Here is a 70,437-nt window from a genome sequence, read left to right on the forward strand (position 1 = left end):
AGTCTCTATTCAGGCCTAATCAGATGGTGTCCAGTTTGCAAATTAATTCCAGTTCTGCAGTTTCACATTGAAGTCTGGTTTTGAAGGTTTTTTTGTTGAAGAATTGCCACTTTCAGGTCTGTTATTGAGTGACCAGGGAGACTGAAGTGTTCTCCTACTGGTTTTTGAATGTTAGGATTCCTGATGTCAGATTTTTGTCCATTTATTCTTTTGCGTTGAAAGTGGCAATTCTTCAACCAAAAAAAACTTCAAAAACAGACTCCAACATGAAACTGCAGAACTGGAATTAATTTGCAAACTGGACATCATCGGATTAGGCCTGAATAAAGACTAGGAGCGGCTGAGTCATTACAAAACCTAAAACCTAATTTCCCCAATACTAATGTCCCCCTCCTGTCACTCACACCTTCTTGTCAACTGTCTGAAATGGGCCACTCTCATTACCACTTCAAAAGTTATTTTTCCTCCCTTGGTATCCCACTGTCAATTGAATTGTCTCCTTAGACTGACCTCACATTAAGGCAAACCACATCTTTTCATGTATTTATACCTGCTCCTGTATTTTCCACTCCATGCATCTGATGAAGTGGGTTCTAGCCCACAAAATGTGTTAGTCTTTAAGGTGCCACAAGGACTCCTGGTTGTTTCTACCTATCAACAAAAATAAATTTTTGCAGATGACCTCGTCTCTGCCTTTGTCCACTGGTTAGATTTTTGAACATTGGAACACAGTGTTTTAATGACAGGTTTCAGAGTAGCAGCCGTGTTAGTCTGTGTCCGCAAAAAGAACAGGAGTACTTGTGGCACCTTAGAGACTAACAAATTTATTAGAGCATAAGCTTTCGTGGACTACAGCCCACTTCTTCGGATGCATATAGAGTGGAATAAATATTGAGGAGATATATATATATACACACACATACAGAGAGCATAAACAGGTGGGAGTTGTCTTACGTGTTTATGCTCTCTGTATGTGTGTGTATATATATATCTCCTCAATATTTATTCCACTCTATATGCATCCGAAGAAGTGGGCTGTAGTCCACGAAAGCTTATGCTCTAATAAATTTGTTAGTCTCTAAGGTGCCACAAGTACTCCTGTTCTTTTAGTGTTTTAATGCAACATCACACTAGTGTTAATGGAACATTAGGATTGGGGGAAAAAAACACCCACAAAAAACAAGCATTTTCATCAGGAAAGTCATACTCACAGCAGAATGCTTAAAGATTAGTATTGTACTGAGATTTGTGTGAAGCTCCGTTAAAAACAGCACAGTGCAATTAAACTACATTTATTTAGTTTCAACACTGGATCATGTTAGAAGCATGATATAAGCAGAGGGCATCCTTCACTATAATCAATACCAGTGTTCTAAATGATGCAAGTTTAAATGGTGCTGGAGGGACAAAATGGAAAATCTGAATATGGACAAACCAAAAAGAGGATAAACTACTGAACGGCGTTTCTTCACCCTTGAATGCCTGCCTCAAGAAGATTGTCAACACAAGCCAACTAGGAAATTTCCAGCTTCTACCTTTTAGAGTCATGAGATTTTTGTGCTTTGAAGTGGAACATACGGAGAACTTCCCCATTACTTTGACACTCACATAGTGCAGAGAACCAAAAATTTTACACACAAAAGACAGAAGTCACTTTTGGGCAGAGGGTATGGAAAATTTCAGCCCAAATACAAATATGTAAGAGTTACAAGCAATTGAAAAAGGAAAGGAGGTTAAAGGGAAGTCACATCGGCTTTATAGCATTTGCTGATGGCAAACATTCTACTTTTTACAATTACACACAAAGCTATGTTAAAGAACATTAGAGTTGCAAAGTCAAGCTCCCATAAGTTAGGAAATGTCAGAATTAAGGTTGTCAGTGTAACCTTAATTTGGCCCCCTTGTGCATATGCACGACGACACAATCTTTAATTACAGGACCACATAGTATTTTTTCCAGCCCGCTCTGGGGATCAATCAGGGCTGTGTAGTGAACAAGATTATGGTCTACTTCATTTGTTGCAGAAGTTGGAAGGAGCATAGTGAATAAGGCAGGAAATTGAAGGAAGAGCAAGGACATTCTCATGGTTAAGACAGTTGAATGCAGCCCTGCAGAACTGCATTCTATCTCTGCCTCTATTACAGAGCTCGTGTGTGATGCTGCACAAGTCACTTAAACCAAGTTTTTTCACAAATGGCCACTAATTATGTATGCCTCATTCACTGGGTGCCCAACCTGAGGCCTGTGATAGGAAGATAGTAAACAAAGGGTAGAAATAAATGGCCAGTTTTCACAGTGGAGAGGGGTAAATAGCAGGGTCCCCCAAGAATCTGTGCTGGAGCTGTGCTGTTCAACGTTCATAAATTATCTGGAAAAAGGAGTAAACAGTGCAGTGGCAAAGTTTGCAGACGATACAAAACTATTCAAGATAGTGAAGTCCAAATGTGACAGCAAAGAGATACAAAAGGATCTCACAAAACTGGGCAACTGGGCAACAAAACGGCAGATGAAATATAATATTGATAAATGCAATGCATTACACATCGGAAAATGTAATCCCAACCATACATACAAAATGATGGGGTCTAAATTAGCTATTACCACTCAAGAAAGAGATGTTGGCGTAATTATGGACAGTTCTCTGAAAACATCTGCTTGATGTGCAGCGACAGTCAACAAAGCTAACAGAACAATAGGAACCATTAGGAAAGGGATAGAAAATATAAGACAGTATATAAATCCATGGTGTGCCCACACCTTGAACGTTGCATGCAGTTCTGATCACACCATCTCAAGCAGGATATATTAGAACTGGAGAAAGTACAGAGAAGGGCAACAAAAAGGATTAGTTAGGGGTATGGAACAGCTTCCATCTGAGGACGGATTTAAAAAAACTGGGACTGTTCAGTTTAGAAGAGATGACTAAGGGGATAGGATAGAGATCTATAAAATCATGAATGGTGTGGGGAAAAAAAGTGTTATTTATCCCTTCACTTGACACAAAAATCAGGGATCACCCATGAAATGAATAGGCAGCAAGTTTAAAACAAACAAAAGGAAGTAGTACTTCTTCACACAACACAGAGTCAGCGTGTGGAACTCATTGCCACATGTTGTGAAGGCCAAAAGTATAACTGGGTTCAAAAAAGAATTAGTTCATGGAGGATAGGTCCATCAAGGACTATTAGCAAAGCTGGTCAGGGACGCAACCTCATGCTTTAGGTGTTCCAAAGCCTCCAACTGACAGAAGCTGGAACTAGGCAAAAGGGGATGGCTCACTTGATAAAGTGGCCTGTTCTGTTCATTCATGCTGAAGGATCTAGCATTGGCCCCTGTCAGGAGACAGGATATTGGGCTAGATGGACCATTGGTCTGACCCAGTATGGCTGTTCTTATGATTTGCAGACATGTTGAACACTCATAGCTGCAACTGAAGTAAATGGGAGCTGTGCTCTGAACATATAAAGCCGTATAATGCTAAGTACTTTGCAAATTAGGTCCTCAGCATCTCAAACTGGACACCTAAGATTAGTGAATACTTTTGATCTTAATCTCTCTGGGCTGCAGTTACTCATCTGTAAAATGGGGCCAATACCCCTCATCTCACAAGAGTATTGTGAAAATAAGATCAGTAATGTTTATTAAAGCACAAAGCTGGTGTAGTGTTGAGTATGAGAGAAAAGCCCCTGAGGAGATTAATAGTTCTGTCTTCAGAACAAGGTTTGACTAGTGAGAGTAACCAAGGTCTGGGGCCACCCACTGAACAATGAGAAAACATGGTAAGTAGTTGCTAATGAAGTGAGCACTGTCCATCCTGTTCACTGAATGAGGCAGCGTCCTGTGGAAAAAACAGCGTGTGGTCATGTGATTAAAGGCTGTATCAGGGATTGGCAACCTTTGGCACGCAGCCTTCTCAGGGAAAGCCCCTGGTGCGCTGGGCCGGTTTGTTTACCTGCAGTGTCCGCAGGTTAGGCCGATCGCAGCTCCGACTGGCCACAGTTCACCGTTCCAAGCCAATGGGGGCTGCGGGAATGGCAGCCATCGGAGCTGCGATCAGCCAAACCTGCGGATGCTGCAGGTAAACAAACGGTCCCGGCTCGCCAGGGGCTTACCCTGGCAGGCGGCGTGCCAAAGGTTGCCGATCCCTGGGCTGTATCATAACACATATGCACAGGCAACCTTAATTCTGGCATTTCCTAACTTCTGAGTGCTTGGATTTGCAACTTTAGTAATGTTCTTTTAACACAAAAACCTGTGTGTAATCTCCTGGGTTTTTAAAAAAGCAAACAAAAAAAAATTCCATCATGTGGCATTATATTGATGCCCACATGATTCGTCAGCAAGGTTGGAACCTTTAGATCCAACCCACAGACCTCTGCCACTCACACTACCAGAGGTAACTAATAGCATGGAAAATTTCAGCCCAAAAGGTTCAAATTTGGCCAGGTTATCAATAACTAAAAACAGGGCCTTGTAACAGGAAATACTAGCGAACTTTAATAAAAGGAGATGCTACCACCCCCACCTGTGATGAGATACATGTACACTATAGTTTAACTCAGTGGTCTCCAAACTTTTTTGATCGCGCACCCCATCAGTAAAAAATTTTTGAGCACGCACCCCCTGCTCCTGGCCGAACTGCCAAGGAGCTGGGGGGAGGGAAGAGAGACAGAAAGGCACTTGGACTCCCGGCCAAACTGCTGAAGGGGGAAAAAAAAAAAAAGAAAAAAAAAAAAAAAAAGGCAGCGCTGCTCCGGCAGCGCTCCTCCTGCCGCGCACCCCAAAGGATCCTCTTTCACAGCCCACTTTGGAGACCACTGGTTTAACTAACAAAAACATTAAACACAATGGAAGGTCCCTAAGTAAACTGATAGTTCTTGCTTCACCTTCCTACTTGTGGGATAGTTGCTAGACAGGGAACACACTAAGATGTGTTGCATCATTTTAGGAGTAAGATCTGTATATAACACAAAAATATTTTGCTGTGGGAGGCTCCATCTTGTGTCTCTTGTCCCAGTACTATTTGCTCCAGATATTAATAAAGAAAGGGAACAGCTATTGAAAAGGGACTCAATTGACCAGTAGGGGGTACTGCAGGATCAGGACTGAGGTGCACTGATAGAGCAAAAGGGGAAGCTTGCACTGCATCCTCCCGACTCTTGTCGATGTCATCACTCAGCCCTCTACATTCTAGCTGGTCAGACAGATCTCATTGGTGGGAGGACGGATTATGAGAGTAGAGGCAAACAGACATGTTGACCTGTGCCAACTAGACCTGAGCCAAACTATAAGCAATCCGAATACTACACACTCTCTGGCCAGCCTTTCCTTTCCCACAATTGTAGAGTTCTCTCTCCAGCAGACATGTAGCTAGCATCATGCTGATAAATGATTTTTGCACGACAGTGATGTTAAAATTGCACAGAAGGTCCCAGACACTGATGCTGGGACTAAGTGTTATGGAGGCCGGCACCATGTTGGGTTCCCACAGCATAGCACACACTCTTCTTCTCTAAAAAGGATGCTGTGGGCAGCACACTGTTACCGATGGGAGCGGAAGAAAGCAGCAGCAGGGGAGCAAGAACATTTGTATTACACTAGTCTCCCACCACCACCTTGTCTTTTTCTTTGAATCCTTTCCATCCCACAATCAGTGCAGAGAGAATGGATGTCATTTCTGTGCAAAACTTTTAAGTGCCCTAGGAGAAGAAAACTAACCAGGACTGACCTCCTGCCCCACAATAATCAGGACAGTTTGTGGGAAAGAAAGATGTGCTCCGTCTCCTGTCTGCAGGGGGAATCGCTGGCCCCCACTCCCACCAGGAGCAGATCTTGAGTAGGGGAAGAGGACAGGTCTAAAATTCAAGCATGTGTGAAAAGGAAACTAAATATTGGCAAGCCTCTGTGTAATAAAGATTTATTACTCAAGATAAACAGGACAGGTGAAGGCTGTTAGTGCATTAACAGGAGGAGGGGCAGGGGATATAACTGACATTCTGCATCACACCCAATTCAGCAGCAGACTTCCTCAGCTGAAAGGCAGCAGCTCAATAGCCGGTAGAAAACCTCTCCCAGCAGCAGCCCTCTCTCCAAACAGGAAGGCATGAGGAACCACTGGACAGGATTTACGTGCAGGGGGAGATGGGAACAGTGCAGAGGAAGTTACTCACTGCAAGTTGGATATTTCAGGAGATGCTGGCCCCAGGTCACAGGCAAAAAGGTGTCGAGCATGGCTTGAGGAGTTTCCTCAAGGTGAAGAAAAGCTGTGCTACCACTCCCCACCCCATAAGCGATGACTGTTTAAATCAGCGGCACTTGATCCCCACCAGTTAGTCCTCTCCCTCCCCCAAAGCAGATTGAGACACTCACACCCTGAACTAAACCCAGGCTCTGCCTCAACTTAATGAGTTCTGGGGATTCTCTCCCACATCCCTCCCCCCAAATGGACCCTGGGATATTCCCCTGTTCTCCCACTATTTAATTCCAGCGGCCCACCTCTCTGCAGCTTTTCTCTTGGGCTATTGCCCACATGGAATGTAGAGGGGTTCCTTCACCTCCCAGCTCTATGGGGGCCAGTTTAAACTACAGTTTAGAGGTAAAGACTTGAGTATGAAAGGAGCAGCTACCTCTTTTAATGTAGTGCTAGGAGTACAAAGTACATCAGTTCTACAGGGAATAAAAAAAAAAGTGTTAAACTAGAGAGGCTGCAGCATATGAAGCTACACAGCTGAAAAACCCTTTCCAAGGCAATGGTGCTACTCCCCCCCCCCCCCAGGCCATTAGCAGGGACACTCTGTCACAAGTAAAGACCCTTACTGGAATTTTCTATTGAAGGCTTGTTGGACTGAACAAGCTGAACACCTAGCATTGAACACCCGAGTGTTTATGCCTAGCCATTCATTTCGTGCTGCTTCTAGTCTGTTTCATTGCAGAAGGTGACAGCAGGAAATAGTCAAAACTGGAATTTACCATGGGATTTTTTTATTTTAAAAACTTACAAAAAAGCCACTTGGGATTTTTCAGCCACTGAATTCCCCAAGTATCCAACTTGTGCAGAGCAGACATACAGCAGCCAGCACAATCTGAGTTTCACTCTCACTACTCGTGGCCTTTCAAGGGTGCAAAAGAAAGTCTATTGTGTTAGAATGGAAAGGCATAGAGCCACATTGTAACACAAATTGGTGGCAAGGAGAGTTTCCCCTGTAAGGCACTTGCTATCTGGTGTGAGATTCACTGGAGGGCAGTCACTGTAGAAACAACACAAAAGCTTCCCAGTGGGTGACACAGAAACCACAAAAACTAGACAAACCCCTCAGCACACAACAGCACCTGCTGTTCTAGTTCCAGGCCAGGGAAAGAGCACTGGACAAGACCTGCTGTGCTGAGAGCATTTAATAAGGGGTCGGTGGACTTGATGGCTTTTGCTAATTTGTTTGCCTTGTTCCTTTACACAAGACTGGACACAGATCTGATTTAATGAAGGATCCTGCTGTGGAAGGAGGGAGAGAATCTGTTTGATCCATTAATATGCACTTATTTTGGGGTAAAGGAGCTTTCATTCCATTATTGAGCCACTTCACCAAGCCCATCCTGACCCCTCTGTTAGAAGTTGGCACAAGAGTCATTTCCTCTGCTGACCTGCTGTAAGGGTTTCTAAGTCCCTTGGCACCTCCAGAGGAAAAAGCAACAGAGATCTGCAGATCAAGGAGAAATAAGCAGCAAGCATTCAGGAAGTGAACCAAAGCAAGAGGAAAGATAAAAATAGAGAACCATCTAAGTGCATCAACATTAATCCAGCTTCCAGAGTCTATTAGCCTCTCACCACTCCCTGGAGGAAAATCAACAAGCAGAACACACTTTCAGCAGCACTCAAGTCCCACTGGTCCTCACCAATACAGACGGACACTCCATCCAACCTAATCATGTGCTAATAGCAGATCCACTGTCAGTTAAACAGCTACTTCACCATTATCCCTGCTTCAGTGCATTGCAGCGGATAAAATGATGGCATCACTGTGGCAAGCTATTCCCAACCACAAAGAAACTTCCCATTTTCAGGGCCAGCAGTTCTCCCTTGTAGCAGAAGGGCCTGTGTGTGGGTCACAGTCCACCATGGTGTTAAATTCTTAACAGTGTTCTCTAACATGGTCTTGCATTTTGTCACACCAGACCCCGATTCTATAAATTACTCCACCCACTGGTGATTGGGAATAGACAATACTCTGAAGGGAAAGCTATTCAGCCTTCAGAGAGAGTCATGTATTAAGCAGGCAAGGGGAGGGAAGAGAATAAGGCACTTGAGAAAAATGCAGGTTTGACCCCAGACTTCCTTGCTGCCTCAGCAGATATTTGGACACAAATTGAGCCTTTTGGAGCACAAAGGCAGCTTACATTAAGGCTACATTGCATCTGGGAATGAGCATCCCAGCCTGGGTCCACAGACTTGTGCTGGCAGGGCTCAGGCTAATGCTCTAAAAATAGCATGTAGATCATGCTTTGATGTTGCAGCTCAGGGTCTCAAGCCCACCCTGCTGGCTTCAAAGCCTGAGCCACAACATCTACACAGAACCATTTTTAGAGTGCTAGCACAATCCCCACTACCATGAATCTGAGAATTTGGGCTAGATGGCTCACTTCCACATGCAGTGTAGACATGACCTCAAGGTACACTAAAGAAGGAGTGTTTTTCTTTCTGATATGACTGTACTGACAGGTTTTTAGTAAGGGCTTTTTCTTAGCAATCCAGGCATCTTCTGAAGCCTGCAGTGAAGTCAGTGAATCATGCAACTTGTTCTTTGTCAACAATGATCCTGTCAAGCCACAAAGTTACCTGGAGACACATAGCAGGGTGGAAGCTATTTCCACTCGCTCAGTCTGAATATCCTGGAGTAATCCTGCTGATTTTAGCCAGGTCTCCCCCTCATGGGCTGAGAGAAGACCTCCTATAAAGTGAGACTTTTCTGCACTACATTTCCTTTGACAGCCAAGCCTATGGGAACCAGAGGTCAACATGAAAGCTTCAAACAAACGTAGATCAAAGACAGACTACATGTGCTAAATTGGTTATTGGGCACTTGCTACTCCTTACTGGGTGGCAGATCAATACCTGCCCCATTCCCCACCCATAGGAAGCAGCTCAGCACTCACCTGTCGGATAGACATGGTGCAGAGAATGTAGAGGAAGATGAAGGAACAGTCAGTGTAATCCTCCCCCAGCAGGTTGCGATGGGACAGGCCCTGGATATAGGAGAGGGGGATAAAAGGAAGTTTTGCCACCACCCGGCCGTCAAATCTGGAAGAGAAGAGATCACTTAATGTGAGACGTCAACCAAGTACCCACCCTAGAGAAGGGCTTCAGTCTGGGACAGTAATTGGGTCCCTGGATTGCAGAAAAACAGATTGTTTTAAATGAAACAGGCCTCCAAGAGGACAAAACCAGATGGAAGATCAAGTCAAAAGTCCAGAAAAATGTTGCCCCACTTTCATATGCACAATACTAGAGAGACTAATATATACACACCTGCCATCCTCAAGCCCCTGCATATCAAAGTGGCCTGCCATCCACTGGATGGACTGTGCAGGCTTCCCTCAGCAGATGCTGTGGAATGACAAGGGGTCCCTCCTGGAGGTCAACCTATTAACCATTACTGGTTGGATAATTGCTGACCAAGGTTTGTGGGACACAGACTAAGAACTTTCTAATCAACATCCTCAAGTACTGACACCTGCTATTTAAAAGCCAAGTGACACATAGGTTTCTCCCAGAGTACTGTAACACTTGAGTCAAGAAACTGAATTACCAGCCTGTTGTAATACAGTTACTTTATGCAGACTGATTGATTTTTGTACTAGAGGTGCATGCTCAGCTTTCAGAAGACAAAACAAAGTCCAACTCTGTTTTTTTTCTCTCCAGATTTGCTACATTTATCAGTTACCAAAAGGGATGTGGGCAACCGCCAAGAAGAGAATTCCTTTTCATACAATACTCCTTCTCTGCATTCGCTCTTCAGAAGCAGGGGACATTGTATATTCCCCCAAGGTACCTGTACAGCTCCAGGAGATGGGAAGCATTCAGTACTACATTCCAGAGATGGAGACATGGTGTGAATTTAGACAGACTGAAGAGATTCAGCCTCTGAAACCAGACAGCCAACACTACCCTTTGAAGCAGTGTGCATATCATGCTGCATCAGTGTCTGCTCAGAGTTTGATGTTATTTTCTCCTTGAGTGCTGATTTTCTAACAGGTGTTTCTGGTATCAAGAGCTCCTAAATGAGCATTCTTTCCTGTGGAGAGGCATTCACACAGAGCTATGGTTCTAACATGTGCCGACATCTCACAAGCAGTTTGGCAGTGGGGCTAGGAACGGATGTTTGTCTCCCTGTAACATCCCCAGTGTTTTAGGATTCTATGTTCCCACAGTAGGAGTAACGCAGAGTAGCTCAGAGGTGATACCCTGAGATACCTACCTTCTCTTCTGGCAGGTGACCTAGGTTTTAAGGTACACTCTTGTAGGGAATTCTGTAAGGTTTGATGCTTTAAGCATGGATCACGACTTATGAGTAAGATGTTAATGTCCAGAGAGAACCAAGGTAACTTCTCTCACTAGATAGCCCTATCTGCCTGGATCCCAGTCTAGTAGTCACCTGCAGATCGCCCTACTCCTAGCAGACATACGTTTTGCCTGGATCCCACCAACCTACAAAGAGATTGCCCTGAATGGATAATCAGGATCCTCATACTAGATCCTCAACCTGGCATTCTGCTTTTAGTGTTCAAGCCAGCCTTCCTGCACCTGTCTTTCCCATCCCTGTACCGTGTATTACAGCTCCCATTTTCAAACAGCAAGAAAGGGGCTAGTTACCGTTCTCTGTATATATATATGTTGCATGTACAAAGCCTCTCTGTAGGAGTCATATGCCTAAATGTATTGCCATTGCTTTTAGGCAGTAGCTGACAGAAGGGGTACATGGCCAACCTACATTCTATTGTCCAAAGGTATACACAGCATGCTCACTCCAGACAACCTATAGTCCCTTTCCCCAAAAACTTTAGGCCTTGGGCTCTCCAACAGTGGGGGGAAAAGAAGTGGGTGAATGAAGCAATACACTGACTCTTGTTCCAAGCACAAGCAATCTCCTTTTCTCCTTCCCAACCCTGAATCCAGAGCACCTCTGTAGGTGGCTAGATAGCCATGACCTCCCAGGAAGTGGCCTGAGGAGCCCAGCTAAACAGTGATTGAACACTGTTCTCCTGCAACCAACATCTCTTCTTGATACCATGTCAAGAGAACAGCAATTGGTGAAGGTGTCAACCAGCTCTCTCCCTCCTCCCCAAACAGCCCTACAGATTTCAGATGAGGGCATGGCACTGATACAAGTCACTGAAGCTGCCCTTCACACACAGGTACACTAGCCATCTCATAAGACTGGAAGCACAGTCTTAGCCACTTAGATTGCCATTAAGCCAAAACTGTCAAACCTTTAGATTTTTCTTTAAGTGCCATAGACAGTCTCTTGGACTTGCTAAAAGGGTTAGTCCTGTTTAAATAGTAACGGAGCTCTCTGGACGTCTGGGATGTGCCATCTAGGATGTGCAACTTCACCTTCCTGTGATAGCTTTAGAAAACAGACAGCAACATGGCATGATTTAGACTTAAAAAAAAGAAGATAATTTTAAAAGTCAAGACTGAGTGAGGCTCAAGTTCTAATGGGCCCATGTGAGTACAGTATAGGGGAATCCGGCGGTAGCAGACTGTACTCCAGAGACTGAGAAGATGGCCCCCCCAAGAATGAAACTTTCAACGCCACATCAAGAGTCAGTAGGCTCAAAGTTTAATCACAAGCATCAGTAGGTTCTAGGATGGAATGATACATAGTTGTAATAACCTTCAAAAGTAGTTTTAGCAGCTGGACAGACATGGAACCCCTGCACAGAGAGGTGGGGGAGGGGAGGGAGGAAAGAGAGAAGGAGAGAGAGAGAGAATTGGGACCACAATCCAAGGCCCTCCGTAAAGCAAAGCACACAGAACACAACTGCTTCTGCCAGGTGGATGCAGAACGCTGGTCTTGTAGTGCAGTTTCCAACTATGTATAGGAGGAGCAGCGGGTGGTTCCAGATGGTTGACTGCTTCTCCAATTGTGCTTGTTTGTCTGCACCTCCCAGGGCCTTTTCCTTCCCTAGAGATAAGGGTCTGAACAACCCTCACCCAGAATGAGCTGCTTGTAAGCATAACCTGGGCCCTTCAAAATACGCAGATCCCTACTGAGTGCCTCAGTGAGGGGAATGGTACAAAGTGTATATTTCTGCCTCTCTCTTTGCCCAACATACTGAACTCCCGGTGGATGAACAAGGGCTCCAGCCGAGAGGCACATACTTTGTCCTGCAAGTGCACTGCTGGAGAATTTGGGGCCTAAGTAGACACTATGGAAGGAAGGGTGCTTTTGTTAAAGCTCTATAGCAGGGCAGCATAGACCTGTCTGCCTGCTGCTGTGAAGACAAAACAAAATGGCAGATTCTTCAGTGGGGAGGGACCCACCTTTTCATGCTGGTGAGTGACAGATCTGGTTCTGCATCTAAAGCTGCACTATAACTGACCTTAGTACAACAAAGAACTGTCATTGGCAGAACATTTTTAAGTGCTGGCATTTATGCCCAGACCCTAATACAAAGGGCTAGAATTTGCTTCACTTCACCAACAGCAGGAAGTGTCCCTCCTGGCCCCAGACTGAAAGATCCCTTCACATAAATTATTTGTATCACAGAGCACCCACAATATACTAGGTACTGTCTAAATATAGTGAGATTTCCTAACCTGAAGAGCGCACATCTGAGACAAGCTGCATTCACCCTTCGCAAAGTACATCAAGTATCCCCCTCAGTGGCTCTTGATGCAGCCTTTAAGTTTCATATAAGCATCATGGCAGAATTGGGACTTGAGGAGGGACTGCAAAGTGTCTTTATGGTCCAGTTCAGAGACGGTGTTCCATACAAAGGGCTGCACAGAAGAAACCACAAAGATGGTTGTGGGATAGGTGGACAAATAAGGAACTGAGGATGGCATTACTGGTGATGGGGAAGGTGACAACACGAGCAAATAAGCAGGGCGGGGGAGATTTGTTTGAATGACCAGTTAAGTTTGAGACATCCACAAATTCAGAGGCCAACCATGGGACTACTGTCACAATCATTGTGGACAAAAATCCCCCAGCATTTTTTTGTTTGTTTGTTTGTTTTTGGGGGTATTCTGACAGTATTATTTAGACATATAACCATCTGAAAAGTAGAGCTTATATAAATACCCTAGTCAATTCCAAAATCTTTTCTTCTTTAAGCATCTCAGCTTCTGAAGAAAAAAAAAAAAAAAAACAGCCAGTACTGCTTTAGAAAGCAATGAAGCAGCCAATGCAGATGTGATAGAAAGGTCTAAAGACTGTGGAAGGCTGCCTGATCTCTGCAAAGCTATTCTGAATTAGCCAGACTTTCATCCTGGTCATATATTCCAGAACAGCAAGCATGCTCAGTTGTGGCTAAAGTGCAGCTTAGAGAGTCCCTGCATGCAATGCTCCATGCTGAGCTGAGCAGAAGCAATGAGTGCTGTGACCTCCATATCGAAGATGAGGAGAGCTGCAGTTTGATCCATTTTATACAAATTAGGTGCAGTTCTCAGTGGGACCCCATGAACATCAGTAGAATGAGTCCAAGTAGCAAAGGAGAGAGGGGATGGGATACGTTCACTTTGAAGGCTCGGAGGGTGGGGGGAGGAGGGGCAGAGAGAGTTGATACTTACATGGAGTTGAACATGCCCATGAGGGCAGTAAAGCAAAAGCCAATTGCAAACATGGACTTCATTCGAACCTGCAACCAGAGAGGTCAGAGTCATTCATTATTGACAGCTAATGCAGAGAGAAACAAACAGATTAAAAATAAAGGCAAGTCCCACAGTTAGGGCTTGAGGGCTTTAATGCTGAGTAATGGGTTTTGTGCAGCATCGTCAGGATCAGAAGAGAAGGCAATCTTTCAGCTCACTCTCTCAGCTTGTAGGAGAGGAGATCAGGCAGAAAACTCTTAGAAGGGTTGAATAGCGACAAGTACTGGAACAGCCATGAGAGGGATCATAGAGACGAAGAGCCTGTGGAGGAAAGGGAGTGCTCAGGGCTGTCCTGTTAACCAAGAGGTTGACCACTCAAAGAAAGGGGAGTCCACAGGAACTGTGAGGAGGGAAGGGAAACAACAAATGCAGTGGGCTCACTAGGAAGATGGGGTGGGTAAGTGGAAAGTCAGGAAAACTGCTTTTATTTTGGAAGCACTAGAGAGATTGTGGGGGCAGAGGGGAATGAGAATTAATGAAGCTATGTGTGGAGTGAAGGGGCAACTAGTGTAGAACTCAGAGTCGCACTGTAGCTTGCAGATGTCAGAAGTGCAGCCCATGGAGATATGTGAATATGAGCACCTACGATCTGTGCTTTAGAATAAAGAAATTAAAGGTGATTCTTCACCTCCTGGAGAGCTCAAGATCTAGCCCTTCACTAGTTTGGGCATTGCCCCTAATTTACAACATTCTTACCATCGACAGGTCCCTGTTGTTGTTCTTCAGCTTCTCCTCTTGCCTCTCTGTAAAGCAGGAAAGAGAATAGAGGTTATACCAACCCAGACACCAGAATGATTTCACTTTCAAGTCTAAACCTTCCTTGATATCCAAGCCAGTAATAGTTCCAAGACAGACTCCAGATCTGTATGCCAGACGTTACAGTGTGAAAACTGCACACAGCCAACTGTCCTTGAATCGGAACAACATGCAGCAGAACAAGTATATGAGGTTTGTCAACATTCAAAGGCAATGCACAACAACTCAGACAATGGGCATGACGACATACAGACATGTCAACTGGAAAATCAAATAGTGCTTGTAAAAATCAGGTAGTGTCAGCATATTTTATTCTGGAAGTAGTGTTGTTCTAAGAATGTTATTTGCACATCAAATCTTATTAAGGCAGTGGTTTTCAAACTGCGGGTCACAACCCAGTACTGGGTCACAGAATGTAAGGCACTGGGTCACAGCGGCTCTGGTCAGCACCACCAACCAGGCCATTAGAAGTCCCATCAGCAGTGCTGCCCGGCTAAGGCAGGCTAGTCCTTACCTGTTCTGACACCGCGCTGTGCGCCGGAAGCACCCAGCAGCAGGTCCAGCTCCTAGGCGCGGGAGGCCACAGGGCTTCACACACTGCCCCCTCCCCCCGAACACCGGTTCCGCACTCTCATTGGCTGGGAACCAGCCAATGGGATCTGGGGTAGGGTGGTGCCTGTGGGCAAGAGCTGCGCAGAGCCGGACCTGCTGCTGGCCACTTCCGGGACACAGTGCAGTCCTCGGTGCCAGGACAGGCAGGAAGCCTGCCTTGGCACCCCTGCTGCGCCGCTGACCGGGAGCCACCTGAGGGGAGCCCACCCCACAACCCAATCCTTTGCCCCAGCCCTGAACCCTCCCCACCCCCAAACCCGGAGCCCCTGCCTGCACACCAAACCCCTTATCCCCGACCCCAGCCCAGAGCCTGCACCCCCAGCCCAGAGCCCTGACCCCCTTCTGCACTCCAGCCTCCTGCCCCAGCCCTGAGCCTCCCCAAACCCAGAGCCCCCTCCTGCATCCCAAACCCCTCATTCCTGGCCCCACCTCAGAGCCCGCACCCCAGCCCAGAACACTGATTCCCTCCCACAGCCCAACCTCCTGCCCTAGCCCTGAGCCTCCCCAAACCTGGAGCCCCCTCCTGCACCCTAAACCCCTCATCCTCAGCCTCACCCTGCAGCCCTCACCTCTGCACCGGCCCTGAGCCCCTCCTACACCCCAAACCTCTCGTCCCCAGCTCCGTTGGGTTGCAGGCATCAACAATTTTCTTCCACTGGGTCACCAGAAAAAAAGTTTGAAAACCACTGCTGTAAGGAAATGCACTACATATGTTAACTCATACTTCACTACAGAGGTGTCTGTAGGGATTCCAAGGTCAGATCACCAAAGCTGCACTTAAAGTAGGACAAAAATCCTACTGTTTCACACTTCAAAAACCTAAGGAACCATTCATACAAAGATTGGATTTTCTATGCAATATTTAAGTAAAATATGTATACTAGCTTTTGAACAGAACACTTTAGGATACTCCTTTTGGAAACATTGCGCTGCGTTGCCCCTGCCATTTCAGTCACCACAAACTCCAAGTTTCACGCATCCTGATAACATCTCATGCAAAGGTCACTTCAAATTTTTTTTTAAAAAAGAAGTTATTTTTATTTCCCTTATTCAGGAGGGCTCTTTTGTGCTATGTCAAGGTCAGCCAATGGAACTGTCATGTTCCATCTGCTATTTCCACTGCCCCATCTCGCCAGTCCTGATCCTCTCAGTGGCTAAAGATCCAGAGGCAACCTGGAAAAGCCACAGATATGGGGTTGAATAGGAATGTGGAAAACTACAAGAGATATTGGAAAGGGAATGTGAGTGAGGCCTGGGGAAGTAGTCTGTGGCAGTGCAAGGTGTCTGGGAGTCCAGCATCTCTATATTGGGGTATCAACACAACATGTGGGCCCTAAAGCACTGTTGCTGTGAGCCAGTAGCACCAGAAGAGTCCTTCAAACATCAAAATTATAAGCAGCTGAATATAGAGGGTTACAATGGGAAGTGTTTGGTGAAGCAATAGTAACTCTTCTAACCCTCCCCTCCCTGTTTCTCATAACTAGAAATAACAATATTCAAATTTTAAAAAATAATTTTGACACACAATATTGATGTTTATTTTTAAGCTTTTTAGATTTAACCATTTAAATGTTCAGTTGGAGGAGGGAGTGTCAGACAATTATGACTAGACACAGATTCAAAAAGTTAATTCTTTATAACTATTAAAAACAGTCAACATCACGTGTGAAAATATACAAAATAAATATCCTTGAATCCACAAATGATCTCTCTTTTTATTATTCATTCACAAGACCATGTGTAAGAAGCCTAATTCAAAAGTCTAAATCGGTGGATTTTGACTCTAATAAAGATCTCAAGAAGCATTTTTCTTACTTTGCCGATCTAAACTTCAATCATAGATGGAAATATTTTTTCATCAGTTTGTGTGTACAATGAAATTGACATTTACAAACATTTACCAATAAATATCTAATCCTTCCAAGCCCACTTATAACTTTATCAAACAAACCATTTAGGCTAGAATTTCCCAGGCTTGCTTTAGGACTCCAGTTAACACTTCACTAGCTCAAAAGGGCATTGTAAAAATAACTTCATTAGTGCTAGTGAGGCACTCGTACTCAAGTGATGAATAGGTGAGAAGTCCAAAGGGAAATAAGGCATTCCTTGGTCACAGTAGGGTTTGGATAGTTAGCTGTAAATAAGGTGTGAGTCCACACTGAATAATGAGGATAAGAAGGAATAGCAAAAAGCTTCCTCTTTCACTAAGCACCTTCCATCCTATGCACTGAATTTCCCACTGATTCTGTGGGAAAGAGATGTGCTTGTGTAATTAAGGCCTGTATCATAATGCACACGTGAAAAGGAAAGGAATTAAGGCTCTGCACCTAGGAGAAGTCCAGAGATCACAAGTTTTATATGTAGGAAAGGCTATTTTAAATCATTTATAGCTATTCTGGGCCTTGTACAGAACTGATGATAAGGAAGACACCTGGCTTTACAGGAAGAGGGACGAAAATACAAAACTTATTGGGACTGTATCTGTCTAGGATGTTACTGATAAGTTTTCTGTAACAATTCAACTGGTTGCTCTGCATCACTCACTCATGGCTTTAACATTTGAGAGTAATGTGGCCATTCTAAACACATTTTCTCTCACATATCCCCAGACAAAACATTATGTTGAACTGGAGTTAAGGAGTATACATCAGTAACTTAAAGGAAAAGACACATTAAAGGAATGTTGTAATTATCCCCAAAACAAATGCTACAAACGCAACTGAGGCAAGTCTGAAAGAAATCTGACCACATTTAGATATAAAGATGCCGTTACGACACCCATACACCCTTCACTCCATCCTACAGTCATGCTAGGAGGAAAAAATGAAAAATCTAACCTCTAAAAAGATAGGTTTCATCCAATCTGGGACCACAAACGCTAACATGTATTCCAATAGTCCCACAGTTATTGCATTGCGATAAAGCATTGCAGCAATGAGCTCTCAGGGCTAACATCTGGGAACAGTTAAGGCTAAAAGACTACTTGGTCTGGGTCCATGTGACCAGTCCCGCTTATGCAGCGGCAGGCATTGGAATCCCAGTGCCACCGGGTTTGCCTAAAGTCAATCTAGAAGGGAAGAGGCTAGTTCCCTTGAAATAGGCTCCAACAGTCCACAGGGAAGAAGAGAAAGTCACATTCTAGCCATCCCATCAAGAACAAAGTCAACTCTCATCCCCAAATAAAGTGTTAAAGTTTTAAGGGGGAGTGGGGGGGGGGGGGGGGGAAGGAAAGGGAAAGTCACCTCCAGCAGCTTCTTCTCACAGCCCCCCCGCTCACTTTTGGAGCACCACACCTCCTCCCTCCCCAAATCTTACCTATTTTCTTTTTTTGCTGTCGGCCTGCTGATTCAGTTATCGTTTCCTTCTTCTTTTCCACTACAAAGGGCAAAGACAACATAGAATCACTTTCACACAAACAATGAAAAGTTACGCTACTAATCCCTTCTCTTTTCCTCTCCCTTACACCCAAAACCCTCATGCAGACAGGAGGAGGAGGAAGGAAGCAAGATACAGATATATGTCTATGATATATGTTCAATGTCTTATAACCTGCCAGAGCTGGACTAATACAAATGTTTACAAGACCAGGAATATTTTCCAGGCCCTGATCCTAGCTGAGGAAAAGCACAATTTCAATCCCTGTCAAAAGCCAGACTTTTAAAGCCTGCCAAAGGAGCCCATTACACTGTGAACCAAGGAGCTTGTGTATCATTTTGGTTTAAACAGACCTTGCTGATTTGTCATTATGAATTCTAGACAGTACTTTCAATTCAACAAGTGTGATGAAACAAGCTTTATGGGAAACTCTGACCCTAGCTATCTGCAGTGGGAAGCAGAACACAGAAAGGCCTATGTTCTATTATGTCCCTTCTTCACACGCAGGCATTCTCAGTGGAAGTGCTGCGCCAGCAGTCTGGCACAGCCAGCTCCATTCTTGCTGGTCATCCAATTAGGGCTGAAATATTTCCAATATTTTGAAGTTAAAAATTAAGTAACAAGTCTAAACTTAGTTATCAAAGCTACCAGAAAACCAAGACAGACAACCAATCCAGACAGTAGACACTCCACAGATTGCTCCAAGCAAAGCCAGATAGTCACAAGCCAGAGTGCTGATCAGTTGAGACTGTGATCCAGCAACTATACTTTTCAATCTGCAAATGGAATCACCTCCAATAGCAGAGAAATTTGATTGACATTCCCAGAAAGTGAAAGCCAAGTTTTAGTTTCAGGTTTACATAGCCAATATCACAATACGAAAATGGGATGAGAAATGTTAAAGTACGGTTATGATAAGATAAGTGATATGGATCGCCTTTTTCAATGGCACATCTGTATATCTACTTTACCAACAAACCCATTTTCACTCCTGTTGTCCCATAGTGTCGGCGCTGAAGACTTCTATCTCACATATTAGTATATCAGTTCAGTTTTAATGGTAGAACTTTTAATCCTTGTGATAACCAAGACAGAAAGACTACAGCTAAAAGATCACAGGAGAATTTGTGGTGCTAACAGATAAAATTCTTATGACTCATAAGCCGACCTTGCACAATTGTCAAAAAAATGAACAGCCCAGGCACAAACCTACTCATCTGCTTTTACCACAATGCTGCTGATGAAAAGGTTATTGGTGAAGTTTACTTATCCATAAACTAAATTACACACCTCAAGCAAGCAGGCCAGTAGGATTAAGCAAGGGTGACATAAACTGAGCAAGTTTGCTCAGAAAGGTCACTAGGGGTAAATAAAGTGGCACAACATCATTTTTATTCTCACTATAACCACGCTTCAGTCTTGCAACTTCTTCCCTTGCCTGATAACAATCAGACATCTATCCTGAAACTTTCAAGCTCACCGAGTTTTGAGACATGGCTGTGCCATATACCATGAGTATGTTTTTGTTGAGAGATTAAATTATAAACACTCCCCCAATCTAACTGCCCGAGTTTATTCACTTTCAAGACCCATTTGTTTTCTGTAGCTGTGATAGAATGGCAAGGCTCTGGCAGAGGAGCCTAGTGATCTTATCCATGGTGTTTTTTTTGTTTTTTTTTTTTTTGCTGTTTTATTGGTTGTTGCTGTGGGTACATTGACAAATGGTTGAAAGGTGTGGCAGGAGTGGTCTATTTTACAGTTGTATATTTAAGAATTGCCAAAGGACAGATAAGTGCTCCTTTTAAAATGGATATATGGATAAATTATGATTAATAAATGCTAATCAAATCTGAAATCGTAGCTAATATTTGTTATTCTCAGCTCTGCCACTCAAGCTCGAACTCGCAAGCATTAACGTTAGCAATTATTGCTGGTGTATGCACCTCACATCTGGCTCTTTGTGGAAACACAAACCAGAGATAGGAGGAATTACAAAATAATCAGAGTAAAGTCTCCACAGCAGGAGTGGCCAACCTGAGCCTGAGAAGGAGCCAGAATTTACCAACGTACATTGCCAAAGAGCCACAGTAACAGGTCAGCAGCCCTGTATCAGGTCCACACACTCTTCTCCCCCTACTCCCAGCATCTCCCACCCACCGGCAGCCCCGCCAATCTGCACCTCCCCTTCCTTCGCCGCACCTCCTGATCAATTGTTTCATGTTGTGCAGGAGGCTCTGGGGTGGGGAGGGGTAGGTGCGAGGGCAGGGCAGGCTCAGGGGAGGGGGCGGGAAGGGATGGAGTGGGGTCAGGGTCTGTAGCAGAGCCAGAGGTTGAGCAGTGAAGTCCCCCCGGCATATTGGAAAGTTGGCGCCTATACAAGGAGCCACATATTAATTTCTGAGGAGCCGCATGTGGCTGCAGAGCCACAGGTTGGCCACCCCTGCTCTACAGCAATCATTAAACAGCAAAGATTAATCTATACCAGCTGCTTATAAGTTCTACAGCACTCAAATGAGTAGCATATTATCTCTAAACCCGGGATGGGCAAACTAGGGCCCGCGGGCCACATCCGGCCCATCATACCTTTTAATCCAGCCCTCAGCTCCCGCTGGGGAGCAGGGTCGGGGGCTTGCTCCACTCCGGCGCTCCAGCAGGGAACAGCGTCGGGGGCTTGCCTCGCTCCGTGGGGCTTCCAGGAAGCAGCCGCATGACCCCTTGCCAGCTCCTATGTAGTATGAGGAGGCATGGCCAGGCGGCTCTGCACTCTGTCCCATCGGCAGGCGCCATCCCCGCAGCTTCCATTGGGCTGGCTGTGCCTCTGCATAGGAGCCGGAGGGGTGACATGCTTCCTGGAGCTGCTTGAGGTAAGCACTGCCCAGAGCCTGCACCTGAGAGCCTACCCCACCCCCCCCCAGCCCCAGCCCTGATCCTCCTCCGATCTCCCAAACCCATTGGTCCCAGCCCGAAGCACCCTCCTGCACCCCACCCCAGAGCCCGCACCCCCAGCCAGAACCTGACACACACACACACACAGTTCCCGAACCCCAGCCCTGATCCCCCTCTTGGCCTCCAAATTCCTCGGTCCCCGCCTGGAGCATCCTCCTACACCCCAAACTCCTCATCTCCAGCCTCACCCCAGAGCCTGCACCCACAGCCAGAGCCCTCAACCCCCCCAACCCAAGCCCCTGCCCCAGCCCCCTCCCGCACCATGAACTCCTCATTTCTGGCCCCACTCCAGAGCCTGCACCCCCAGCCGGAGCCCTCACCCCTCCCACACCCCTACTCCCAATTTCGTGAGCATTCATGGGCCGCCATACAATTTCCATACCCCGATGTGGTCCTCAGGCCAAAATGTTTGCTCACTCCTGCTCTAAACCCTCTGCTGGGGTTTCAGTTGCTTTCATAACTTATACTAGTAGATTTTAGACTTAGCTACTCTGCGCTGTCTTATATGCCTGGAAAAAGTATGGATTGGATGAATGGACTATAAGGTGGATAGGAAGCTGGCTAGATTGTTGGGCTCAACGGGTAGCGATCAACGGTTCAATGTCTTACTGGCAGCTGGTATCCAGCGGAGTGCCCCAGGGGTTGGCCCTGGGGCCGGTTTTGTTCAACAGCTTTATTAATGATCTGGATGATGGATTGCACCCTCAGCAAGTTTGCAGATGACACTAAGCTGGGGGTGAGAGAGGCAGATACGCTGGAGGGTAGGGATAGGGTCCAGAGTGACCTAGACAAATTGCAGGATTGGGCCAAAAGAAATCTGATGAGGTTCAACAAAGACAAGTGCAGAGTCCTGCACTTAGGATGGAAGAATCCCATGTACTGCTACAGGCTGGGAACTGACTGGCTAAGCAGCACTTCTGCAGAAAAGGACCTGGGGATTACAGTGGAAGAGAAGCTGGATATGAGTCAGCAGTGTGCCTTGTTGCCAAGAAAGCTAACGGCATATTGGGCTGCATTAGTAGGAGCATTGCCAGCAGATGGAGGGAAGTGATTATTCCCCTCTATTCAGCACTGGTGAGGCCACATCTGGAGGACTGCGTCCAGTTTTGGGCCCCCCACTACAGAAAAGATGTGGACAAATTGGAGAGAGTCAAGCGGAGGGGCTCGGGCACATGACTTACGAGGAGAGGCTGAGGGAACTGGGCTTGTTTAGTCTGCAGAAATGAAGAGTGAGGGGGGATTTGATAGCAGCCTTCAACTACCTAAAGGGGGGTTTCAAAGAGGATGGAGCTCGGCTGTTCTCAGTGGTGGCAGATGACAGAACAAGGAACAATGGTCTCAAGTTGCAGTGCGGGAGGTCTCGGTTGGGTATTAGGAAACACTATTTCACTAGGAGGGTGGTGAAGCCCTGGAATGGATTACCTACGGAGGTGGTGGTATCTCCATCCTTAGAGGTTTTTAAGGCCCACCTTGACAAAGCCCTGGGTGGGATGATTTAGTTGGGTTGGTCCTGCTTTGAGCAGGGGGTTGGACTACATGACCTCCTGAGGTCTCTTCCAATCCTAATCTTCTATGACTATGATTCCAACTGGTCTTCTCCTGAAGGCTCAGAAGAGAGGGAGACAGAAGCCAAGCCGATCTTCTGTCGAGCTGTCACTTGCTTAAATCCCTTACTTCACTTATTTCTATTGATGCTTTTGCGCTCCACTTTTACCTTATACCGTAGATCTTCCAACTCTTCCTCCACCTCTCTATCTTCTTCCCCCTTTGCTCTTTTTACTGCACTGTACTCCCTCCACCCTTCTCCAAGTCCTTTCAGGATCATTTTATATAGAGAGGTTGTACTTAAACTGGTGCAATCAGTTTAAAAAACAGTTTAAACTCATGCAACTTCTGTATGTGTGTGTGTATGTATAAAGTCTTCTTTCTTCCCTCACTTTTTTTCCTCCCACCACAAAAATCATCCTCCCTCATTCTCCTCTGGCACCTTTAATCTCACTCCTTATCTATTCCTCCCTAGACTCTCATACCATTCAACCAACCACAATTCTTCCTCTTTTCAGTAACGCCTCCTGTTCTTTCCTCCCCAGATCTGGGGTCCCTCTCAAAAAGCACAGGCAGGATCCCTGAGCTCACCTCAGTGCAGCTGGTGGAATCTATATACATAACCACTGGCTAACCGTGCTAAGGAAAGAGAGGCTTACACCCATCTCTGTCCCCCCCATTATTCAGTGGAAGTTAGGTAGGGGGTGGAATTAACATCAGGACAGGTCTCAGTACTAACCCTTCTCCTTCCAGTGAAGGACAAAAAAGGATAAAGCTAGGGGCTCGCTCCCTCAGACCAGAATGGAAGTAGTCATGTTTATAGCTCCCAAGTATTCTATGGTGAGGTAGGGACCCTCGGGAGCAAACAGAAGGCACCTCTAGCCAAGAGCAGACCCTACTTTGAAAAATCCTGGAGCAGAAAACGATGAGAAGACAAGAACAGCCATAGTATGTATGGTGTTTGAAAGGCAACACTTACATTTTTTGCTTTGTTTTTCCACTTCAGCTTTCAGTCTCTTGTATTTCTCTGTTCTGTAAACCAGCACCCATGTTATACCTGAAACAAGCATCAGATAAAATAAGAGGACAATGACTTTCTATACAGCTCTATTGCAACTGCCCCAGGGCTGCTGCAATATTTAGATGTGGGTACCTTAACAAGGAGAAAGAAACCCAGAGAACAGCAACATACAGTAAGCAGAGGGCTGTCTTTGTCAAGGAAGCACTAGACACACTGAATGGCACAGACACCTCTGTGGGAAGCAGACCTCATATCTCCCAGCACTTTTATTGCTGAAAGTTATTTACCTCAGAAATCTATAGAAATAGATACACACAACTGAGGCTGTGGAGTCATTTTCACTCTGTCCAGCCACGATATGTACACAGTCCCCATCACCAGAGCCCTTAAATACCTGTAATGCATTTCTCCTCACAACCGCCCGCGAAGGCTATTGCCCCCATTGCACAGATAATGCCGAACTGGGGCACAGAGTCACCCACGGTCGCTGTGACAGAGCCAGGCCTGGCCCTTGGCTTCAGGGCTATCGCGCTCGGGGACCCAGGCCGGAGCCCCACTATAGGCTCTTTGGGTGACCAGAGAGGAGCCCCACCCCTCTGCGCCCCCGGAGCCCCACTCGCAGCCTGCCTGCTCCTGAACCGGGAAGGGGCTGGCTCGGAGGCTGCTCACCGGGTTACGCCTGGCCGGCGCCCCCTCCCTACTGGAACACGCCGGGGGCCAAGGAGACCGCCCGGCAGCCGGCCACCCCAGCGCAGGCCGCGAGCCCGCTTACCCTCGGCCAGCAGCGCCGTGCACACCGAGATGAAGACGATAAGGACAGTATCGGCGAACATAGTGCTCATGGTGCCCCCAAACCCGGAAGAGACTCCCGCGCACACACGACTAGACCGGAAGCTACAAAAGGTCCGACTAGCAGCCTAGCAACTGGCTCCACTCTCCGGAAGTGATGTTACTCAGATTTCCGGCAACAAGGCGCACCGCCAAGCGGAAATCCCGCCTACAAGTAAAGGGCGGGAAGAGCTGGTTGGGCGAGCAGCCTGCCAATAGTGACGTTAAATTCACCTCGCGCCAGGGACCGCTCAGTGCCTCAAGCTGGAACCAGCCTGCTCCTCATGGGGCTTTTCTCGCAGCCCGTGGGTCAGAGGGCGCCGGACCCCAGCGTGCCTAGCGCCAGGCTGGTCTGAGTGCCCGGTCTGGCCGCGGCGTCCCCCTCAGCCTGTGGGGGTGCGGAGCCGGGCCCAGCTCGCAGCGGTGTTGCGAGCCCCGCCTGGCGCCCGCGACGTGTTACCAGCGCCAGGCCCTGGCGAGTGCCGGGCCCCTCCCCCCTCCGGCCCTGGCGAGTGCCGAGCTCCTCCCCGGCCCTGCTGTAGATAAACCCCGGGCAGCCCCTCTCGCAAAGGCGGGGGTCCTTCCCAAAGCCCTGTCTGGGGGAGTCCGTCCCGCGCTGATGCCATTGTTGGCGGGCGGGTGCTTCCCGGGACCCGCCCCGCTGGCAGGCAGTGCGGAGAGCCCCCGGGCTGTCGCAACCCAGGAGAGCCCAGTGCTGCCTTAGGTATGTGTATGGCCCCCCGTCAGCTGAGCGCCTCCTAGTGTCACTAATCTCACTTAATAGATGGGGAACCCAGGCACAGAGGGGCTACGTGACTTATACCAGGGAGCCCGTGCAAATCAAAGGTCTCCTGAGTATGGAGCAAACCATTGGCCCATGCTTCCTCCTCTAGGACTGAATGCCTTATTAGTCCCCGGATTATCTTGGGTGAAAATCAGGGAAACGTTTCCACCGTGACGGAGTCTTAGAAATAGATGATAAATAGCCAGTACATAGTCCTTCAACGAGGGATTGTTGCCTGCCTTACATTTTGTATTGGACAGTCTAATTTTAAGTGTCCGGAACAATGTGGCTTCCCGGACTTCTGTTAAGAGACTCCCCTAAAGTCTTTCATCATAATTTTTCTCTTTCCTAATTTCATCCCATTACTTCTACACGTATCCATCCCCCTTAGTTCTCTCTTAGTGGCCATGGAATAACCTTATTTCTTTATGCCTCTTCTTATGAACCAATCCCTCCAGCTCCCTAGTCATTTTTGTTGATTTCTCTAAATTTCCTCCAGTTTTGTCAATATCTTTTTGGTAATTTGTTCTTCAAAAAAATACTTTATTTCAGGTATGATCACATTAGAGCTGTAGTTTACCTTGCGGTGAAATGATTACCCTGTGCATTTTTACTGGCCTTTCTACAGCTGTGTCCTTTTGCAAACTTGTATCTAATTTGCTCTTATCTTCTATCTTTTTTCCAACTTTTTTCTTCCTTTTAGGTAGGGTTTGGATTATTATTCCCCAGGTGTGTTAGTCTGCATTTTTTTTTAAATTGAATCTCATGTTATTGGTTTATTTCTAGATATTTACCCTCTTTAAGGGCCTGACCCAAAGGCCACTGAAGTCAATGTCAAGGTGGATTAAGTGGGGTTTGATTCAGACCTTAGGTTCCTTTTCATTATTTTCTCTGCGATCACTGGTATTCACAGTTCTTTCCACCTCAATGTCATCTGTGACATCATTCTCTTTACTCTCTCCTCCAGATCATTAATGAGGGTATTAAATAAGACTGGACCCAACACTGACTTGTTAAAATCCTCCCCATAGCTCAATACATTGCTATTACCCTTTGTTTATGGTCCTTCAGCCAGTTTTCAGTCCACATGATAGAGTTCCTATTCAAGCCAATTTGAAGTAATTTCAAGAGTGATTCATAAGACAGTATCACATGCTTTAGTAAAAGTCAAATATAGTATATCTACTTCATCCACTAACTATGGGCTAGAGGGGTCGGCAACCTTTCAGAAATGGTGTGCCGAGTCTTCGTTTATTCACTCTGATTTAAGGTTTCACATGCCAGTAATACATCTTAACGTTTTTAGAAGGTCTCTTTCTATAAGTCTATAATATATAACTAAACTATTGTTGTATGTAAAGTAAATAAGGTTTTTAAAATGTTTAAGAAGCTTCATTTAAAATTAAATTAAAATGCAGAGGCCCCTGGACTGGTGGCCAGGACCCGGGCAGTGTGAGTGCCACTGAAAATCAGCTCGCGTGCCGCCTTCGGCACATGTGCCATAGGTTGCCTACCCCTGAGCTAGATTGTGACTTGAAGTATGCACTAGCACAGTGGCATGAGGGGGAGACTCCCCTTTCACCCTGCAGAAGCTACCTGGAACTTAAGTGTGCAAAAGTAAACAGGTGCAGTGGTGCCCGTTTACTCATTCTTTGGAGTGAGTGGGCAGAGAAGAGTAGGGAATATTGGAGCCTTGAGTCTGCCTCCCTATGTGCTGGCCAGCACATCTGAGCCAGTGAGGGCTAAGGCTTCTGGCATAGGCTACCAGTAGATTACTACTCTTGTGCAAGAGGGGAACCAAGAGAAAGTGGTGCTTCCAAGAGATATCTCAGAGTCACCTTTCCTCCTGAGGCTGCTTCTGGAGTCATGCAGTTTATGCACTGACCCTCGCCCAGGACTGTGTCATAAAGTACAATCTAGCCCTTTGGGTCTGGTGATTCCACCACCCTTATTCATGCTGTGTGATAGGCCCACTGAAATCATTTCTACTACTTGCAGAGTCTGGTACTTCACACCATGAGTAAGGGTAGCAGAATCTGGCCCTAAATAAGGCCATGTCTACATTATGGGTGCTTTAGTGGCCTAGGGCTTGTCTACACTTGAAACAGCACAGCTGCAGTGCTTCAGTGTTGACACTACCCCCTACACCAATGGGAGGCATTCTCTCGTCAGCATAGGTAATCAACTTCCCTGAGAGGTGGTAGACTGGGTTGACAGAATTCTTCTGTTGACCTAGCGCTGTCTGCACTAGGGTTTAAGTCGGCTTAACTACGTCGCTCAGGGTGTGGATTTTTCATATCCCTGAGGTAGATAGTTAGGTCAATGTAACTTTTTAGTGTAGACCAGGCCATACATAGCTACAGTGCATAGCTATGCCTCGGTAACCCCATAGCATAAATGCAAACTGCAGCGATGGAAGGGATTTTTCCATCGTTCTAGGAACTCAACCTTCCTGAAAGAAGGTAGGTAGGACAACGGAAGCTTTCTTCCATCCACCTAACTGCATCTACATTGAGGGTTAGGTGATGGGTTTTTCACATCCCTGAGCACTGTAGTTATGTTGGCCTAAGTTGTAAGCATAGACCAGGCCTAATACTCTTGTGGGCTGGGCAGAACATCATTGAAACTGATGCATGAAGCAGCAGTCCTTCATTCAGAATAAATGTTAGAAACAATAGGGGCCTCAAACCAGAACACAAGCACACACATGTGAGTCTGCTCAGGACTTAGAATGATGTGGGCGGAGGGTTCTTGTTGGGTATTGTTTAGTGGAGTTATGTGTGTGGGAGAGAGAAGGGAACGGGGAGAAACACCAGAGAAGCAGAGAGAAGGCAGCAAGGAAGCTCCAGAGTCCAGACAAGCACAGTGTATGGCCCTGAGAAAAGCCTAGAAAGAGTTTTCAAGGTGGGTGCTGTCAAAAAGAATCTTGAAGCTGTGAGCAAAGCTGTTGTTTGATTCCTGCTGTGTCTGGGAAACATGACTTTGTACATTCTTTGTAAATAAACAGGATTACATCAAAGAAATACCTGACCCCATCCTAGTGGAAAAAACCTGCAGGGCCCCAAACTTTGGCCAACCACTCATGTCAAAAGGGGTAACAATACTATCAAAACAAAGGCATCAAAGTTTAGGCCAGATTGTGGCCCATCCTGCAAAAGGGAATAAGGGAGCAAAAAGTACTCCCTTGCTTCCCTGCATCAGCTTCCCATTTTCAAGGGGCTGCTATACCTTCCCTCTGCACACGTGGGCAGGAAGAGATGGGGAATAGGCAACCTTAGCACCACTGCTTAGTGTTGGGGGATGTATAGGTATAAAGTTGGGGCAGGGTATGTCCCCCTCCCCTCACCTGGAGCTGAGGGGACTAGTAGGCACATAGACATCTAATTACCTTTGAGGATATTGGCCAAACTCCAATTGAAATCAATTGGAATCAGGCAGTTAAATACTTAGAGGATCTCGAGTCTCGGCCATTTTGTCTTCCTCAGTCACAGTCTGCTTCCTGATGTGCTCGTAGGGTAACACAATGCATGGGCCCATATGTGGAGCTTATGCAAAGCCACAATTGACCCCTTTTGATTTGCAATATCTGTGCTTTATAACTCCAGCTGTTTATTGACAATGCTCAGGTTTTTTTTTCCTCTTAATATTTGCTCCATTATTCTCATAAGAATAAACATTACATTTAAGGGATCCTTTCATTTTTTGAACACTGCTATTACATTTACTTTCATCCAGTCTTTCAGTACCTCCTCATTTGTCAAGATTTTTCAAAACTGTATAATCAGTTCATTTGCTGATCCCATTAATACTCAACAATGCAGATAATCAAGACTGGCTGATATTCTATGATTGAATTTTATAAATATTCCATTACCTGCTCTTTATCGTTAGTCTTCATGGGTCTTCCTTCCGCTCCTCATTACTGCACATGTGAGAAGGTGCACTATGACCCATCCTATGAAACCTAAGATACTGCTAAAGGGAGGATACTGGACTTGCTGAATCACTTAAGGTTGATCCAAAACTCATTGAAGTCAATGGAAAAACTGGTTGACTTCAATGATCTTTGGATCAGACTTGTAGAGAGGTTAGACACATGGGTATAAAACAACAAAATGAGATTCAGATTGGAGAAATGCAACCTAATATACCTGGGGGAAAATAATCCAAAATAACAATCTTTAATGGGACGGAGAAGCATAAAAATCAATTTGTGACAGATATTGCAACTGCATGCAGTATCTTTGGGGACCATATTGTATTACAGTTATGTAATATTGTATTACAGCTTATGTATTACTGTGGGCCTGGGATTGTATACACCTACCGCAGATAGGTTACCATGGCTTCTTCAGGAACCAAAAACTATGGGGGGTATTAAGATGAATCACTCAGATTGTAACATCTCCAAAGAGGTAGCACCCCTGGGGGAGGCTTGCATATATGGTTCAAACTGGGTTTTCCAGAGACCAATAGACAAAGAAGGGGCTTTTGGAATGAAAAGGCTGCATTTAAACTGACTCAGGGCCTTCTTTTTGATCCAGCAAACAGACAGGACCTTCTGTTCGACAGGGGCCCAAACCTTGTGGAAGGGTGGGAAAGACTTTGGCTGACACGGGTCCCATAAGACTGACAGGTGAGCTTTGGTAAGCTTTTAGCCTGTGTATAGGAAATTGTATTGTTTTTTATATGTAGCACAAACTGGTACCTGAACTTGATTCACTTCCATTTTACCATTCTGGACTGTTTTTGAAAGTTGAAGTAGTGTCTTGCCTAGCATCTCCATTATGAAGAGTTTAGTCCTAGATCCTCTAGGTGTTTAGGCACCTAACTTCCATTGATTTAAATGGGAGTTAGGTACCTAAATACCGTTGAGGATTTGGATCTTAGTTCTTGGGGAAAGACAAAATAAATATATTTTCTATGAAAGAAGGAGCTCTTGTTATACTGGGCAGGTCTTCACTTAAAACTCTGCAGCTATTATACCAACGGGACAGCTTCTCCCATCCGTGTAGTTGATTCACCTCTGCAATAGGTGGTAGCTATGTCGATGGGAGAAGCCCTCCCATCAACATAGTGCTGTCTACATCAGGGGTGAGGTCGGCATCACTGCGTCGCTCAGGGGTGTGGATTTTTCACACTCCTGAGCGACATAGTTATACCAATGTAAGTTTGTAGTGAAGACCTGGCCTTGCTTACATACAACTTTTTTAAGACAAAGGGGGACACTGAAAGATAACTTTAGGCTGGGATAGAGCCTTTATTCGGATATGCCATAGGTAATATTTCTATATTTTGTAACATAAGCTTGGTGCTGGCTTGGCCTAGTTTTTCATAGTATCCTAACAAGACAGGAGCCTATCTTTTTATTCATGGTTTTCTCAATTTCTTTTATATGCCAAAAAAATCCCTGCTTTTAAGACAGGGATTGGACTGTGGATACTAATAGGTGAGGAAGTTCAATGATGGGCATCTGGGAGAGAAACTGAACTCTGACCTCAGAGAAGGTAGAATCTGGTGCAGGTCTGTGTGGGCACAAGGAGAGCAAAATGACCTGAAGATACTAGACAGTTACAGAGATGGCTACAATGGGGGAAATGGAGCTAAGACTCAGCTCCTCAAATGTATTTAGGTGCCTAATTTCCATTGAAAGCAATGGAAATTAGGCTCTTAAATACCTTTGAGGATCTGGGCCTAAATAATGCCCGGAGCACTGAAGTGCTGTAGCACTGTTGTATTGTTTGTTACAAACTTTTGATGGTTCCTTGTGCCTGGCACTATGCCCCCAATCACAGCTTTAAAGTTGGTATGGGGTCATGGGAATCCCATTAGAAATCACCACTGCAGGAATCTCTCATTTGTTTCTCTGCCTGTAAAGTTAAGTGCATACATTATGCACATAAGTGCTTGGATCAGGGCATTGGGGGGGGATAGGGTGATGAACCTAGGATGGGTGACATTTGAGTTCCCATCATGAGCATGTGGTTCAACCCAAGTAGCATTCCAGTGGAGGCTGATTTGAATCTCTGGAAATGGCTTGGGGAAATTCATAGCTAAAAGGGCTGCTCTGAACTGATTTAGGGTAAAGAGAATGAATTCATCAAATGCATTCAGTGTAAAATCAGGGTGTCTTCCCTGGGCAGCCTCCCCTGGAAATGAAAGGGGCCCAGCCCTGGGGTGAAATGAGCGAAGTAGGATATCTGGAAGATTTAGAGCCTCAGAGGCATAACACAACTCACAGTGCGGTCAATCTGGAGCAGAGGGCCTCGGTGCTAGAGAGCGTTAACTGAGCACAGGTGTTGTAGGAGGCGTTTCCAGACACGTTTCGCTTTGTCCTCTGTTCTCCGTCCTCAGCAACAGCTGGAGGAGGCAGTGGGCGGAAGGGGGATGGATGCTGGGTCTCTGCGGCTCCAGAGCCCCAGCATCAGCCCGGGTGGTGGGAGCATGTGCAGCTGTAGCAGGCACCTGGCAGGGAGCCGTACGCTGGGGATGTGAAGCAGGCGGGGAGGAAGGCCTTTCCTTGACTCATCAGATAAATCCAGCCCCCCAAGGCGCCTGGTGAGCCGGAGACTGAGCAGCGGCAGCAGCATGGCAGGGGACAGTGAGCAGAGCCTGCAGGAGCACGAGCAGCCTGGCGGTGGGGAGCCCTTCCTGATCGGGGTCAGCGGCGGCACAGCCAGCGGCAAGGTGAGCGGGGGAGCGCGGAGCCGGGGGTGGTTGGTCCCCGCGTGGGTGCATGGGGAGCCCAGCGCAGCGGACACATGGCCGCGGTTTGTGCTGGCGGCGGCTGCTGTAGCGGGTGGGCGGCTGAGTGCCAGCCGAGACCCTGCTGGAGAGCCCCCGGCCCCCTGCGGGCTGTAAGAACACGTGTGCGCGGCGAAGGGGGGGGGGGGCGTGTTGTTGCCGGGATGGGGTGCGGCTCCTAGCGAGGCGTTGGGTGGGAGTGAGGCCGCCCGTGTTCCCCTCCTGCACTGCTCCGCTCCGGCGAGTTGCGGGGAGGCAGGGCGGCTGTGTAACACATTGTCTGGTCGCAGCCCGCCCGCCCTGGGGAGCGAGCTCGGCTCTGCTGTGTGGGTGCCTCCGCTTTCCGCAAAGCGGCTGCTTCCTGCCGTGTGTTCTCTCTCTGCCAGACACAAAGGCCTGATCCCCGGGCAGGTGGCACTCAGCGGCTTTGGCGGGCGCCCTCCTGATTGACACCCCTGCTACTCAGCTCCGGCCCCAGGGGGAGCAGGTGTCCGTGTGGCAGTTGTGCCGGAGTGGGGGATTGACACAGATGGGTCCTGCTGGCTTTTGTGATCCTGTAAACATCTCTCTAAACGGTTACCCCGTTTCTAACTCCTTCAGCCTCCTTGCTCCTTTCCCCCTCCCCCCCTTCTGCCTTGGTGGTGACGCTGCTCCGTGCCGGGGTGACTCAGTGCTGCACGGATGGCTTGGCTGAATGGGGGGTGGGTGAGATAAGTGTCTTGTTCCCTAGTCCCTCCTGGGGCTGCCCAGCTTCCCCTCCTCTGACTCTGGTCGAAGCTATGTGGCGGAATCGCTGGGGTTCCGTCAGCCTGCCTGGAAGCAGGCGAATAGGAGCTGTTGTGAGAGAGCTTGGAAGTGGCAGTTGTGCCATTGTGTTAACTGCTCCTACTGGAGATGCACCTGCACTCCTAGACTGGGTAGAAAGAAAATATAAACTAGAGGCACAGACAACTCTCTTATCAGAGGGTAGAGTTGAAAAAATAGTAGCTGTTGCATATAACTTGAGTAGTATTTTTACCATGACTAAACTTGTCCACTTTTAATAAAGTGAGATAAGAGCAGCTATTCTGACCTGTTTTCTTTATTCATTATTAATTAAGTTCCCCAGTTGTCTATGCCCAGGCGTACAAGCACTCCTAGAAAAGCTGGTCCTAGGATTTTATACCTGTCTCTTAGAGAAAGGAGCTTAGATCCTCACTTTCTTCTCCACACTAATATTAAACTTGTCAGTGTAATCAGTAAGAGCATAACCGCTTTAAAGCAACACCAGTTTCATTCTGTCAACAGACCCCTGCACTGACTTGACTCATGCTCTGGCCCTGTTTAGCTCAGTGCAGGACTGGAGCTGTAATTATTGCACACTAGTTTTTATGTGTGTGGCTCTGTCTGTGTACTACGCCATCTCGAGTCCTCTGGTAACTTTAGTGGTTTTACAATTGTGCTTTGCTTTAATGTATTTAATGTGTATGAAAGACTCAGACAAATAGGGGAAACAGTGAAACTGGCTATACACAGACAATAACATGGATGGAGGAGGGAAAGGACAAATATTTGCCCCTCTCTAATCCCTTACTGTTCCAGTAATCTGAAGAATGCTTAGAATGATAGTGAGTAACAGATTATTTTTCAGAAAGATGTGTGTCTGATGGGAGGGCATGGGGGTATTTTGTTGACCCAGATTGGTAGCAGGTGTTGGAATCCTACTGGGAGATGCTGACTCATAATGGCAGATGTGACTCTAACTCCACCCTGGGTGTAAGGCAGTGTAGGAGAGCTCCTCTGGACACAGAACTGGGGCTAGGGGAAAACTCTAGGAACTGCCAAGCTCTAGGGAGTTAGCTTGGGCTGAGGTTTATGGTGAGTTTATTTGAATTACCAGTAGAGGCAAACCCCCGCAAAGGGTTGCTCTATGTACATTTTGTCTTTCTGTTCAGAGGGAGGATGGAATTTCCTCCAGCATATGGTGCCCATTTAAAAAGTGTTCCAGGTGAACACGCTCATGTTCATAGGTGGGAATGCACCTGAGATCTTCTTCGTTACAGGGAGCACTAAATGCCTGGCTACTGCTGGAGGAGTATAGGGCTATGTGCACTCAGTTTTTTCTAAAGATGACTTAAAAAACAAACAAACAAAAACCCAAAACCACCCAGGCCTTCACTGCAGTGATGGGAGGGGGTCTTTATCTGTTCTCTTGCTTGTTGAAAACACACATGTGCCTGCTCCCCAATGAAAAAATCCCCATGGAAGGTGGAGAGTGTGTGTGGAAATCTCTATCTGGGAACCAACGCTGAATTGTTCTTACACTACGTTTTCTGGTGACTCAAGTATTCTGGGCTCATGTGAGGCCTTTTGTGCGTGGGCCTAACTCTGTATACCTGTCTCAGTAACATTGTGTCTGTCGCTGCTGAAATGCTGTCTCGGAGCAGTCTATTGAACCCACAAGGTAAGGCCAGGGATTACAGTCCAATAGGGCACAGTTGTTCTCCGCTTCAAAGTGAAACATGCTTAGCAGCAGTAGTAGGCTCTCCTGTAAAACAGGGAGGAGGTTCTTTATTGTCAGGGTGGTGTACTGATGGCTTTTCCTTTCTCCGCTTTGATTTCCCCTCTGCAATGATTGCTTGCTGCCAAAACACACACACTGTGTAATGCTACCCTTTAAAAGGAACTCAACAGATCAGTGCAAACTTCATAGCCAGCTCTCTTGTAGTCCATTCTTAACTTGCTATGCTCAAGCAGAAGCAGCAGGAAGAGATTATTGGTGTTTGTGCTTCTAGTATCCAAAACTGGTGCATTATAGTTTAATGTGGCTCGTGACGCAGCAAAGCGAGAACGTACTTGGTGTCAGAGGTAAGGCAAGGTGTGTATGCAGCTGTGACAACACGGATCTGCCCAGCTTGTTCCTGGCAAGGCCTCCAATTTTTGGTGATAATCTTGATTACTATAATAGAAGGGAAATGGGTCCTTGGAAGAACAAAGAATGCTGTACATCTATGGTGATATGCACCACACTGAGCCCAGGCAAGGGGTTCCCTGCAGCAGGGCAAGTAATCTTTCCTGAATGTCCTGTGGCTAGCAGTATGGCTGACTATCAGTTCTTAAGGTCCACATGTGCCAGCCCTGGTTAGAAGCAGAGAGGATTGGGGTAGGGGAGAGACCTATATTTTCCTATTCCAAAGCTGCAAATCCATCTAACTCTCAGCAAAACTGTGGACTGTGTCAACATACTCAGTTGACAACACACCAGAGTGAAGATAACCGGGGATGCTTTCCTTGCGAAGGCGCGCATGCAAAAAAGCCCGCCCTGCTGCTGTTGTTGAGTCAGAGATGGGTAAAACTCTTGCTGGTGGCCACACTGACACTTTTTTTCCTAAAATACTTAATTAACTTTAGGAGAAACAAATAAATATGAACGTATACACATCCAGATAATTGTAATTTATTTAGGTAGGGTTTTTTTGCAGACTCGATAATAAAAATAATGCTGTGAAAAGTGATATTTGTATGTTTGTTAATATCACTTTTTATAGTAAGTCCTGGCAAGCTAAGACATGGATGGAGGGGTGGGGGGTGAGGCGGCCGAGGCCAGGGAGGATGGATGGAGGGGTGAGGCAGGAGAGGCCAGGGGCGATGGATGGGGGGCCCTGCCACTGCATGATCAGAGGTGTGGGTTGGTGCCTGGGGCTGGGGATCAGCACCCTGGGCCAGCACCTACTGGAACCCAGAGTTCGTGCCCCCAGTTGCGTGGCTAGGGCCAGGGATTGGTGACCAATGCCACGCAGCTGGGTGTTGGCACCCAGAGGCAGCACCTGCTGCTGTGTGACTGGGGCTGAGGGTCGGCACCCAGGGTTGGCCCCTGGGGTCTGTGCCAGCTGCTGCTGCACAGCCAGGGCTAGGAGGCTGTCCTGGGCCAGCACCCGCCAAAGCCTGCTGCTGCACGACCAGGACAGGAGGTCGGTGTCTAAGGCCAGCACCTGGGGTTGGTGCCTGCTGCTGCGTGACCGGGGCTGGGGATCGGCACTTAGGGCTGGTGTCTGGGGATGGGTGCCCAGGGCCAGCACCTGCCGGAACCCAGGGTCGACAGCCAGGGCTGGGGGTCAGAGTGCACGGCTGGGGATTGGCTGATGCTGAGTTTGGGGCTGGCGCTTGAGGTCTGTGTCTGCTGCCCCAGGGCTAGGGGTTGGCATCCAGAGACAGCACCCGCCAGAGCCCAGGTCCAATGCTGGGCATCTGCACCCAAGGCTGGCAGCCTCTGGAGCTCAAGGTCAGCGCCTGGAGCCGGCACCCAGAGTCAGTGACTAGGGCTGGGGGTCAGATTGCACAGACGGGGGTCAGTGCCTGGGGCCAGCGGCTGCTGGTGGGATTAGGGGTCAGCACCACATGGCCAGAGCCAGGGATTGGAGCCCGCTGCTGTGCGGCCAGGGCTTGGAGTTTGAAGCCCCAAGGCTGGAGCCCTAGTTTGCAGCCAGACTCCACAAGTCTCTGCCACCCAACCACCCCAGGGCTCAAGTCTGAGCCCAATTAAGCTTAATCTGCAGCAAGGGAGATTTAGGTTAGATATTAGGAAAAACTTTCTAACTATATGGGTAGTTAAGCTCTGGAAGAGGGTTCCAAGGGAGGCTGTGTAATCCCCAGCATGGGAGGTTTCTAAGAACAGGTTAGACAAACACCCTGTTAGAGAGGCTCTAGGCAGACTAGGTCCTGCTTCAGCATAGAGGGCTGGACTTGATGACCTCTTGAGTCCCTTCCGGCTGGCTCAATGTCTTGTGGGGCATGATCACAGAAGTGTTGGGTTGGAAGATTTTTAGGCAGGGTTACTGGTGGCCTGGGGGGGGGGAGGAGGAGGGAGTGTTGGGAATGGACTGTACATTTAACTGACTTATCCCTCTCCCCTCCAGCTGCAGAACTGGAGCCCAGCTGCCTGTGCTGAGGTCTGTACATAGATGCCACTGTTTAGAAAAGACTTTGCCAAGGAACAGCAAAATAAACTCTGGTTCTGGGGGCAGCTTGGTCCTAGGGCACTGAAGGGTTGTATGCCCCTTCTGATGAGTTTTAGGGTTTGGGCAAGATGTTACAAATATTCACTACATGCTGCAACTCCTATATATATGTGTGGTAGGTCAGGGCTATCCCCATTGTACAGATCAGGAAACTGAGGTGTAATTTAAGACTGCTCAAATATGGGTGAGTAAAATTGGGGCCCTCAACTGTGGCTTTGTTTTGCTCAGAGGGACTGAGTAGCCACAGCTTCCTGGCACATGAATCCAAATGTGGATTTTGAACGTGGTCCGCTAGCAGTGTGTGCCTTGCTGCAGTAGTTGGAGCTGGAGGGTAGCATCTGTGTCTCTTTCCTGGCTAGAGAGCAGGAAATCCTCATGGATGCCTCCCCCATTGTTTCTGACAGCCCTTAAAATTCATTAAGAAAAACGAAGTAGGCTCCTGAGCCCACACTGTGCAGCCATCCCTTCTGGTGCCTGATAGAAGCAGGCTGCTGGAAGGCAAATGCAGCTTGTATGTGCTCTGATCTTCACCCTTCAAGGGTCAGTTGAAGAGAAATGGGTGTGGGGGTGGGCCCCACATTCTGCCCTCAATCTTCTAAACGATAATAAGGCGGAGGCGTGGCTAGCTCAATCGCGGCCACACTTCACAACTAGTGTTTAACTTCATGCTGCTGAATGCATGGGGTGTCTAGTGAGCTGATTGCAAAGGGGGAGAATAATTCCACTAGAGGGAGAGATGGAGAGCGTCTGACCAATATGTTCCCAGAACTCCTCTGCTTCCAGTGCCAGAGCATAGCTGTACAGATGGACCCTCGAAAATGCCATTCCCTATATGCCTTATCATGCTCTGTAGGAGCAGCAGGCCTGGCAAGAGACAATTATTGCTTGAACTCAGAGAGGCCAGAAGTTACCGCTCAGTGTTCCTCTGTGTGACATCAATTCTCTCTCACTTCCTGGAGTGGGGAGATAAGGAGCTTTAGTTTAACTGAGCATGGAACTTTCTTCCTTTGTCTGACTCAGACTATGGGAACCCTATCTCCCCTCCCGGTCAGCTGGGCAAATAGTCTGACTACAATGGAGCTACACTGCCTGACACCAGCTGAGGCTCTGCCCCTGTGTGAGACAGAGGGCTAATTCACAAATGGAAAGGCCATGGGAAAGTTGCAAGAAGAACCCGAAGGGGTTGCTGGCTGATGGCTCTGCCCATAGCACATTGCTGACTCCCGACAGAGTGATTCTCAGAGTTGGAATGTCAATATTGATGGGCAGCAATCTAACTAGGAGAGAGACAACAGGAAGAGGAGGTGGAGGGGTGATGATCTGTGTGGCAAGTGTTTATGAAAGCAGAGGGATAAAAGCTTGATAAGCCAGAGTGGGATGTTGAAACAGTGCTGGGGAAGGAGGCATGGAATGGGAAAACAAAGGAGCGGTGATGGCAAGTAACTGGTGATGGTTGGAATCAGGAAACACTCTCTGTCCCACAGTGTGGGATGCTTGCAGGGTCAGAGGCTCTAGTTGAATTCTGTTTTCAATGAGAGAGTCTGGATAAGTGACTATCCATTGATAAGATCTACAGGAATTAAATATCCTGCTTCTGGGTGTCAGCTGTCCATTGCAGAGGTCAGGAAGGGATGCCACATCCCACCTATAAAGCACCATTGGCCAACAGAATCATTAAGTGAGGTGGGAGTGGGTTGCATAGCTGCCTGTGTGCTCTCTCAACCCCCACCCCCAATTAAATTAGCTACTCTTACTAGATTTCTTCCCCCGAGCCTGAATTTCTTTACTTTTTCATAATAAAAAACACAAAACCTGAAGTTTCCCAAATGCTGCTGTTCTAGCTGAGCTCTGGGGAACTCCAGAAATTAGCTCTATCTATATACAGGGAAGCTGAGCTTCAGAAACTTAAGTGGTGACTCCTATCCTGGCTTCTTGTCAGGCCCCCTGCTGCAGTGACTAGTGAATTAGAGCTGTGCAGGACAGAGGCTGGTGAGAACGGTAGCTCTGCCAGCCCCTGGACTCTGATGAGGTGAGGGCTGAGCTATCCACAGAACAGTTCAAACAGCCCACCTCTCTAGAGCTGAACCAGTTATAAGCTGTTTATCCGTTCACTCTGTACAGCTCCTGTGGCAGGAGAGTCCTCCAAGCACTGGCCCATAGTGCACTGCTCATAGCAGAAGGGGCCCATCTGGGCTTGGAAGGGGAAGGGACATGGGGCTGTCAAATCTGCTCATCTGTTCTCCAGGTGAAGGTCCCCCCTACCCACCCACCCCCACAGATTTTCCTCCCATTGGCCTCTGATGATGCCCCTGGCTTCAACTCCACCTCCTGAGCCAACAATCCAACTGTGGAACATCTGACCTAATGGAGGGGATGGGAGGGTGTAGGCTGCAGCATGGCCACGGGCATTTTTAGAGGTGTATGTTAGTGCTGAGAAGCTCCACTAATACCCCTCTTTGCTGCTTTAAAGCACTTGGAGCTGGCGATCCAACTGGCGTTTCCAGCTGGCACTCCAGGGTGGGATTTCTGGCTCACAGAGTGTATAGCTGGAAGCAGGGGCATTATTTGTGGCTTAGGGATGGGAATGGAAATGGGGGTGGGGGGAGGAAGGGAGGTCCGTCTGAGGAAGAGAGAAGGGAATGTCTGCTGGCAAACTAGGAGGCTAGCTGAGTCAGTAGTGGGAGGAGTGGAGCAATAGCTCCTGATTGTTCCTCTGAGGCCCGCAAGCCAATGCAGTGTGTTGGTATATTGTGGATTAGGTACCCAGAATCCCTGGCCAACTAATTGCCTTAGGCAAGCACTAGTATGGTTATGTGGCTGCCTAAACAGGTGAAGTTTTGCAGGCATCTGCCCACTTTCTGTAACTAATCTAAGTTCAAACTGATCAGGACTCCAGTGAGGCAGCCTGCTAGTGACACAGCCATGTGCTGCTGTATGGGACTGAGGCCACAACTTAAAGTTAGGGGCTCCCCTCCTTTTCCCAGAGGTGCTTTGCTGCTGCAGCTAACAGGGACTTCAGTGCATGTATGATGGGGTCCAATGCAGCTCTCCTCTCTGTCCTGTTAGTTCAGTTTTAAATCTTCAAACCTGTTTGGAGTAAAGCTGCTCTTCTCTACACCCATACTCTGCCACCTCCTTACTTTCTTCTATTCCGACACTCCCGTGCCACTTGCCTCCCTGATGAGTCAGTTGGGAAACAGTGATAGGGATGGACCTGGGGATGGCTTCCACCAGCCACATGTCTGCTCCCCCAGCTGCTGGGACCCTCCCCAGACTAGCTTAATCTCCAATCCAAACAACCTAAGCTTGGGCACCCGAAAGGGTGATTTATTTATTTATTTTCTTCCCCATTCCAGACCTCTTCCCTATAGAGCAAGTTGGGATCCCCAGCAGCTCCTCCCTGAAACCCCTCCCCAGCTCCATGGCTCTTCGTTCTGATCTGCTCCCTCTGTTGGTGTGAAGGTGTGAGATGTCACCAGAGCCATGGACTGAGCTGCTCATTCAACAGCTCCCTAAGCCTCTGTGCCAAGAGGCACCAGGATGTGCTTTCTGCTCCTCTGAGCCCTGCTTGCTCTCAGAGAAAGGCCCCTGTGTTTTCTGGCTGGTGCAGAATCAGCTACTTTCTATTGGGCTTTATTTAGGGTGTTAAAACAAACTTCTGTAGAGATTTTTTTCCCCCTCCAGCTTCCCCAATGAGAGCCTGATTTCTCCCCTCGCTGGCGTAACAGAATTCAGCAGGACTTCCCTGTGTGAGTGAGGGGAGAATAGAGCTTGTTGGCTTTTGTCCCACAAACACTCCTCTTGGAGCTGCACTCAAACTGGCTCCTGAGCTTCTGCTGCTCCTTATAGGCCTCCTCAGCTGCTCTTTAGTGAGGGCAGACCCTGAGTCACATTGGCGTCACTGCTGCTAATGGGAACCCCGTGGGCAGCAGTGCAAGTGACCTGGATCAGGTTGGTTCATGCTGCTGCCTAGGGAAAGCTCAGAGTGGCCCCTGGAGCTACTCCTGGAATGAGAAACAAGACAGGCTGGAAGAAGAGTAGGATAGTGGAGACTCAGGGCAGCTAGGAGGTTTTGAGCTGGTTGGGAGTACAGGTCTGGGACGCAGAGAGAGAGAGAGAGTACCCCTTCTCCCCCCCAGCAGCTAGAAGGCGCAAGGGGGAATGAGAGGGCAGGTGGATTCACACCTATTAGATTAATAAATGAGCAATAAGCCACAAAACAATGGCCTTAGAAAAGGATCCAGGGGCAGTACTCAGATGGCTTTGGGATGTCTCAAGAGGACAGATGAGCTCTCTGCTCCTTGGCTGAGGAGCAAAGCATCAGATGAGGATGTGAATGTCTCCCGCCTGAGCTTGCAGCCTCCTGCTCCCTGCCACCCAAGGCAGGCTTCTCCTCAGTCTGCAAGTCTCCTGCTCAGAGTAGTCTTCATTTGCATCAGACTCTCTTCTTTCATTTTCCCCCTTGCTACATCGCCTGAAGTCATCAGTCTGCGCCAGAATCGTCCAGCTACTGGGCCAGAATGAAGTGGATTATCGCCAGAAGCAGGTGGTGATACTGAGTCAAGACAGCTTCTATCAGGTCCTTACCTCTGAGCAGAAGTCCAAGGCACTCAAGGGCCAGTTCAACTTTGACCACCCAGGTGAATGGAGCCTGATCCTTGGGAGGAGGTGTTGGGCTGTGTAGGGCTTCAGTGACACCTCTCCTAATCTGAGTCGTTCCTTTAATTCCACTGGCACAGAACAGCTTGGTAATGCCGTGGACCCAGCTTCTTGCTCCACTGCATTAATGTGGGGTGGACGGGTAGTGATGCAATGCACTGGCTTGCTTGGGACCTGCTGTCATATCCTGGTTAGGTTCCTAGTGAAGTGAACCTGGGTCTTGTCCTTATCCCAAGAGATGGCTGCACTATCATATAACATTATTTGCACTTCTACAGCCGGTTTCATCCTGAAGATCCTAAAGCGCTCTGCAGACTCTATGCAAACCGCACCACTGAAAAGCAACCGCCTGTGGGTTGACGTGCTCAGCGCACTGCCCAGCCAGAGGGAACACTCTCTGCCCAAGGAGAGTAGGGTTAAAACATCTCCTTAAAGGCTGGAATTTTAAGACTTACCCCAACTCCAAGAAGGTGCTAGTAGAGCTGACTCAGCCTTCTGCCCTTTCCAGGCAGATCACTGATTGGCATGTAATGATGGTGGGGCAGGGGAGTATCTCAAACTGGTGCTTGATTTCCCCTAAACCCTCCCCTTCTGGAAGGTACCCTACTGAGCAGGATCTATCCAGAAAACAGGGCTAAATACAAAGGAAACCCAATTCCTGTTACTACAACAGAGATTCTTTCAACTGCTTAATGGACTGGTTGGAAATTCCAGAACCGCCTCACCCAAAACCCAGTTGCCTTGGGCAGCGGGCTGCCTTGCTAACAGAGCCCTTTCTGTGAAGCTGTGGGAGGGAGCTGTTCAGGGATAAAAGGCCGCTCTAGTCTTTGAGGGGCTGGGGTTCGGGAGGAGATTCACTCTTTAGTCTTGGCTTTAAACAAAATCAGTACAAAGATTGTATTGATCTTCCAGGGCTGGATCCTCAGCTGGTGTAAAGCAGCATAGCCCCACTGATTTCAGTGGAGTTCTGCCTCTTTCCAACAGCTGGGATCTGGCCCAATAGCACTCAGGCCTTGAGGCAGCATGAATCTGCCTGACTGCGCTCCTCCATGTCTAGCTTAGCTGGGACTCTGTCTAGGTTGAAATACCAGGATGTATGGGGGCAGAGGTTGGCAGGCAGCCTTCATAACAGCTTGTCTCTCCTCAGATGCCTTTGACAACGAGCTCATTGTCAAAACGCTCAAAGAGATCATGGAAGGGAAGACAGTCCAGATTCCTGTCTATGACTTTGTTTCCCATTCCAGGTAAGACACTACTCCTGCCTTGCTCTGCACCTGCTACTCTAATTCGGGAGAATGGGATGCAGCTCTGCCCATCCTCATTTGCAGCACCCTCCCTCCCCTGACACCCCATGCAATGATCTCTTGAGCAGAAACTACCAATATGGGCTATTTCTGGAGACGGCATCTTTATTTTGCCAGCTCTTGTAGGCACTGTATATCGCCCAAATGCTTGAGCTGAATAGCCCACCCCAAAAACACCCTAGGTTACAAAATCAAGCACTCAAATAAAAAAAATGCCAGAATGTAAGTTATCCGCTCAACCTAAACTCTGTGTTATGGTACAATCACGTGCTATTTCCCACAGGACCTCTGCTTCATAAAGTGCTCGGGGAATGCAGCAGGGTTGCATGGCAAATGGGACTGTTGTCTGCAGGACACCTGCCTCTTCCGCTGGAGAAACTGGAAGGGATGTCTGTAAAGTTCCTGTGGGTGGGTCCCTGAGCATGATTAATTAGTTTGACTCTTGCATGCAGCAGCTGCCTGGGGGAGATAGATGTGCACATGGTGGTGGCAGCGATGGGGAAGGTCTAGCCTGCTCCCTCTTTTCACCATGTTTTAGGAAAGAGTGCCTATAGCTTTTGGATTTCCCGGTTAAGCTTTGCCATAGTGGGATGGGGTGGAGTGGGGAAAGCTGGGTCAAGAAGCCACCAGCCCCAACACTCCTCCCATCAGGGCAGCTCTTCCTCTTGCTCTGCCTCTTGTTCTGACATGCCTTTCTCGTGCATGGCAGGAAGGAGGAGACGGTGACTGTGTACCCAGCTGACGTGGTCCTCTTCGAGGGCATCCTGGCCTTCTACACCCAGGAGGTCCGGGATCTCTTCCGGATGAAGCTGTTTGTGGACACGGACGCAGACACCCGGCTGTCCCGCAGAGGTGAGGGCGCATAGCCAGGTAGAAAGATGCTACCTGGTGCATAACTGACTTGGGAAGCTTGCTTCTGTGAGACATTGAAGGCAAAGAGATTCTGAAGCAGGATTGGTCTGTTGGATCGATGGAAGAGCATCTTCTGTGACGCCTAGCTAGACAGAAATGGCAAGAGCACTTGGCCTTCATGGTCCAGGGTATTAGATCAACCCCCAGTCGGCATCAGGAAACACCTGCCCTGTATCCCAAGTGGTAGTGGGTTGTGTGGGTTTTATGCTTCTCGAAGCTGCTGGCTTTGGTGAGCATGAGTGACAGGATTCCAGACCAGATGTTCAGTTCTGTTGTGGCAGCTCCTCTGAGAAAACTGTGCCTAGCTGCGGTGGCCCTACAGATTCCCTTCAGTGCAGATGGCTGGAATGCCAGTTCTCTGCCAGTCATGGGGTGCCAAAAGCAGCGGTACGGCAAAGCTGTTTAAAGACTAGTTCCAAGTCAATGCCTGTTGTGTAGGAGAGGGCATGGCGGGTGGGGATGGGCTGTGTAAGGTCAGGGGGTGACTATAGAAAGGTAGTCTCTGCAGATACTTCTCATGCTCTGGGTGGATAAGGGGCTGTCTCTAAGGGCCTGCACTAACAGTCTCTCCTTACAATATGATGGCTAATGCCACTGCATCCTGGAACTCCTCACCTGCCTAGTGCTCATTGGGAGCAGAGGGTTTTGGGGTTGCTTCCAAAATTGATTTCCTTGGGTGCAGTTTTTTCTGGGAGCTGAGGGGCCTGCCTGGCAGGATTCCTGTGGCCCGGTCAGCTCTGGCTATGAATGCTGGCCAAGAACTGACAGTGTGGTGGGCATGGCATGGCAGTTCAGGGTTGGGAATGGGGGCACGTAGAATTTGGGAGATGAAGGGCTTATGACACTGAATTGTCTTTCTTCGCTACCTGTAGAACTTGGGGAGTAATAAGTGTATTTAACACTAATGTATCTCCCTGGAGTCCTGTTGCCACTTCTGTCCCCAGACAACCACTGCCACTCTGATAGTAATGCTAATGGCAGGAGCTGGCCTGCTGTGGAGGCTGGACTCTGCTGGAGCAATGGAAGGAATGGGGTTGGGGGAGGTCAGGTGTGTTTTCCAATTGGGATGAAGCAGGCAGGTCAGTTGGGTGCTCTGGTTACCATATTGCCAGCCTCTGGAATTGAGGAAACTCCTCCCCCTGACCCGTGCAGTACTACTGAGAGCCCTGGCAACACCAGAACCTGGCTCCAAGCACATGCAGCACAACATTACATGGGGTTGCAGTACTGTGTGGTGGGCTGCTCCCACTGCAGTCAGCCCTCTTTGCTCTTAGCCTCCTGGCTTAGTATCGACAGTCTGGGCTGACTTTGGATGGGTTACATAAGAACAGCTATACTCTGTCAGACCAATGGGCCATCTAGCCTAGTATCCTGTCTTCCAGCAGTGGCCTGTTCCAGAGGGAAAGAACAGAACAGGGCAATATTTGACTGATCCATTCCCTGTCATCCATTCCAAGCTTCTGGCAGTCAGAGGCTAAGGACACCCAGAGCATCGCATTACATCCCTGATCATCTTGGCTAATAACCATTGATGGATCATATCCTCCAGGAACTTCTCTAGTTCTTTTTTGAACCCAGTTATGCTTCACCACATCGCATGGCAATGAGTTCTACAGGTTGACCGTACATTGTTTGAAGATGTACTTCCTTATGATTGTCTAAACCTGCTGCCTATTAACATCATGGGGTGACCCCTGGTTCTTGTGTAATGTGAAGGGGTAAATAACACTTCCTTATTCACTTCTTCACACCATTCATGATTTTATAGACCTCTATAATATCCCCCCTTAGTTGTCTCTTTTCCAAGCTGAACAGTCCCAGTCTTTTTAATCTTTCCTTGTATGGAAGCTGTTCCATGCCCTTAATCATTTTTGTTGCCTTCTCTGTATCTTTTCCAATACAATACATCTTTTTTTGGGATGGGCAACCAGAACTGCATGCAGTATTCAAAGTATGGGCGTACCAGAGATTAATATAGTGTCATTATGATATTTACAGTCTTATTATCTATCCCTTTGCTCATGGTTCCTAATATTCGGTTAGCTTTTTTGACTGCTGCTGAATATTGAGTGGATGTTTTCAGAGAACTATCCACAATGACTCCAAGATCTTTCTTGGGTGGTAACAGCTAATTCAGATCCCAATATATTGTATGTATAGTTGGGATTATGTTTTCCAATGTGCATTTGCTTTTATCAACATTGAGTTTCATCTGCTGTTTTGTTACCCAGTCTCCCAGTTCTGTGAGATCTTTGTAACTCTTCGCATTATGCTTTGGGCTTAAATATCCTGAGTAATTTTTGTACTGGTCTGTAAATTTTACCACCTTACTGTTTACCCCTTTTTCCACTTCACTTATGAATATATTGAACAGCACTGGTCCTAATAGAGATCCCTGGAGGACTCTATTTACCTCTTTCCAGTCTGAAAGCTGACCATGGATTCCTATCATGTAACCAGTTACTGCTCCATGAGAGGACCTCCCTTCTCATCCCATGACTGCTTACTTTGCTTAAGAGTCTTTGGTGAGGGACCTTGTCAAAGAGGAGTTGGGATAGTTGCCTCTTCAGAAAGGGATTTCCTTCAAACTGATCCAGACCAATGACTTGAAGAGCCCCAGAGGCACAATTCACAACCTGAGCCTTATTGTACTAGGACTCCAGTCCCTTGGTATCGTTCCCTTTTAAATCGCCAACCTGGGGAAGCCGGTCCGGTCCGGCATGGCGTGCTGGCCTGTACCAGCTTACTTTCACCTCTGCTGAGTATAGACAAAACAGGACACCAGAGTGGAACTCCATTAAGGGACTCTAGGGAAGGCCTACCCAGCACAAGTGTGTCTCTGAAGAATTCCAGAGATGTGCTTATCCTGCATCTGAGATGGGATTTCAGTGCTGGCCGAGAAAGCTAGAGCCGAGATACTCCAGGATGCCTGCCACTGTCAAGCCAACATTACTGTCTCGTCAGTAGCTAAGATGTCATCATTGCTGATGAACGCTTTTTTACACCCACCTGTCTCCTCTCTGCCCACCCCGCTGCTTCCACATGACTCATTCAGGGAGGTCACAGTAAAGTCACTGCTTGGGGGGCGGGGGGGAGAAAACTAGCAGGTCACAAACACTGCATATGGACCTTACAAAACGAGTCTCCCTTAACCAGTGGTCATGATGTTGGAGATCTAGGATTTGCCGTCTGTCCAGTTGCATCTTCCACCTCTGCAGATGGCCTGTGTCTCATGTCCCAAGGGAAGGTGAAAATCACCTGTACTTGGCTGACAGTACAGTGCTTTATATAGGATCACTGTAAACCTTCCTAACCACTGTGGCAATTGGCTCATGCCCTGAAGCATGAGATTTGGTTACCTTTGTTTTAGCACGTGATTTCTAACGTTGTTGGTCTTAGAATTATCCAATCCCTTTTTAAGATCCAGCTATAGTTCTTCTTGGTGCTAGGAACTGAAAAATGGCCCTCACTCCAATGATAGCAACTGAGGAATGAACACCCACACCCTACCACCACCACCTCAATGAAGAAACTGAACCAGCTGATTTGGAAAGAACTCTCTATTGATCACTGAGGTGGGTGTGTTAGTGGGGCTTGGCTAATGGAACCCTGGAAGCAAGAAATCGTAGGTGATGAACAGACAGCCCCTAAAGACGACAATCCTCAAATCAGTGCCCGATTACCCTTTCTCAGCCCTTGCTATAGGTAAAAGTCAGTGACTAGGAACTGTTCATGTTCATTCTCTCTCTTCTCCCCCCCACCCCACCCCCGCTTCTAAAGCCCTGCAATATGGTTGGCTGGAGACCAGCGGGCCCATCGGAGAGCAGCTCCCTCCCTGTTCAAGGGACTGGACTCCTTCCTTTTTTGGGAGGATTGACCACCCAAAGGCTTTCTGTGTGTTACCTTTCATAGGCATTGTGGAAAGCGCTAGTCATAGCCTTGTTTCTCTCCTTCCCTAACCAATGACCAAGCATTTACCTATCTCAACCAATAATGCGATGTGGGGGGAGATCCAATGGCCCGTGTTTCACAGAAAGCCAGAGCTGGTGACTAATGGTCCTTTCTGGCTGTAACCTCTGAACTGCAGAAACTAGGCAGGATGATGTAGTGGGATCTGGCTACTGAGTCGCAGCCCACTCATGAGACATTACTGTAACCGAATGTTACTGTGGGAACCAGAGCCCAGAATCCTGGATTAGCACGGGCTGGAGCAGTAAACTTGGGACTTTGGTTTTTGTAAATTGCGTCATGCTCTTTCCGCTAAGAGTGGTTCTGCTGCCAGATCGCAGAACTGGCCAGCTGCTCCAGATACTACTCTTTGTGATGGGGCTGATCGTCTCCTGTCAGTCAATAGGAGTCTCTCCAGGGACTCTGATGGGAGATGCATCAGGCCTGATCTGATCTTTGCCAGCCCTCCTTGCTCTCACGTGTAGATCAGGCTTTCTGGATGGGTGTGAATTGTGCATCAGCAAAGCCCATAGACCACTAGAAATAAAAGAATAGCCATGGTGGCAGGTACTGTAACTCCTCACTTAACGTTGTAGTTATGTTCCTGAAAAATGCAACTTTAAGTGAAATGATGGTAAACGAATCCAATTTTCCCATAAGATTTAATGTAAATGCGGGGGATTAGGTTCCATGGAAATTTTTTCTAGGCAGACAAAAGGCATTATATACTGTACTGTGGTTGGGAGGTGCCCCGGCTTACCCCACACAGGCACAGCGTGCTGCAGGCAAGGACACTAGGAAGCACCTTGTGCAGCAGCAGCGGCAGCTTCCCCCCCCCAGAAGAACAGGTGCCAGCTTTACCAGGGGATGCTCCAGGCCCACCTCTTCTTGTCCACTCCAGGCCCACTTCTTCCCACCCCCACTCCACCTCCTCTCCAGAGCACGCTGCATCCCCGCTCCTCCCCCTCCCTCCCAGAAAGTCCTAAGTGCCACCAAACAGCTGTTTTGTGGCAGTGGAAGCACTGGGAAGGAGGGGAAGGAGGCAGTGCTCTTCCACAGAATTCTACAAGCAGTGGACAGAGCAGTCAGCCAAACAAGGTTATAAGGGAGCACTGCACAACTTTAAATGAGCATGTTCCCTAATGGAGCAGCGACGTAACTTTGAAACAATGTTAAGCGGGAGGACATTAAGTGAGGAGTTACTGTAAAGCCCAATTCCTGGGGGGAGGAGCCTTGTGGAAACAGAATTGGAGCGTCCCCTGTCGTCTTGGACGCTCTCCCTACCTGTCACCTATGCAGAGTATCACGGCTGACACTGTGGTAAGTCTGAAGGTGCTGGACTCCCTGCAGCTGTAACCTGTATGCTGCAGCACCTGGCATGTGGGGCAGAAGAACTGCCACCCAGAAACAGACCCATGATCAAGCTAGTCCAGTATCCTGTCTTGGACAGTGGCCAGTGCCAGTCCTTTCAGAGGAAGGTGCAAGCACCCCACAGTGCAAGTTTAAGGGATAAACTGCCCCAGGAAAGTTTCCTCCTGTCCCCTGTTACCTATGGTCAGTCTATGCCCCAAAGATGAGGATCTGTCTGGCTCTGGGTTTGAGCAATGGTTAATCAACTCTGTTGTGTTAGAAGGGAACTGTAGAAACCCCACTGGGCATGGAGTTGTGTGTGACCTTCGTACAGGCTTTCTCCCCCTCAGGCCAGGGAGTGTAGCGTGGAACTGGGAAAGCTAAACTCTCCCTCTTCTTGCCCATTTGTTGTGTGCTGCTCAGAAAATCTGTGCTGGGTTTTATGAAGCTTTCTGGAGAGGGAAGAAGTCAGTAGGAGCAGCCTGGAATGGGGCTGGGCTGGTCTCCAGGTCGGGAGCAGACACCAGGCTTGCCAGTCCCTGTTCCCACCCCAGGATCCTATGGCGTGCGAAAGGCGTGTCTCGGAACTGACAGCCAAGCACAAGCAGGAAAAGAGATCGGAGCTGCTGGGTCAGCTCCAAACTAGCATAGAGAGACCAATGCTGCTTTGCCTCCTGACAGCACTCTGGATGTTTGCCGTGCCAGTGACTGGCTGCCTGGGGGGGGGCAAGTGGGGCAATTTGCCCTGGGCCCTGCAGGGGCCCCCCTGAGAATGTCAGAGGCTCCCCACCTCCGCCTTCCCCTATGCCCCGGCGCCTCAGCGCACCGCGTCCAGGAGTGGCCCTGGACAGCGCTGCAGCGGCGGGACCTGAGCTCCTCTCGCTCAGAGCCGCGTGGTAAGGAGGCGGTGCTCTGGTGGGACCTGAGCTCGCAGCCGCGCCCCCTTACCATGTGGCTCTGAGCGGGAGGAGCTCAGGTCCCGCCGCTGCAGCGCTGTCCAGGGCCGCTGCAGCGCTGTCCAGGGCCGCTCCTGGACGTGGCGCGCTGAGGCTCTAGGAGAGGTGGGAGTATGCAGCATGGTAAGCCCCTCTGAGCCGGACACCTGACCCTCAGCTCCGAGCCCAGCCCCCCTGAGCTGGGCACCCCCTGATCCCGTCCCCCTGCAGCCCTGACCTCCAGCTCTGAGCACAGCCCCTCTGAACCGGGCACCCCCCCCAACCCAGAGCCCAGCTCCCCACCTAGCCCTGGGCAACAGCAGTGCCACCCCCAGACAGCGACAGCCCACTGGCACCAACCATCACCCAGTGACGGCCCATTATGTAATTGCAAATGTACTAAAGAATTTAATTTTTAAATGTATTTTGTGTATTTTCAAATTATTAAAAATTTTTGAATGTATTTCACTGGTTATTTTTTACATTTCCAAATACATGTTACTATAGTATTGCAACTTTTTTTTTATGGAAGGGGCTCCCGAAATTGCTTTGCCTCAGGCCCCCTGAATCCTCTGGGTTGCCCTGGAGGCCGCTGTGCTCTGAGGCTGCCTGGCTCCTGCCAATGTCCCACAAAGCCAGCTGGCTGGTGCTGCGAGCACCCTGCTCCCTGCTGCCCTTGCATGCTGGGGGAGAAGTTCCTTCAAGCTCTTCCTGAAAAGAGCCCAGCACTGTCTGCTCTGTGGGTTTGCCCCAACTTCAGCCATCAGCTGGCTGCACCAGGGCCAGTCCCTCATGTAGAGGGGCAAAGCCATTCTACACCAGCAGAGCCCAACTTCTGCATGGGAGGGAGAAAGAAGCTGCACTGGTGTAAATCTGTTTCTCTTGTCTTCACTGGGGTGGTTACTGGAATCAGCAGGAATCTCCAGTGCAGGCAAGGCCCGGCTGTCTCACCACCAGGAGAAGGTGGAGACTGTCCTCTCCAGATACTGACCAGGAGTTTGTGGGGAACAGGGCCAGCTTTAGGCTGATTCGCCCAATTCCCCGGAGTCGGGCCCCGCACCTAAGAGGGCCCCACGCACTCACCCTGGTGGCGGTCGTCTTTGGGGGCCCCATTCCCCTGGCCAGAGCTCCGGCCGGACTGCGGCAGCCCCATGACCCCGGCTGGACCGCGGCAAGCCCTGCAGCCCCCTCTCCCCCAGCCGGCAATCTGAAGTGCCACCCCAGGCATCGGGCCCCGCATTTGCTAAAGCCGGCCCTGGTGTGGAAGGATGGGATTGGTCCAGAATGAGCCCTGGAACTCGCTAGCATCATGCAACCGTCTCTTATCTCCCGCCTCCCACAAGCTGCGCTCGGACCAGCCACCCCCCAAAAGGGGCTAGACAAGGATAGCGAGGCAGTGGCTTGTCCATGGTGGGGAAGTGGGGTAGCTTTCACTTCTCCACTCTAGAAACTTTGGTGAGGTCACTTGTCTGGTTTGAGAGCCACCACCCTTGTGTTCCTGCCCCCTAAATAGAACTATCCAATTTACAATGCGAAAGCTGCTGTGGGACTGTTAGCCTCGGCTTCTGAGTGTCCCCGCCTTGGGGGGCCAGTGCAGGATTCAGGGGTATTCACAGATCTGTATGAGGGGTCTATGACTGGAGTAACAGGGGGCTGCAGGTCAGGATTGAGGGGCATCAGTAGAGCTGTGGGGGGACCCCAGTAATGTAGTAGCATCAGGGCTGTAGGCTGGGACTGGTGAATTGGGAGAACTTGGGAGGCAGGACTGGAATGTTGTGAATTGAAGTGCACTGATAGACCTAGAAGGGGGAAACATGTACAGCCGCCTGGCTCAGGCCTGTAATATCAGCCCCTCTTCTCAGGAGCTCTTGCAACCAAATGACATTAAACTGTGAGCCATCTAGCCGGCCTGGGGTGTGGCCTGAAGAGTGCTGGGAAAGGGGCCTGTCTGGGAAACGGGGGCGGGGATGCTTTGGCCCATGCAATTGGCTCCTGACTGCCTTGTTTTTCTCCTCCTAGTGTTACGAGACATCAGCGAGCGAGGCCGGGACCTTGAGCAAATCTTGTCTCAGTACATTACTTTCGTCAAACCAGCCTTTGAGGAATTCTGCTTGCCAGTGAGTGAGGAAAAACAACCACCCCACGAGCCGTCTGGGAGCTCCTTGACTGGGAGCTCTCTTCTCGCTGGGGCCTGCCCTACCATGCAGCGACGTCACTTTCCTCAGGGCAGCGCCAGCCTGGACAGTGCATTCTCTCCCTGCAGGCACAGATGGCTGCATGGCAGGGCACGGTGTCTGTTGGTCTCAATGGTCACTTCCCTGTGGCTGGGGTTTCTGGCTAGATGCTGCAGCAGGGGAAGTCCCTATTTGTTGGTGCAGCTTGTGCATAGTCCCAGTGGCTTACAGGCTGTCGTGGGTGTGCTGGGACACACTGATGTTCCCTTTCCTACCCCTGGGACACAGTCAGTGCTCATGCCTTCTGGGTGGCCCAAAAGGAGGGGCAGGGGGACAGAGCTCTGTGCTGCAGGTCTTGGCCTAGGGTTCCCACTTCTGGCTGGCTACAAAGCCAATGAAGAGCTTGCTGGCTTCCAGCTGTGGATTCCTGGAATCAGAAGTGAAGTGAGTTCAGGTGCTGTCAGTGGAGGTGGAGATGGTTTTGGCTCCCAGGGAAGGCAGAGGGAGAGCGGGGGGCCTGGGAGGTGAACACAAGGAGCCCACGTTGCCAGTCTATGTGGTAGCACCTAGAGGACTGGAACAAAGATCAAGGCCCCCTTGCACTAGGTACTGGCCATGTGCCTAGTAAGAGACTGCCCCTGCACCATGGGCCAGGAAGGATTTTTATCCCCTTCTTGCACGTGAGGGAAGTGAGACACTGAGATGGGGTGATTTGCCCCAGGTCGCAGGTCAGTCAGTGGCAGAGGTGGGAATAGAACCCAGAACTCAGTCAAGTGCCTCAACTATTTGACAACCCTTCTCCTTAACCGTTTCTTTCCTATTCCCAGCACTGCACTTCCTTCCCCTCAAGCCAGGGAGGGAGCCTTGCTTTGCTCCAGAGAGAGAGCTGTGTTAGTGGGCCCTTTGGGGATGCAAAGCCTGGGTAAGGAGGCTCTGGGACAGACAAGGGTTGGACCCTCCTTTCCAGCTATCTGCTGTCATACAGTCATCATTGGCTTCTGGGAGACATTGAGTGGAACAGACCTGTCATGGGAGCCAAGTCTAGCGCCCTCCTTGATAGGGTCAGGGAAGGGTGTAGAGGCCCGTCAGGAAGGGTAGGTAGTCAGCTCCAGAAAGGAGGCAAGAAGATATATTCTAGCCACCTTGGCGCACTCCTCTCCTGATCATCGATCCCCAACAAAAGTGCCACTGCTGCCCTCATCTGCTTCCAAAATCTGCTCATGGTCCTGCAGGGAGAGGAATGAGCAACAGAGATGGCAGCAACATCTCTTCTCCTCCTGCCCTGGTGAATCCTGCCTCTGACTGATCTGCACCCCCTGCTCCAAGCTCCTGGCTCAAGGGGCAGCTATTCTACTTGCATGCAGTGCAGAACAGGCAACCTGGTGTAAGCACTGGTGATCCTGGTGCTGATCTCCTAATAAGCTCCGGGTCAGACGGGCTGGGAGGGAATCCCCATGACTGGAATCTGACAGATCCATAGCTATGCAGTGTTCTTGTAGCCATGTCAGTCCCAGGATCATAGAGAGACAAGATGGGGTTAGGTAATGTCTTTTATTGGACCATCTTATGTTGATATGAGAAACTTTTGAGCCACACAGAGCTCTTTGGGTGTGGGACAGGTAGGCAGTGTCACAACTAAATATCAGAGGGAACAGGTAGGTTAGCTTAAGTAGTGTGTGTACATTATCTGTTTGATCTTGTATGCAGCTGTTACGCTCAGAGTACTTTTCCCAGACCCGAAGAACTCTGTGTAGCTTGAAAACTTGTCTCCCTCACTAGCAGAAGTTGGTCCAATAAACAATATTACTTTTCCCCACCTTGTCTTAAGGCTAATCTAAACTGGTAACGCTAAAGCGCTGCTGCGGCATGTGTAGTCATGGCACAGCGCTGGGGGGAGCTCTCCCAGCACTTTATTTAAAAAAAAAAAAAAAAAAAAAAAAAAAACCACACCACCTCCATGAGGGGCATAGCTCCCAGCGCTGGTGCACGGGCTACACTGGCACTTTACAGCGCTTAAACTTGCTGTGCTCAGGGGTGTGTTTTTTTTCACACCCCTGCAGCGCTGTAAAGTGCTAGAGTAGATAAGCCCTAAGAGCCAGAGCTAGGCTGTAATGGGCTCTCGTAACTGCCATTGTCTAAAGCCATGAATAATGTAACAGTTTGTGGGGAGAAGCTATTTCCTCAGCCTGGCCACCGCCTCAGGGAGCCCTCAGGGTGTAGCTGTGCAGGGCAGATCCTGCAGCAGCGACAACTATTAAACGCTTGGCCTGGTGCTCTGGTTTTAATGCTGATTGTGCAGTGTGGGTGGCTTCGCTATGCTCCAGGCTAAATGCCAAGACTGGGATGAAGCTGGCGTTGGCATCATGGGGAAGGAAGGTGTGAGCCAGCAAAGAGTGGGATGCTGCATCGTTAACCTTCCAGAAGGGAAGTGTAAGCAACATTGAAATCCCGTCTAAACAAACTAGTTGGCAGCCTCTCCCCACAAACTCCCTGTGAACTCAGTCTTGTCAACTCCTGTGACTCTTGCTGCCAGTCTGGTGATCTTTGGTGGGATGTTTATCTTGAAGCGCCAACTTCCAGAGTCATGAGATTCTCACCTGATCACAACTTTTACTAATGAAACTTTGTAGCCCTCATGATTGTGGAGAAAAGCATGAAAACGTGCTCAGAGTATAGTCTAAAGCTCAAACAAGAGGGCAAATGAAAAGAAACCAGAATGTGTTAACGTCCCATGGTGGGGTGGCTGGTTCGTTGGTTTCTGAGGCCTGACTGGGGTTGGCACTACGGGATTATGGTATGAAATCTTCAGAGGTGCAGAAGCAATGAAAATACTTCAAGGCTGGGTCAGTTACACGCTCTGGTCTCTCCTGTAACACCATGCTTTCTTCTCACAGACCAAGAAGTATGCTGACGTGATCATCCCCAGGGGGGCAGATAATGAAGGTGAGCGGTGATGCTCCTCAATGAATGGGGAGGGTTCATGTGGGGAAACAGACTAAGGGGGCCCTGGCTGCTGTTTGGCATGTGGACGTGAATGACCCCTGCGGGGCTGGGGTTAGATGGGAGCCAGTGTGGCTCCTAGCGAGGTGATGAATCCCATATCTGGCTTTTAAGGTCGGTTACGGTCTGCAGACTTGGTTGGAGGAGGTGCTCTCCCATGGGAAACTCCTAGATGCTCCCTGTTGCTGCATGGGTGGGCTGGCAGGCTGCAGCTTACTGTGAGAGTCAGAGTACAAGAGGTAGTAACTCAGTAGTATGTATCCTGCAGTGTGAACTCCTGGAGTGAGACATGTTAAGGCAAAGGGGGCTTAGAATGTCTAAAGTACGTATGCTTGGATAGTCCCAGTAGAGCGGCAAAGCCAGCTCCTCAGCTGCTGTGAATCAGTGTCACTGACTTGCATGGCTCCTCTCTGGCTGCAGGAGAGGACGAGGCGCCGCCTGCATGCGGGAAGCTATCACTCAGTGACTTGACTGTTCCCTGCAGTGCTGACAGCCTGGCACTCCTGGGCGTGTGCCCCACTGCATTGCAAAGGGAGCTGGGAGTGGCCCCGTTTCTATAGCTTGGGACTCATTTATGCTGTACAATCCTAACCCAGCTCTGTTTCCCCCACACCCAGTGGCCATAAACCTGATCGTGCAGCACATCCAGGACATTCTGAATGGAGGACATAGCAAACGCCAGATCAACAGCTGCCTGAATGGCTACACCGCTCCGTGCCAGAGGCAGCCTTCTGAGTCAAGTAGCCGGCCACACTGACCCCAGACATTGGGGTGAGGTTGGGGGTGGATGGTGGTTGGGCTCTGCTGCAGCTGATCTGTCCGTACTGTGTCCAATCACACCCCCACCCCGATATTTAAGAAACCGGATGGAGACACATGCCTTTAATTTTGTATCTTGGAAATGAGAGAGGAGCATCTGGATTCCCAGATGCCGCTGGGGATGCCTACCGCTGGCTTTGCTCAGTAACCACTCCAGCACAGAACCGTCTATCAATACAGAATCGCTCTATTTTTGAGTAAAAAGAACAATGTAAAACTACTTGCCATAAGATATTTGCCAGGCTTGGTATTGCTGAGGGCAGCTGGGACAGGGGGGCGGAGGGGGACACACGGGTGCTGCTGGCATGGGGAACTGGTAAGTGTGGGAGGGGAAAACTGCACCAAAGGCTTCAAACTAGGTGACCAAGTGGCTTAGGAGCTAGAAGCAGCCACCCCATGGCTGGGGCGTGGGTGGAGGCTTGGTGTGGAGCATACTGTGATGCTTTTGCTGCTGGCCTGCGTGGCTTGTCACACAGCTGCTGTGCCTGTTCTGCAGGAGGGTGCTGGGTTTGGTTGGTGGGGAGGGGTGGAGTAGGGATTGAGGGCTGAAACCTTGGCTGCCCTTTCCTACTCTGCTTTTCCTCCCCTATCCCTGCTAGCTGCCTGCCTTGCCAAGGCTCCCCAGTGCTCCTGCCTGAGTCACTCAGCACTGCTCCTGTCCCCCAGCTGACTTCCTGCTGGCTGTGGTTTTGGGGCTGGAGTGATTCATCCCACAAAGAACTGGCTGGGGGGAGGGGAGGAGAGGATTTTGAAAGGATGAAATTCTGGGCTTGGCTATTAACAGCTGCTGGTCCTCAGACTCCTGCCACATGGCTGGGTGTCAGGAGCACCTCACCCCTGTCTGGCTACAAGTGTCTGGGGGCTTTCCTCGGCTGCCTGGATTTTGGTAGGGGAAGGCCTGGGGCCATGGGTAGAGCAATATGATAGACATGAGTGCGCTCTAGCACCACCCCTTGGCCAGCTGCTGAAATAGCAAGAGCGCCAGGTGAGAGCTCGGCAGCGCCTGTGTAGTGGGTGGGGGGAAAACGTGCATGCTGTCTGAAGTGGCCTTGCTTCTCCATGAGCGGAGTTTGAGCTCAAGCTCTGCTTACAGCATCCCTGAGGCTGCTCCCCAGCTGGTCTGTGGGGAGAAGAAAGGCAGTTGGGCTAGAAGCTACAGAGCAGCCCCTCCCAGTAAGCCCCGCAGAGTAATGTTATGCCAGGGCATTGCAGCATTGGCACAGGAGTGTGTGTCCCATGCCCAGCTGGCTGTGAAGAGCCTAGCACTGCTGGCACTCTGGGGCCACCCTAGATCAAGCTCCTCTGAGACTGGAACCTCTGCCCCTAGAGAAGCATGGCCCCATGACCAGTTTCTACTTGAAACTCCCAGGGCAAACCACTGAGTGCCTTGGCTGGGATTTGGGCCAGAGGATCAGATTGTGTCCACGCTCTCCCTGCTACCTGCCTTCTTTGCCAGCTGGTGGGATCTTCTCCCTGCTGGTGCTGGGCAAAGCAAACTCTTTTCAGGGCCCTCGACTTAGCATTGGGCTTGCTGTTCGCTCAGAGCCCCCTGGGCATGTGTTCTCTCTCTCTCTCTCCCTATTACTAGAACAGCAAAGGGCTGAGCAGTCACTGCTATGGGGAGTACGGTAGAGGGCAGGTCTAGAGGGGCCATCCTGATTGGGCTGGGGTGTTAGCCCTCCAAATTACTTCAGAATTGGCTTGGTTAAGGATCTGAGCTGGACTGGACCTGGAGCGAGTTCTCTGCTCCCTGAGAAGGTGCTAAACCCACATGTGCCTGTATTCGGACCCCAGCCTGCCAGTATTGCCTTGGGAGACAGTATCCCGAAGCACTTGCTCTTTTCACAGAGCTCTGCGGAGACCAAAGCCATTACAGTTCATTCTGAGGGGCAGATGGCCGTGCTGGTTGTGAGTGACTGTGCCATGATGTGACACAGACCATGGGACTTCAATTTAGTGCCAGTGCTGCAGCTGTCAGGCACAGCTGTGCTTGAGGGGCTATCACTGTGGTGATAGGGGACCCCCCAAGAGCCTCCATGGGGGGCGGGAATGGGAGCAAAGGGATGGTTCTTCATGGGGAAGGAGCAGCACTGGAAAGGGTCTCTTCTGCTCATCTTGGGTTCCCTTAAGAACTGAGGAATCTCCCAGTACTAACCTTGTCATGTCCCATTGAGCTCTGTGCTGTGGCCTCTGCCCTCAAGCCTGCTGGCGCTTTGCTCTCCTTTTGCCTAAGCGGCTCCCCACATGGGACTGGGTGGCTTCCCTGGGGGCTCACTGTCTTTGTGAGCTGTTCAGTACCAGGCTCCTGTGCTTTGGGGTGAGCCTTCAGAGCTCAGGCTTGTTCTTGTCCCTGTGTGGACATCTAGAGTCCTGCAAGGCTGCTGCATGGTCCTGCTCTTGGGCTAACTGAGGAATAACCTAGAGGCCTGGCTTCTTAGAGAAAAGAGATGCTTATTATTCACTTTCTGCTGGCTCTTCCCTCTCCTCTAACTGAACCGGGCGTGGGTGGAGGCTTGGTGTGGAGCATACTGTGATGCTTTTGCTGCTGGGAGAAGTCGTGGTGTGTGATAGGCTCTCTGAGACCACAAGGGGGCAAGGAAGGGAATAGATGCCCTAAGTCAGCACTGCCGGGGCAAAACCATTTCCTCTCCTGTCATGGGATGGGAAGCCCTTCTCCTCTCCACCCTGTCCAGAAACCCCTCCAACAAACTCCTGAGGCATGGCAGTCTCCCTACTCCTGAGACCCAGTGACGCCTGGGTTGCCCCAAGAGGGCCAGAGGCCAGCACTTAGGTAACAAGTGTCTGGAGCCCTACAGGGGGGAGAGGTTTCTAGGGGCTGGAGGCTCAGCCTGGGTGAGGTGGCTTTCAAGACTGATGTACTGTTCTGCCCTTCCCTGTAAATAAAGATGAAATAACTGGATACAGGTGCCTCTTGTCTCCTCTCTTAAGCTGATTGCCAGCTGGGTGGTCCAGGCTTGGGCCTGCACTGCCTCTTTCTGCTCTGTAGGGGAGAGCCTGCCCCTATGTCATTGGAGCTAAATCCCACCTGCAGGTGCTGTTCTGTCTAAATTCTCATGCTGAAAAATCATGGTTGTGGATTGACAGCTGGCTGACTACCCAGGCAGCACTCCCTGCTGACGCACTAGAGCAGGGTGTCATCCACCCAGCCTGGAGGGTGGATTTAATTAGCAGCTGTGAGGAATCCTGCAAAATCAAAGCTTTTGGGCTTGTCTACACTGGCAATTTGCAGCGCTGCAACTTTCTCGCTCAGGGTTGTGAAAAAACACACCCCCGAGTGCAGCAAGTTTCAGCGCTGTAATGCGCCAATGTAGACAGTGCCCCAGCGCTGGGAGCTGTGCCCCTCGTGGAGGTGGGGTTATGTGTATGGGGGGGGAGGTGTTTTTGGAGGGCTGGGAGAGCACTGCGACCACACGAGGCACATTAAAGCACGTCCGTGGCAGCGCTTTAGCATTGCCAGTGTAGACCAGCCCTCTGTTTTTTACAGCCAGAGAGAACCTTCCACATGCAACTCTGTCCTAGTCCAGCAACTCAGCAAATTGGAGAATGGTCTGCAGCCATAGCCTAACGATGGCACTTTAAAGAGCAGATTTCCCACATGGTTTAGGGGTCCAATTGTGAACCTGACTTGCACACACCACTGCAGCTTGTGCAATAGCAGTAGCTCTAAAAGTATGCTCCCTGACTCAAAGTCCTATGGCCTGTGTTATGCAGGAGTTCAGACTAGATGACCCCAGTACCCTGCTGGCCTTGGAACCTATGTAATATAATACTGTTCACTGCATGATGCTTTAGTAACTAATGTATTGTACGGCCGTTTTGCCCTGGCTCCGTGGGCTATGTGGATTGGCTCTCTGTAACCCTGGCCTGTATTTTAATACACTTTCACCTCTACCACATGGTGAGATTAAACTCCCCTGCCCTGGCCTTCCTCTCCAGGCAGGGATTTCCCTAGTTTCCCCCAGCGGGGGTGTACACCCCTCCTGAATTTCTCCAACACCCCTCCCCCCCAGTTACATGCATTGTTGCCAATTTAGTTGTTGGTTGGAAATTTGAGTTGAAATTGAAACATTAATACACACTTTAAAAGCATATACAGTATATGAGAATATATGTGTACCTGGGAAAGCATAATGGGTTTGAAAAGTATGAACAAAGATTAGCTTCCTCATACAGATGTTATTTATGACAATGTGGACACATTTGTTTAGGTTATATTGGCCTACCTAATAATTTCAAATATATAAGAAAGGTCTGAATGAGCTCTCCTCTGACAGCTAATGATGAGCCAGTGGTGGGTGGAAAGCTTCAGGACCAGACTGTATTTACATGAACACACCTACTCTGGTTAGGTATCCAGCAGACAGAGCTGTGTTACCCAAGTGATCGATTTTGGCTGGTGTTGGGTTACAAATCACTTAAGTATTAAATGTGGGGGTCATGAAATGTTGTTCTTATTGTCTGAGTAAAGGGCAGCAGAACTGTGCTTAGCCTGACTGAATGAGGGGGTCTCCCTCAGTGCTGAATTTGTGCCAGGGCTGAGCCCCAGCACCTCTAGGCTTGGCAGTTCATAGCCCCGGCACCTCTGGGCTTGTCGCATCAGTTATGAAAGTAACAAACTTGCTTGAGTCCCGGCACCTCTTTCATTACAAATTAAGCACTGGTCACCCTCAACTGAACTGCACTCGCTAAACAGGAGGTTTGGAGGCCATCTCCTAATGAAGAGAGAGAGGGTGGGGCACAGGTGTTTTGCTTGGTGTGGGTTCTGCCTAAGAGTCACAGGCAGTCTTTGACCTGCCCCTCTCTCCTGTTTAGAGAGAGAACTGATTAGGCTTCAAAACTGACCACTGGAGATGAAATCAGTGATAATCAGGGCTAAGTGCTTAGACCTGCTGCAGGACAGCATTGCAGGAAGAGAGAACCCAGCCTGCACTAGCAGCTAGGTTCCTCCACTGAGAGCTGAAATCCCTGAGAGCTGGGTGGAACCTCAAGAGACCAACTTGCAGAGGTCACGGTGGCAGCAGAAGGTGACAGTGCAGGGCCATTCGGGGACGGAACAGTAGAGTGAACGGTGGCACGACAAACACCAGCAGCCAGAGCATTGAACTATGTTTTAGTGACTTGGCTCCAGAATGCTAAATTTGTGACTGGGAAACTTATATAAATACACGTTTCCTAGTAGGCCAAGATTTTTAAAATGCATTATTTATCAAGGTCATCATCTCACATCATCGCTATCTCAAGAGGTCATTAGCTTGGGGAGTTTCTGTACTACACTTTTTTATTATTATTTTTATGTAAGAATGGCCATATTGGTCAGATCAATGGTCATCTATCCCAGTATCCTGTCTTCCAACAGTGACTATTCCAGGTGCTTCAGAGGGAATGAACAGAACAGGGAATCATCAAGTGATCCATCATCCCGTCGTTTACTCCCAGCTTCTGACGAACAGAGGCTAGGACACTCAAAGAATGGTGTTGCATCCCTGCCCATCCTGGCTTATAGCCACTGATGGACCTAACCTCCATGAACTTATCTAGTTCTTTTTTGAACCCTGTTATAATTTTGGCCTTCACAACATCCCTGGCAAAAAGTTCCACGGGTGACTGTGCGTTGTATGAAGAAATACTTCCTTTCATTTGTTTTAAACTTGCTGCCTATTAATTTCATTGGGTGACCCCTGTTTCTTGTATTAAGTGAAGGGGTAAATAACACTTCCTTATTCATTTTTCTCCACAGCAGTCAAGATTTTATAAGCCTCTATCATATCCTCTTTTAGTAGTCTCTTTTCCAAGCTGAAAAGTCCCAGTCTTTTTAATCTCTTCTCATATGGAATCTGTTCCATACCCCCAATAATTTTCGTTGCCCTTCTCTGTACCTTTTCCAATTCCAATACATCTTTTTTTGAGATGGGGTGACCAGAACTGCATGCAGTATTCAAGATGTGGGCTTATAGATTCATATAGTAAAAGTGGAGGAGCTTGGTTTGCCAGACTGATCAGCTAAGCCAATACTGACAACCTATATGAAAAGGCTGCAGATCACCATGCCTCTGGACTGCACCAACATGCAGAAAGCCTTATAAGCCTGTCACAGTCAAATACAGTTTTAGAAGAAATTAATGAGGCTGTTCAACTGAGTTATGTCTCCAGCATTCTTATGTGAACCAACATGGCTGTTGCATCATACTTTCTATTTAAGCAAGAGAGACCACACACTACAAACTGAAGGCCAATGTTAACTGATTTGTCACTTGTTAATCCTGAAGTTGGACACTGCTTTCAAACAAGACTGGCAAATGCTTGCTATCTTTCTGAAAAAACTCAGCTGACTCTCTAGAAGCGTGTGATGCAACAGTGAAAGACTCAGCAGCTGAAAAAGTGAAGAACTCTCTCACCATATTCAAAATATGTGCATACATGGCTGATGAATGCACCAATGCAAATAGGCATCAAGTATTAACATATGCAATGACTTACCTTTGTCTGTGGTAGGCCAATAGATGCATTTTAGATGTTCAGGTTATAGAAGACCCATCACCTGCCATCTGTGACATCTTAGAAGACTTAAATAATTGTAAATTGAACCTCAAACAGATGGCTGCTTGTGCATTTGATGAAGCTACAAACTTCTCCGGAAGACATAGTGGAGTACAAGCTTTACTTAGAGAAAAGTGTAACCCTAATCTCCCCTATACACACTGCAGAGGCCATCTACTCCAGCTAGTGCTAGTACGAGCTGCAGAATCTTCAAAAGACATTAAAAAGCCAAAAATGTAATGGCTTTTTTTTATATACTCTTGCTGGAAAAAAGAGTCCAAAAGGACTGAACATCTTGGAAACAAATAGAAGATACACTGGGATTGAAGTTCAAATTAGTCCAACCTGGGAAAACCTGCTGGCTTTCTCATGAGTGATTCTTGCCTGTTGTCTTAAAATTATTGCAACTGTTATTACTGGCTTTGGAAAGTATCCACCAAGATGGGACAGATCTAAATAGTGAGGCTGGTGGACTACTTTGGTTACTAAGTTCAGAGAAGACTATCCCCATTCTCTCTTGTAAGTCTACTGTTGAAACCACTTAGGTCATTAAACAATGTTATTCAGGCATCTGCTACAACAGTAGTAGATCTTTGATTGAAGGGTAGCTTCTATTGCTGGACAATCAGAGATATCCATTGAAAATGTACTGGAAGAAGCAAAGACTTCAGTCCAGAAGGTATGTCTATTGATTCCTTAAATGAAGAGGACAAGAAGTGTTTGTTAAGCTAGCTGAAAAAGTACGCAGACTTGATTCTTACAAATCTATAATAGCGATTTCTGGATTCTACTCAACCTCCACGTAGCTTTTACAGATGCCTGTCTTATAAAACACCTATAGTTGAGTGGAGGGAAGCACTACCAGCAATAGAGCTGCTGTGTGATCAGGGCAGAATAGAGAATTTTGAACACAGAGAGGAATAGCATACAATGAATGAATGAAGATTTAACTTCAACTTCTTTATCATCACTAGTGGTTCAACCCAATCTTTGTGCTATGTTTCCTGGGATGAAAGGAGTAGGAATTCATCTCTTGCTACTCCCAGTCACAACAGCTACAGTTGAGCATTCTTTTTCCTCATTGAATAGAATTTTGTGTTCTGAAAGAAGTCGCCTTCTGCCTGTTCATGAGCATATCATGAAGGCCTGGAAGTAACTGGGACACAAGAAGCCACCAAAGAGTGCAAAATTACAACAAGAAACCAAGAAGGATGTAGCTGTAGTGCTTCATAGTAGGCTTGAGTAGCCCACTTTAATTTTTGTGATGATTTTAAAACATGAGTTAAATCTAATAAAATGGTTGTGAAACATTTTTCAGTTTTTACTATGGTGCCATACAGCTCACCTTTGCCCTCATGGTCTCAACCCTCGTTAGCCCTCACCCCCCGAATATTCCAACACCCCCCTCCCCATTTCAATTCCTGGGAAAAACACTTCAGGTAAGGGGTGCTGGTAGGCTGAGGGGCAGGGGAGAGATCCAGGCTGAACCACAGGAGCCTACAAAGATGTGGACAGTTCCAGTTCATGGCTTAAAATCTCTGTAGTGAATCTAGCAATGCTTCATGGTTCCCCGGAGGGGGCTCTTTCAGCCAGGGTAGCACTAGGTGGGAGCCCTAGCTTCTGTCACTTCTCTGGCATCACAGGGAGGGTGGGATTTTTGTTTTAAACAAAAGCAATTTACACTTGCATTTGGAAGTACAGTAACTGCTTTTGAGTTTTCTGAACTGCAATGGCTGCATTATCCAGTAGATGGCATCAGTGCAGCAATGCTTTTTCTTAATTTAGCTTTAGCTAAAAGGGAGAGGTGCTGTTTCCAAATGTATATTGCTTCCTTTCCCTCTTAGGGATTTCTACCACACCTGCCTGGTTTTGTCCTCTTTTATTTAATACAATTCATGTTATGACAAGATCAGTCTAAAACAATTATTTTGAGTACTTTCAGGTTTGGAGGGGTTGGATTGATTAATCAGTTTGTCCAATTAACTTACCTCTTTATAAACTCATATTCTAGAAGAGACAATATTATTTTGGCTTTGGTAGATGCACTATTCCACTTTTACAGAGATTTGCAAGAACCTGCTATGTGCACTAGAATAGAAACTTAGTGGGAAGTGGGGGGGGGGGAATAAAGAGGTAAGATAAAGTCAGATCCATTGTGATGAGAGGGAGAATGTATGTAGTTTTAAGCATCAGTTATGGCCAGAATTGTAGAAAATTAAGGGAAGCAAAGGGACAAGGAGGAAATCTATGCCCAGGAGAGTTAAGGACAAAGGAGTTATTTTAAAATATATTAAGAACAACAAAAATTCTACCAATAGTAATGGTCCATTACTAGCTGGGAATGGTAGAATTATCAATAAAGCAGAAAAGGCAGAAGTATTCAATAAATATTTCTGATCTGTATTGGGAGAGAGAAGTAGATGGCACCATACCCTAAAACACACTTTCTGTTCCACTACTCTGTCTCAACAGGATGTTAAACAGAGGCCACTAAAGTTAGACATTTTAAAATCAACAGGTCTGGATAACTTGCATTCAAGAGTTTTAAAAGAGCTGTCAGAGGAGCTTGCTGGACTCCTAATTTTCAATAAGTGTTGGAACAGTGGGGAAGTTTGAGACGACTAGAAGGAAGCTAATTGTATGCCAATACTTAAAAGGGTAAGTGGGATGGCTTAAATAATTATAGGCCTGTCAGTTTGACATCAATCCTTAGTGAGATAATGGAGTAGCTGTTACGGTACTCAGTTAATAAAGAAATTTAAAGCAGGGTAATTAATGCCAATCAACATGGATTTATGGAAAATAGATCCTGTCAAACTTCATATCTCTCTTTGAGATTACAAGTGTGGGTGATAAAGATAACAGTGTTGATGTAATATACTTAGACTGATGTATGATGTTTGACTTGGTACCGCATGACATTTTGATTAAAAATGAAAACAACTGACTGATAGGTCTCAACATGTAATTGTAAATGGGTAATAACTAGGTATGTGTGTTTCTAGTGGGGGCCCTGGAGAGATCTATTCTTGGCCTTATGCTATTTAACATTTTTATCAATGAGCTGGTACAAAACCATCAATCATCACTGATAAAGTTTCATAGAATCACAGAATATCAGGGTTGTAAAGGACCTCTGGAGCTCCTCTAGTCCAACCCCCTGCTCAAAGCTGGACCAATCCCCAGACAGATTTTTGCCTCAGATCCTTAAATGGCCCCCCTCAAGGATTGAACTCACAACCCTGGGTTTAGCAGGCCAATGCTCAAACCACTGAGCTATCCCTCCCCCCAAGTTTGTAGATGACACACAAATTGGGGGAGTGGGTAAATAATGAAGAGGACAGGTCACTGACATGGAGCATTCTAGATTACTTTGTAAGCTGGGGACAAGTAAACAATATGCATTTTAATAAATGTAAATGCGCACAGCTAGGAACAAAGAATGTAGGCCATACTTACAGGATGGGGGATTCTATCCTAGGAAGCAGAGATTGTGAAAAAGATTTGGGGGGTGGTGGATAATCAGCTGAACATGAGTTCCCACTGCGATGCTGTGACCAAAAAGCCTAATGCAATCCTTGACTGTATCAATGGGAATATCGAGTAGGAGAAGAGAGGTTATTTTACCTCTGTATTTGGCACGGGCGTGACCGCTGCTGGAATACCGTGGCCAGTTCTGGTGCCCACAATTCAAGAAGAAAGTTGATAATCTGGAGAAGGTCAGAGAAGAGCCATGAGAATGATCAAAGGATTAGAAAACATGCCTTGTAGTGGTGGACTCAAGGAGCTCAATCTATTTCGCTTAACAAAGCAAAGGTTAAGGAGTGACTTGATCACAGCCTATAAAAGCCTAAATGGGGAACAAATATTTAATGTCTTTTCAATCTAGCAGAGTGAGATCTAACATGATCCAATGGCTGGAAGTTGCCACTAGACAAATTCAGACTGGAAATAAGCGCAAATGTTTAACAGTGAGAGTAATTAATCACTGGAACAATTTACCAAGAGTTCTGTTGGGAGGTTTGGAGAGCTCATGATAGGGTCGTTTCCTTTTGCAACGAAGGACAACTATGTGCCAGAGTCTCAGCAGAGACTTCAATGGAGCTATGCTGATTTATGCCAGCTGAGGATCAGGCTCTACATACCAGGCCAGGGGAAATGGGCTGCTTAGCTTTGAGAAGCAATAAAATACTTTCTCTTCTATTGATTCTGTTTTCATTGGACAAGCAAGTGAAATAGCCGGGGAAAGCCTTTCCCAACATTCAGAGTTCGTTTACCTGTCTATCAGGCTCTTCCAGAGCCGGAGGAGTGCTTGATGATCAGAATGAGAAGAGCTTGACTTGTTTTCAAGTGTGCCTGTGTAACGCACTGGGCAGTGTTTGCTACTGATCCCCCTCTGCATCTTCTCCACAGCAGAGAGGAGTCTAGTACAGCATTCGTAGGGAGAGGCTGGCACTGTAACAGCTCATGCTCTTAGTCCTGTTTCAGGCCCCAGGGTCAACCAAGCTGTAGCTCCTTCCATTGGAGAGGTGTCCATTTGGACACAATGGAGTTGTTTAATCTGTTAACCCAAGAGATGAAGATCAGCTCAAAGGATGGTACGCATAGCATAAAGAAGGGGCGAAAGGAACGATATAGATGAGCTATTTGTAATGGCAACCACAACAGGGGTCTTGTTTTCCAGTTTTCTACTGGTAGAGCTTCCCCTGATTACCAGAGACATAGAGCATTAGGAATCAAATCAAAGCATGTTTAGTAGGGATTGCTCTCAGAGCAATTATTGACCCCATCAATAATAACGGGACATCACAATTAATGGCCAAGCTGTAGAGGCAGTACATGAATGTAATTCTGTGGGCTCACACATACCCCACCATGGAGGCTGATTCAAAGAAATCAGAAGAAGCCTGCGGATGGCTCACTCAGACATGGCTTCCCTATGAAAGTGTGGGAAAACCAGGCTATCTCAAAACCTACCAAGGTTTGACTGGTGAAAAGCTTTATTTTTTTTCCATAGCAACTTATGGAAGTGAATCTTTGGAAACTAAAGCTGCAACCAAGGAGATAATTGATGCCTCTGAGCTGTGGTGCTGGCTCCTACAATCTGTTCAGCATCTCCTGCTAGGAAAAGGTGATGAATGCTTATGTTAGAAATAATATTGGAGAGAAGTAGCCCCTGCTGTCGGAAATCAACAGGCGCAAACTTATGTACTTCGGTCACATCAGGCATAGAGAGGGGAAAGAGCCCTGAGAAGGCTATGGAGGAAGGAATGGTGGCAGATCATCGTAGTAGGGGATGACCACTGAGGAGATGGTAGATGGTTTGCAGCCTATCACTGAGCAGCTAGCTGCCAAGCATGCAAAATTAGCAATGGATCAAGAAGGCTTCCAAAAAATTTTTTGCTATGATGTCACCTGTATTCAGACATGAGTTGAATGGATGTGCTCTTAGAGGTGGATGGGCCAGCTACAGGGAGAGACCCCAGGCTCTACACACGTGAGTCTGTGCTGCCTGAGCTAAAGGGCCAGCGCCATTGGGCGCTGCCACCTAAGGAACTGGGGGTCAAAGGGAAAGAGCACACCTTAGTTCTGAAAGGTGCTTAGGGTGCAGAGGATTTGCTTAGAGAAGAGAAATTAACTCAGAAGTGGAATAGGACCTTAACCATCACAACCACTGACTGGGATTGTCTGCGACCTCTCAACCCCAGACTCAGAGCATTGGATCAGGCTGTTATTCCTTTTTGCTGGGAAAGAGTTTGACTCTCACACGAGCTATTGCCTTAAAGGTGAAATTCATCTTTGTTCTCATAATCCGACTGCTGGGCTAGGACTGAAACCCCCCATGTCACCTACACCCCTCATCAGACGCTATCGCTAGACCAAACTGGGGCCAGGCTGGTGTACAAGTAGCATGAAAAGATGTTTAGCAACCACACATGAGTCACTACAGCATAGGATGAAAACCCTCTCTAGTTCCACTCCCAACTCCTTCAGTTGGTGACCAGCCCAGCCATGCCTCGGCAAGCGTGTAATTTTTACAAGCAATTTGCAAACAAGACATTTTCACAGAACTGGAAAGACCCCCTCCTTTTCACTGACAGTGCTGGTTAGCAATTGAATCCAGTGCAACCTGTAGTGAAAGCCAACTCATGGGCCAAGCAGTGGGCTGCCTTCTCGTTGGTGGGGAATGACATTTGTAAATTAGGCATCAAACCTCAGGTCATTGATTGCAGTGGGAGTCCTAAATACCTGTGAGAATCTGGGCCCAAGTTATTCTGGAGAGAAATGTAAAGGGGCCATCCTTCTGGCCTTGCCCATGAGGGTTGGTTTGGGACCCCTAATGTCCTATTAGAGCAGTAGTTCTCAAACTTTTGTACTGACACCTTTCACATAACAAACCTCTGAGTGCGACCCCCCTTATAAATTAAAAACACTTTTTTATATATCTAACACCATTATATATGCTGGAGGCAAAGCAGGATTTGGGGTGGAGGCCAACAGCTCGCAACCCCTGAGGGGTCCTGACCCCCAGTTTGAGAACCCCTGTATTAGAGTCTCACCTTGATAATGTCCACTAATGAAGCCAACTTGGCGCCTGATTTTCTGTGGGAAGTAATTTGCACATTAAGCAAGAGAAAGGACCTCCAAAATTGAACACCACCCGATGTGTCACAACCATTGCCCGGGCAGGATGCGTGTCACACAAAAGCAGAACCATCCCCTGAGACTGAAACACACGCTGCTTTTTTTCCTCATTGATAGGACCTTGTGAATCACCCACAAGCTGTTGCCTCAGAGTTCAAAGATATCTTTTTCCCAACCAATCTGAGGGCCCATCATGTACTGAAACCAGCAGAACCAGCTCCCATCTTCACCAGCTACAGGATGTGTTATTTTAGGTGTGTGCTACTACAATGAATTGGTAAGTCACACAGCTCAAGTCAGCATGAAACATACCCACCTTTATTTTCCTCACCAACACAAAAGCTCATCAGGGACTGAACTTATGTTCTGTGCCCAAAGCACAGCCCTACCCTATCAAGCCAGCTGCGGGATTAGTTTTTGTTTCTCTGGGAAAGGAATTTGTAAATTAGCTATGAAGTCTTTTTTATTTATTTATGGTAGGTTTTTTTGTCAGCAATGTGAAGGGACCTCAGATTTCACACCACTGTGAAGCATGGCTTCTCTTGGATTTACATCCAGGGCTTCTGAAATCTTAAATTACAGTCATTTGACTAAGAAGCCAGTCTAGTTTGCTTGTCTCTCAGGGAAAAGAATTAGTAAAGTTGGGTTAAGGAA

At 48.0% G+C, this 70,437-nt stretch overlaps 3 protein-coding genes across 5 annotated transcripts in view; 1 reads left to right on the forward strand and 2 right to left on the reverse strand.

The window, feature by feature from the left end:
- Positions 1-7,410: 7,410 nt before the first annotated feature.
- On the reverse strand, positions 7,411-25,163 carry TMCO1 (transmembrane and coiled-coil domains 1). The gene is made up of 7 exons (XM_034778213.1): positions 24,899-25,163; positions 24,085-24,162; positions 18,555-18,614; positions 14,568-14,614; positions 13,791-13,858; positions 9,149-9,293; positions 7,411-7,695 (listed from the first exon to the last, which is right to left on the reverse strand). Exons 1-7 carry the CDS (start codon positions 24,966-24,968, stop codon positions 7,426-7,428), a joined length of 738 nt encoding a protein of 245 aa, XP_034634104.1. The 5' UTR covers positions 24,969-25,163; the 3' UTR covers positions 7,411-7,425.
- Positions 25,164-25,199: 36 nt separating this feature from the next.
- Positions 25,200-56,811, forward strand: UCK2 (uridine-cytidine kinase 2). Of its 3 annotated transcripts, none has more exons than XM_034778212.1 (9): positions 25,200-25,678; positions 30,283-30,374; positions 32,271-32,425; positions 41,960-42,119; positions 43,286-43,382; positions 44,152-44,294; positions 52,607-52,704; positions 55,656-55,704; positions 56,379-56,811. In XM_034778212.1, exons 3-9 carry the CDS (start codon positions 32,327-32,329, stop codon positions 56,516-56,518), a joined length of 786 nt encoding a protein of 261 aa, XP_034634103.1. In that variant the 5' UTR covers positions 25,200-25,678; positions 30,283-30,374; positions 32,271-32,326; the 3' UTR covers positions 56,519-56,811. The 3 variants fall into 3 exon arrangements, with proteins under 3 accessions (XP_034634103.1, XP_034634100.1, XP_034634102.1); XM_034778209.1 differs by having other exon boundaries at positions 32,281-32,425; XM_034778211.1 differs by lacking the exons at positions 25,200-25,678; positions 30,283-30,374 and having other exon boundaries at positions 30,422-32,425.
- A 10,289-nt stretch (positions 56,812-67,100) lies between these two features.
- ANKRD45 (ankyrin repeat domain 45) overlaps positions 67,101-70,437 on the reverse strand; it is a 30,073-nt gene continuing 26,736 nt past the window's right edge. Inside the window, exon 7 of the mRNA XM_034778880.1 lies at positions 67,101-67,699. The gene's annotated coding sequence lies outside the window, so the exon portion shown is untranslated. The remainder of the gene's footprint in view (positions 67,700-70,437) is intronic.

Source organism: Trachemys scripta, chromosome 8 (genome assembly GCF_013100865.1).
Source record: "Trachemys scripta elegans isolate TJP31775 chromosome 8, CAS_Tse_1.0, whole genome shotgun sequence".
Classification (NCBI taxonomy): Eukaryota; Metazoa; Chordata; order Testudines; family Emydidae; genus Trachemys; species Trachemys scripta.

Coding starts and splice junctions, on each gene's coding strand:
- TMCO1 (XM_034778213.1), bottom strand. CDS start 24,968: ATGAGCACTATGTTCGCCGATACTGTCCTTATCGTCTTCATCTCGGTG. Junction 24,163..24,898: donor CACGGCGCTGCTGGCCGAGG/GTAAGCGGGCTC, acceptor TGCTTGTTTCAG/GTATAACATGGGTGCTGGTT. Junction 14,615..18,554: donor ACAGCAAAAAAAGAAAATAG/GTAAGATTTGGG, acceptor CCTGCTTTACAG/AGAGGCAAGAGGAGAAGCTG.
- UCK2 (XM_034778212.1), top strand. CDS start 32,327: ATGGCAGGGGACAGTGAGCAGAGCCTGCAGGAGCACGAGCAGCCTGGC. Junction 43,383..44,151: donor GACTTTGTTTCCCATTCCAG/GTAAGACACTAC, acceptor CGTGCATGGCAG/GAAGGAGGAGACGGTGACTG. Junction 55,705..56,378: donor CAGGGGGGCAGATAATGAAG/GTGAGCGGTGAT, acceptor CCCCACACCCAG/TGGCCATAAACCTGATCGTG.